This window comes from Rhincodon typus, chromosome 9, assembly GCF_021869965.1.
Source record: "Rhincodon typus isolate 14 chromosome 9, sRhiTyp1.1, whole genome shotgun sequence".
NCBI classification, from domain to species: Eukaryota; Metazoa; Chordata; class Chondrichthyes; order Orectolobiformes; family Rhincodontidae; genus Rhincodon; species Rhincodon typus.
The window spans coordinates 51,418,863-51,490,951 of NC_063340.1; the positions used below are offsets into that span (position 1 = coordinate 51,418,863).

General features: G+C 38.3%; 1 protein-coding gene across 9 annotated transcripts; it reads left to right on the forward strand.

Annotated features, from left to right (window-relative positions):
- Window positions 1-9,429: 9,429 nt before the first annotated feature.
- On the forward strand, window positions 9,430-45,130 carry flvcr1 (FLVCR heme transporter 1). 9 transcript variants are annotated; one of them, XR_007262839.1, is made up of 12 exons: window positions 9,430-10,248; window positions 19,247-19,391; window positions 21,212-21,349; window positions 22,744-22,811; window positions 23,592-23,695; window positions 27,208-27,318; window positions 31,608-31,713; window positions 34,806-34,917; window positions 35,531-38,394; window positions 40,064-40,450; window positions 41,826-41,881; window positions 43,699-43,772. XR_007262839.1 is itself a non-coding variant. In XM_048600778.1 (10 exons), the coding sequence occupies exons 1-9, from the start codon at window positions 9,622-9,624 to the stop codon at window positions 38,373-38,375; spliced, it is 1,458 nt and encodes a 485-aa protein (XP_048456735.1). In that variant the 5' UTR covers window positions 9,430-9,621; the 3' UTR covers window positions 38,376-38,394; window positions 40,064-41,877. The 9 variants fall into 9 exon arrangements, 3 of the variants coding, with proteins under 3 accessions (XP_048456735.1, XP_048456736.1, XP_020367583.1); XR_007262840.1 differs by having other exon boundaries at window positions 40,064-40,160; XR_007262841.1 differs by lacking the exon at window positions 40,064-40,450 and having other exon boundaries at window positions 38,329-38,394.
- The last annotated feature ends 26,959 nt before the right edge of the window (window positions 45,131-72,089 follow it).

The following is a 72,089-nucleotide window of genomic DNA, read 5'->3' on the forward strand; positions in this document are numbered from 1 at the left end:
TTATTCTTGCACTCCAATTCCTTGTAATACAGGCTAATAATTGACTTAGTTTCCCAATTGATTGTTATATCTGCAAGTTAAATTTTTCCTTGTGTGTGTATCTCTGACTTCATCCCTTTTAAAAATATTTTACTTTTCTGTTCTTATTACAAAAGCGAATAACCTCACACTTACCCACATTATACTCCATCTGCCACCTTAGTGTCCATTCATTTAACCTCTCTATATCTCTTCGCAGGCTCCTTGTATTTGCCTCACAGCTTACATTCTTACCTAAAGTGAAACTGTAATAAGTTCAAACTCAGATGATATGAAATTCTGGTTATGTTGAAGTCGTCAACCACTTCCATGTGAGAATAACAAATCCCATAGACTATTGCCTATGATAGACTGAAATTCTGCAATGTTTCTCCAGATTAGCCGAATTTGTCTAAACCTGTCATATAACCATGCTGGCCAAATATAACAGAGTTAGAACACAAGAGCACAAAAGGCTTGGAAGCCACTCATGTAATTGCTCTGTTTTAATGCTTATTTTAGATGGCCACTTAATCGAAAAATGAAGATATTATTATAAATACCTACAAATCATGGTAATCATAGATTGATGTTGACAACTTTTACAATACAACTGGAATGCCTACCAGTACACTAAAAAGTTTTTGCTGTCTCTCCAGAAATTCCCTCTTGGACAATGGCTCCTCACATACAAAATCTACCTCCAGTTGAGCAGAAATTACAATGTCTTGTTGCCTCAAATGTGGACTCCCCATTACCATCCTTTACTGCTGTTGCTCACCTGTGATGTGTGAATGAGCAGGTGAGACCCAACAACCTGCCTTATTGGTCTCATTGAAACATGAGCAAATGCTTGATCTACACAAGTGTTGTAATTCACAAAGGGGGCTGACCACTTCAAAGAATTCATCATTATCCTCCTGGACCATCTTCTATGGGGTGCTTTAATGTCCTGTACAAGTTTAAAGACAAAGTAGAACCCTCAAGATAAAAACATGTGAACATTAACATCAACATGATTCACTGGTTGCTAACAGCAAACCAATATGATGGAGTATTGTATGTCATGTGGCTATCCAATATTTAGTTCATCAGGGAGACCACTAACTCTACATGGCAAAGCATGCTGAGATTCCACTGATGTCCAATGCTACCTTCTCTGCAGCTGTCAGTTGAAAGATGCGAGAAAACCTCCTCTAGTTCTGTGCCACCCACTTTATTTGTGTTTTTCTCACTATTAATGGAAAAAAGAAACTTAAGAGTGAGAGAATGATATAATTCTACTGCTGATGTGTAGTATTTGTTGAAGATCACTATGAGGAAGATGCATGGCATCACAATGACGGATCTTAGTGATGGATAGACAGATGGGGAGAATGCACATAGGTAGAAAAGAATGAGCACATCTACAAGGTATACTGGTGTCAGAAATGATATGATGAAGTAGGCTTTAAAGGACAGAGTTGGGGTGCTTACCACATTAGGACGTAGGTGAACATGGAACTATACTCATCTTTCTTGTTTGCTTCTGTCTTAAAAACTGCTTCAGCATTAAATTCATAAGCATGGCACAAAGCTTCTGTTATTGACCTCATGAGTAAACTCTAGGTATCCACTTTTCAAATGCAAAAAGAAAATGCAGGTGCTGGAAATCTCAAATAAAATGAAAATGCATGAAGTACTCAGCAGATTTGGCAGTTTCTGTGGAGTTGCCAGTTTAAGGGCAACCTTACATCGAAAATTTGGGTTATTCAATTAAAGCAAGCATGGATTTCTTAAAAGAAGAGGGTGGGGGTGGGAGGTGGGGCAGGTCAGGAATAAATAATTGGTGGAGATGAAGCCCAGTTGGACAGACAAAGGAATGGGTAAAAGTGAGCCTGGGAGAATCAATAGCTGCTAATGGAGAACATTAGTGGCTGATAATGGGCTTTTTGTGATAGTAGCCCAAGTGATGACAAGTCCTAGTGTGTAGGGATTGGGGTAAGGGAGAAGGTGCTCAGACCTTAAAATTATTGAATTTGATATTGAGGCCTGAAGACTGTCGGGTCCCAAGCAGAAAATGAGGTTGCTGTTCTTCTAGCTTGCGCTGAGCTTCACTGGAGCAGTGCAGCAAGCCTGAGACAGAGATGCTGGCCAGAGAACATTGTGGTGTGTTGAAGTGGCAGGCAACAGGAAGCTCAGGGTAATTTTTGTGAATAGAACATAGGTGTCCTGCAAAGCAGTCACCCACTCTGTTTTGTCTCCCCAGTGTAGAGCAGACCACATTGTGAGCAACAAATACAACAGACTAGATGAGTTGAACAGAGACTTGAGTAGATGTGCACAAATCTTTGAAAGTAGAAGGCAAGTTGAGAAGTATTATAAAAGGTATACTGAATTATTAACTTTATAATTAGGAGTATGAGTACTAAAACAAGGAAATTATGCTAAAACAAGGAAATTACTCGAATTGTAACCAATGACACACTTGACCCAACAACCCCACGCAACCCAAGTGCCCACCCATCCAATGACTTAACTAAACCCAATGCCCACTCGATCTTCAGTTATGTAGAGTGACCAGAGAAGGTTAGGGAGAGAATTGACAGGTTTTCAAAATCATGAATGGTTTTGATAAATACCTGGATACTTAGCAAGAAAATGTTAAGCAGGTTAATACCTGATTTAATACCGTGATTAGTCAACGTTACAGATTTGAACACCACAACTGACCATCCTCAATCGTCTCCTCTATCCTGACCTAACAAACCATACACCGCCTCCCTCTCCTAGCAATCCAACTCCAATAATCCAATCACCTCAGCAACACGACTGCTTTATTTAGCTAATTACTCACCCAACCTGAGTACACACCCAGCACAACTACCTAGCCAACCCGAGTACATACCAGCCAACTACCCACCCAACCTGATAATTCACCTGACCCAACCAATCAGACACTTGACCTGACTACTCCACCCAACCCAAATGCCCACTCAATCTTCAAAATCCTCCTGACCTGAATGCCTCTGACCATCTGAACTACCTACTCAACTCACTACCCCTTAACCAGCATAGATTTGACTCAATTGCCAACTCCACAATCCATCTATTCACTCATTCATTCATTTATTAAAAGACTTGAAACTTTTACCAAATATACCTGAATATGGCAGTGAACTGCATAAAAAAGTGAGTGTCTTCTTTAGTCATCAACTCTCCTGCACTTACTGGACCTGGAAAACTGCTTCAGCACGGATTAGAGGTTCTGTTTGAAAATTTGTAATTTCATTAAGGGCAGCAAACTTTGTAGGTGGCAGTGGACTGGAAAATCTGGGTCATTGTTAATCGATGAAAAAAGGCAAAAATGGCATGTAAACATTTGGAAGGCAATTAAGTAAGGCTCTTTTTACAATTGCATTATAACAGCATATTTTAGTTTGACAGTTTAACTTCTTTCCGCCTTTTGTTACCCTCCTCAGTGGACAAGTGAATGCATTTGAGTATGTCATAAACAGTTTAGAAAATAGGAGTGCTTACTTCTTTACTCACTTGACAGAAGTGAGGAGGCAGAAATAATTGCACAATGGCTGGTATCCCATCACTAAATTTCTCTTTATTTACATGTGGAAAGACACTGATTTAGCTTTCCCAGAGCTGGCTCTCGGTGTCTGGATGTCCAACACACCAGTTTTTTTCTGATTGGGCCAGATTAACAGTCCCAATCAGGGAACTCATATTCTATGATATCCAGCTAGCTGACCTTGTTACAATCGTTCTACCCCTTCCCTTCTGAATCTGAGGATATAGGCTGGTTCATTTTCTTGTAGGTACTCCTGGGGCGCTTTAACACCAGGTCAGGTTCCTCCGATTCTGACGTGGATATGGGCAGCGTGTAACACACAATAGCCTGCCTCTTGCATCCCGAGTGTCTCAGAAGAAATTCATCCTCTTCTTCAGGCGGCAACATCAACCATGTCCATCTCAGATTCCAAGGTCTCTTCAACATTTGTCAGAGGGTGAGAAACCAGGGTTTCTGCCAGCCTTTCTGATTATTCTGACAAGCCGGGCATGTTTTGGTCCTGCCTGTTTGCGTGTTTGCAGCTTTCATATGGTTCATGTGCTTGTTCAGGACTGTTGCACCTCCCCAGACCTTGTACGCTGCTGGACCTGAACTCACACTGACCACGTCTCTTACCATGCAGGAGCATTCCCATGGTTCCTGCATAAAAGTACATCCCTTATCACTCCCGGTTAGTGGAGTCTTGTGTCCGGCATTGGTGTTCCTGATGCCATTTCACTGACACCCCCCACCCACATTCAGAAAGATCAGATTTAACCTGATGTGGAGTCTTCATTTCATTAGCAACTCTGCTGGAGTTGCAATAAGGATGGTCCCATAATCAAATAGGAACCAGGACAGTTTGGTATCTAGTGAAGCTGTAGGCTGTTTCTTTAAGTCTGCCTTTAAAGTTTGGACTGCTGTTTCTGCTAGACCATTGGACGATGGATGGTATGAAGTGGTCCTTATATGTCGAATGTCATTTGACTATAGGAAATACTCAAATTCCGTGCTGGCAAAAATGGGTCATTATCAGTGGCTAACACTTCCAGGAGTCTGTATATTGCAAAAGATGCATGCAGGTTTTGTATCGTTGTCCCCATGTTTGACAAATGAACTCCATGCATGTCCAACCACTTTGAGTGGGCACCTCTGAGACATGAGCTCCAGTACAGACATGGGAGCCAGGGCACCTTTTAACACCCTCTGTTTATCTTCCAATGGGTGTGATCCAGTATTGTCAACTCTGTAGCCCAAGTAGGTCACTTGGGATGCCTGGAACACAAATTTTCCCTTCTAAGGCATATGCCTGCCTGGGAGAAATGTCTAAGAACTGTGTCCAAGTTCTCTCAGTGCCCCTTATAGGTTTATCCTGTTATCAGCACATAGTCTAGATAAATGACAACCTAGGGTAGACCTTGCAAAATGTTTCCATCGTCTGCTGAAAAATTGTACAGGCTGATGATATCCCAAATGGCAGTCTCGTATATTGGTACAAACCCTTATGGGTACTAATTGTAACGTACATCCGGAATTCCTCATCTAACCACAATTGCAAGTACACATAGTTCATTTCCAGCTTTGTGAGGGACAGCGCCCCATCCTCCCCGCCAGCTTTGCAAAGCAAATTTTGTTAAAGACTGTTCTGCAATTACTGAAACAGCTGCTACGGTACGAAATGCTACGGAAGCACTTGGAATGACTTGACGGCCCGGATCCTGAAGAAAATTTTAATCATTTGGCTGAGGCTTGGCTTTGTTTTGGGGTTTGCTGTGGGCTGACGTAAGTCCCTCTGTTCAGGATACATCCTGAGTTAGGTTATGCAACTGCCTTCACTCAAGTGGCATTCCCCAAGATCAGTCGGACTGGCTAGGGTGTCCACTTTTACCGGAATGCCCTGCAACTCATATGCTCCACTTGCCACATTTCAAATGTTGGAGCCACTTGTAGTGCCTGTTTGAAGTTGCTTCAGCTAGCAGGCACTTTTGCATGGTTACAAAATTAATCCCACATAACAAATGGTCATTCAGCATTCATTAGGGGTTAAACCAAAGTCACAAGCCAAGTCTCCTATTCATTTCCATGGTTACTTATAGCCACTAAACTAATACAGTTCCAGATCATGCTAACTCATATGCCCTACCACGCTTATGGACCCATGTAGCCTCAATGCCAGCTCGGTAAAAACCCCACCCCTCATCCACCTCCATGGCTCCTTATGTCTCCTAACAAAGGTAGTGCCAACTCAAGCCAACCCATCCCCCTGATTCTTAATAGCCCATATGCCAACTTAGGAATCCACCATGTTGGGATGAAATCAAATAAAGTTCAAAATATGGAGTACTTACTTCACTATATAAAAAAACATTTGCATCAATGGAAGACTGTCCAATGCATTTAATTCCCACCAACTTTCTAAATTGTTACGAAAAAAACCCAAACATTTGTATGTGTAACCCAAATCACAGACAGCTAATCCTTCATCCATTTCTTTTAGCTGTCAAAGCTGTAAATGTATATTAAAATGTATTATTAAAATGGAGGCTTGTGAAAAGCAGTCAAGCATTATTAATACTACTCTGATAGCACTTAGGACTATGTCAACAAACTGCTGAAGAAATGTTAGAACGGTATATTTGTACACTTGCCAGGCAGTTTCATTTGCATTTTTAAAGGGCTGAGGTTTGAACTCAGTGCCGAGTCTAAAAACTCTGCTGAGTTCTGGATTGCCCCAGATATGAGTCATGTACCATCCTCATTTTTCACTTCCTGGCAAAAATGATTTTAGCTGAATATGGGGTTTGGATTTCTGGATGTGAGATCCATCCACCATTTTAGATAGATATTTCTGCTATAACACATGTTTTGTTAATGTGAATTGGCTTGAATACAATTAACGAATAGTGGACGCTGTTTGGATAACATGAACTTTCTATTGTACAGTATAGTGATTTCCTATAGCGAATTCCCTATAACGCGATTTTTTATGGTGATTTTCTACAGCATGAGGCTGCACAAGAATGCAACTATCATGTTATAGGAGAACTACCTGTATGCTACAGAGCTTCCATGAAGGGTTCAGTAAAGATTTACAAGGATGTTGCCAGGATTGGAGAGTTTAAGCTAAAGGGAGAGGCTGAACAGGCTGCGGTCTTTTTTGCCCTGGATCATTGGATGCTGAGGGGTGACTTTACAGAGGTTTATAAAATCATGAGGGGCATAGGTAGGGTGAATAGCCAAGGTCATTTTCCCAGGGTAGGGGAGTCCAAAGCTGCAGGTTTATGGTGAGAGGGGAAAGATTTAAAAGGGACCTGAGGGGAACTTTTTCACACCGAGGGTGGTGCGTTAATGGAATGAGCTACCAGAGCAGGTGGTAGAGGTGGGTACAATGACAACATTTAAAAGACATCTGGATGGGTTTATGAATAGGAAGGGTTTAGAGGGATATGGGCCAAATGCTGGCAAATGGGACTAGATCAGTTTAGGATACCAGGTTGGCGCAGATGAATTGGAACAAAGGTCTGTTTCTGTGCTGTATAACTCTGACTCCACAAAAATCAAGGCTGTGAAGGAACATCTCTTTCATAGGGCTGTGAATTTTTGGCATTCTCTTCTCTTCTAAACTGGCATTCTCTTCTAATATTTAATATTAGCTAGTGCAACAGATTTTTGTGCATAAGATTTGGGATAGTTCAGCAATGTAAAGTTCATGTAAGTGTTCAGCTATTTTTGTATTAAACAGCAGAGTAGGTTTGACCATATGGGTCTACACACTTATTTCTTATATGCTTATGAAACCAAATACTGCATTTAATATATTGCAATATATTAGGCTAATAATAGACATAGGAATAGAAGATGATCATTTAGTCCCTCAATCATCTTGCCAACTAATTAGATCTCAATTTACAAATTCTGGATATTTTCACTTCATGAGCAATCTATCTTGATTATGGATTTTCAATTTATCTAGTCTCAAAGCTATGAGAGTGTGTTTCAGATTTCCAAAAAGAAGTGCTTCCTAACTTTGCCTAGTTCTAATTGGACAATCTCAACTGAGGAACAATTTTCTATTTAGCCAACAAATCTTTTAATCACCTTAAACCTCATTTAGATCATCTTTTAATCTTCTATAGGCAAGGGAGCACGAGCCTAGATTTTACTGTCCTCATTTTTTAACTCTTTCAGTCCATGTATGATTCTGGTGAATATGTGCTGCACTTCTGCCCTTTCTCTCCAACACCCCTGTCCCAAAGTCCACTGTATTATCCTTCCTGAAACATAGTGCCTAAATTTATGGTGCAATCAGTGCTCTTGATATTCGTAACTGGCGTTTCTTTGCATTTCAGCCTCCTTTGGATACATTATAATGCCCATTATAGCTTTTAGTGAGCTCTGTATATGGATTTCTAAATTTTTTTGCTCTTCCACAAGTCCTGGGTTCTCACCGTTTAGCTTCCCTAGGTCTTTCATTAATAACCTTATATTTCCCCAGCGAATTCAGTTTTGTTTGTGCAGTTATTCAGGTCATGCTCCTTTGTAACTTTGTGTTTCCATTAATGCTACTTGTTGTGCTATCTAATGTAAAGTTTGTCATCAAACATGTATATGTGGCTCTTTATTCTCCCGTCCTTGTTGCAGAATTTTATTGAACCTGGTAGCAAGACGTATAGTTTAATTCAAACAAAAGCAAAATATTGCAGATGCTGGAAATCTGAAACAAAGAAGAGTCACGCCAGACTCGAAGTGTTAATTCTATTTCTCTTCACTGATGCTGCCAGGCTTGTTGAGTTTCTCCAACATTCTCTGTTTGGGTAGTTTTATTATTTGCTCAGAGTAAAAGGAAACAAGAAATAAGTGTAGTTTACTCCAGAAAGAAAGAGATCTACACCATTGCAAAAACAGCGTGAGAAATTTGCTATTCAACTGACATCATATCTAAACTGAATACTTATTGACTACCAGATCATCACTCTGTGTACCATATTTAGCCATAATACCTTGCATCAAAATTATGTTCCAGGCTTTGTTTAATATCCAGCTTGCAATAAAAGAACGGGTATCTTGAATTTTATTTTTGCTTACATGATATTTCTCAAACAAATGGTGGTTCTTAATTATTTTTGCCATTGGGGGGAGTCAAAGGATATGAAATCACATGACAGCAACAGCCATTTTGTGAATATATTTGCTGAAGGGAATGGTCTTTAGATGTCGACAGTTTGAAAAAGGGAAAAAACAAGACATTTAAAACATTTAAACGTGTCGATGTGGAACATGTCTTGATATTTTTAACACACGCTGTTTACGGAGTGTTTAAAATCCTGCGTAAGATATCTCGAAGTTTTTCTTCCAAACTAACCGTAGCGGAACAATGATGTCACATCAACAGATTTTTCAATTGGCTTAACTGAAAGCCAAGACACGAGTTCCATTGTGCTTCTTATTTTTTCAGATCGGATTAAACTGAAGTTTTATTGAATTTTAATTCTCTAATTAGCAAGTGGATTTGTTCTTTGTCTTTGCTAATATTTTGACATTCTCAAAAAAATAAATTTTCTCTAGCGAAGATTGCGCATTTTCCACATCGATGCGACGCCCAGTAGCACATTGGTCGAGTGAGGTGTCAATCATCATACGGTCCCGCCTTACCACTGTATCCGATTGGTCGGTTCTATCACCGATATTGAGATCCGGTTGGTCAATGCACGCCTAATTTGCATGCCCTCCCTATCGTTGTAGACGATTGGTAATGTTCCACGTCAATCATGCACGCCTCCATGATTCGAACCCCTATTGGACCAAAGCGGCGTCAATTATCACCCCGCCTTCGTGGAATGCGTGCAGCGGCTTCATAAACCACTGCATCTCAGATCCGCTCTCATTCGCTTAGGAAACATCTTCAATTAGGAATTGTACGTGCTCCTAATTGCGAATTATAATCTTATTTTTTTCGAAGAAAATCGAACGTGTAACATATAAAAATATATTTTAGTTTATAAGCGAGTTGTAAAAACCATATATTTTGTGTATCAACAAAATAAATAAAACAAAAGCTAACAATGGTGGATGCCGATGGAACTGGGTGCCCTGTCACAAAGGCAATACCTACCGCCTGCGGTAAAGAAGTGGTTATAAACGGTCTTTCTGGCCATATAGATGGTGTTATGCAGGACGGAAAATGCATGAAAGGTGCTAGGTCCCCGGAGGAGAGGGAGGCTATGCTGACCGGCGATGTGAAGCCGATCCAGACGCGCGTTTACTGGAACCGGTTCGTCATTCTGATCGTGTTCAGCCTCTACTCCATGGTGAACGCCTTTCAGTGGATCCAGTACAGCATTATCGCCAACATCTTCTGCTATTTTTACCAAGTCTCCTACGAGCAAATCGACTGGCTCTCGGTGGTCTATATGCTCGTCTACGTCCCCCTCATCTTCCCCGCCGCCTGGCTGCTCGACAAGAAAGGCTTGCGGACTGTGGCGTTACTGGGCTCCGGCCTCAACTGCATCGGAGCCTGGATTAAGATCGCCAGCGTGAGGCAAGACCTGTTCGGAGTGACCATGTTCGCCCAGACGGTCTGCTCCATCGCTCAGATTTTTATCCTTGGCCTGCCCTCTAGGGTAGCATCAGTATGGTTCGGGCCCAAGGAGGTGTCGACAGCGTGTGCTACCGCCGTCCTGGGCAATCAGGTAAGGAGCATCAAGTGTGGGGGATCTGAAATTGGGCAGAGTGGGCTTGGGGATTTCCACCGCTCCTGGTCTCCAGAGGGGCGTGTGTGTGTGGGGCGGACGAGCGGGAGGCGCTCTGTCACCTTGGTCCTTTTCCCGCCGCTGCAGTAATGTGCCCCGCCCGTCGCGGCGGCGGGGCGGCTGGGCACGTTTCCGCTCCCTTTCATGCTCCGTTCCTTTACCGCCCCGGGGGTCACCGTGTGTTCCAGAAACCGTGCTGCCCCGATCTGCAGCCGAGTCGGCTATTGTTTGCGTTTCCTCTTCCTCCCCGTCCTGTAACCCGATCGCGGTTCAAGACCGAACACCTTGAATCCCCCTCAAACCGTCCAACACGTAGATTTGGAGCTCCCGTTAATCGCCCGATATCTCCCCCCACCATGAGGAAATTGGCGGCCTTGAGTTTTTTTTATTCGCAAATGTTTGAACTTGCCTTTATCTTAGATTTTTCGGCTACGATGCCGGCTTATCCGACAGCGCTAGTTATAGATAATTTATGAATAAAGCATATTTTTGCATTTAAAATGCATATTTACTCCCTTCCGAGCTGGGACACGTTGCTCAGTCAAACGCATGCTTTACTTCATTTTATGTGGATTTCATCACGTAATGATTCAAGCAGGAAACCTTCAAAAAATGGCAGTTATAGTTAAGAACTTGGCAGAAGAAAATGGTGTCCTGTCTTGCATGCACGTATACGTTTGTAACTGATATCTCATTCCATCGTTCGTTACACTTGACAAAGAAATCACTGAAGACATCGGCAATGTTGCACAAGACAGCCCCTTTTTATCTTTTTTCTAAAAAAAATACTATCATTGTGGTGAACTGCAGCCTAAGCAGTCTGAAATTGGCAGCTTTTGTGGCACAAGTTGTGTATCCTTTCCATTTGGAAGAGAGGTTCCTGAAACTCTGGTCTTAATTTATTCGAGCCAGTTCAGTGAAAATTCTGTCCTCTCTTTCAATTGTTGATGATTTAAGTCTGCGTATTAACACTTGACTTGACCTTTTTAATTTTTCATTGATATTTCCAGATCGCCGCCTCTTATCTACACTTTGAGATTATGGCATGGATTGGTGGATGTTATTTTTGAATGGTTAGCGAATTGGCAGAAGCCGTCCCCACCCCTTGTCATTGGGCAGTGGCAGCTTTGTCATTCTGCGCTGCCCTCTGTTTAGTGTTCTTGATAATGGAGACCATTTCAGTTCAGGCCTTTTATTTCCTGACTTCCCCTCACCTCACTTCTTACCCCCAATATTACTTTTGATATCTGGGGGTTTAATGTGTCACTAAGTATTTGGTGTCTGCTATTCGTTTGAGCTGCCATTTTTGTTACTATTTGTGTATGCTTTAACATGTCTTCTATTTTCTCTTAAATACTTTGAAAAATAAAAACTTTCTATGAAAGGACAATTCCAGAACATTTCTGTGCAGTTTTGCCGAACGTAAATACCCTTTTAAAACAAAAAAAGTCCTCAAGGAAAGGCAACAAGGATTTCCATCATTTTCCCAGCTGATACAGATGTTGATCAGGTCTCGGATTGAAGGAGAAAACGGATTCAGACGATTTGAGTTTTCTGATTGCTTCAGGCGGGACTAACAAGTATGCCATTCTGTTTTTAATATTACAGTATCAGAAAAAGGTGAGGCAAACTGTATGAAACTTGTGAGCAGACTTTGTGCTGAAGAAAAAAAAAAATGTTTAGGCCAGGTAGACAAACTGAGTGAGGCAGTAGACACATATCTTCCTAATATTCATGAATTAGAACCTGCACGAGAATTCTAAAATACAGTATCATCACGATGTGCTGGGTATGGACTGAACATTGGAAACTTTTGACTTGCAAACTTCAGGCATAGAACAAACATGCCACTGTAATAACATCCATAAACAGCATGTCTCATGACAGTATATGTAGAGTTCCCAGGAACAAAATAGCATCTTCAAATGATTCCAGTGGTAATACACAAAGGATCCTTCCCTTTCAGAGGTAAAATCAGATTATTGCGCATTAACCAAAATGGATTTGCAGTTTCCTGTCATTCTAAATCATGGGACAGTTCTGTGAGGAAGATGGAATCCAAGACTTCAGAAGATGGTGTACTAAACATCACAGCCAGAGGGCGATACTCACTCCATCCAGACCCTGATGCTGCATAGGTGGTGAATGTGATGGTGTCAAGTAATCTATCCAGGTCATTGATGATTGAAATGAACACGCTGAATATACCAAAGCAAGGAATGATAGACACCGGGGTAAGTGCAAGCTTACTCAACAAGCGTGCCTATATTAAATGAACATTAGAATCTGATGGTGTCCAGCTTCAATTGAATGATACACCTCATGGCTATTGACAAACTGTTTGGAGCCACAGTTTTTGAAAGTTGACCTCCTTGCAATACTTTTAAAATTAGCTCCCAAATCCAGGCAGCTGATCTCTTTTTCAGAGGTTATGAACAACATAATAATGGAATTTCTTCAGCAGCATTTCAAATGCTATCCACCATACTTTATTTGCATACCTGGATATCAGTGCTACATGCAGCTTGAGTGAGGTAAGAAGTCTACTGGGAATAGTTGAATGATTGTGCCAGATTTACACCTGATTTTGCCACAATCACCCAGCCCATTGCAAGAATTAACAAGCAAAGATATTAGTTCAAACTGGAAGCTGAATTTTTTTTCAGGTACCACAGAGCCAAATAGTGAGATGCACATTAATGACATTCCTACTGCTGACTGCATGTTATGATAGAGGCAAATCTAGTCAGACTACAAGCTGTTCATTTGTGTCCAAAGATGCCAGTAGGTTATGGCTGGTGTGGTAAATTATTCAGTCATTGATACCTTTCGAACAGCGTTTTTTAAAAATAGAATATGAAGCACTGATCAGCACACGGAGTTCCCTAACACTATATAGCATTCAGGAACTTAATAACTGATTACTGGTCCCTATCACTAGGTTTCAACATGTAAATGTTCAATGTGGATGAGTCGCAGTGATCAGAAGAGGATCTATTCAATTGTTTCAGTACCCTGGGCATGAGCTCTCTGAATTTAATTGTTGTGCACCTCGCATTGCCTATGCAATCATCATAGGGCTACTTAGGTTTTTCTGCATTTCTGTTTCAATATTATATGTTTCAGTCATCCACTCCTACTCTATGATCATTTATATATTTGGTGTTATAATTATCTTCAGTTAAGCATAATAGATGATCTCTTTCTGCATTTATGCAGTTGTGTTAACAAAATCTACTTAAATACTCCTTGTATGAGTGCCCTTTTGCATTTGCATGAGAGTTCTGCACAAGTGAGGTGAGATTGAAATTTCATTATATGTGAAAATCCAGAAGTGACCTCTGCATATCTGCAGAAAATTGAAGATATCCTTCTTTCACATCTATATCAAAATTCAAATATTATCAGTTTAAAAACTAATTTTAGTTTTAAATATTCAGTAGTTTGAGAGAAAAGGATCTTGGAGTGGGGATTCAATACTAGAACTGGGTGTGCATTTGTCACTCTTCAAACTGCAGTCCAATTGATTTAACACATGTTTGTTAGCGAGAGTTATTCTTAATTGGGTTACTCATATCAGTTGACTTTATTCTGAAGATTTGATTAACTGAGATGGTGTACTGATAGTATATACTTACCACCACCACCTTGCCCAATTCTACAAAGGTGAGTGTATGTTCAATCCCACTCTTATCACGTCTCACTCTTGTTGCGTGCTAGAAATTAAGCCCCACTATTTGTGGACTCTTATTAAAAGTTACAGGTGTTATTAAAGTATGTAAAATTTCCCCGTTTGTTGCTTTAGATACAGGTTGACAAAGTGCAGATTACCAATTACAATTAAGTAAACTATAGCTACAATTAAAATGATCTGTTGACATAAATTCCACTTGTTAAAACTAACCACTCTATAAACCTCCTCCTTATGAATGCATGCCCACACGCCCACAGAGATGGAAAAAAAATCCTTGTGTTTTATGGGCAGAGGGATAATCTGGAAAAGCAGGTCAGTGGCCCTTGTTAACAGGACCTGCTGAGATGATTCTTGTGCTGATCAAAATGCTGCTTTTCGGTCTTGCTGTTCCGCTTTCATTGGCTTGCAGTACGTACACGTGTCTGGTTGACACTTATAAAAAGCTCTCTGACTTAATTGAAAATCACAGTGAACAGCACCTGCTGAAGGAAAAGTAAACTGGTTTTCTTATAGTAACATTGACTGCAGAGAGCTCTTGAGCTTGTAGCTTGTCTCTGTTTTGCTCGTAGCACCAAGCTGTTCAGCTACTTGAGAACCGATCGTAGTTGCCAGGCAGAAGACCTTCATCGATAACTGGTCACTATTCCACAGATAATCAGTTGCTTATTGAATCTCCGTTTGTAGGCACAAGCTTCTGCACCAGCCCATCTGCAAGCTATACTTCAACTATTACTGAAACCAGCAGTGTCATGTTATTGCTTCCAAAAACTGCAGTATCCTTAAGACTTTGATTTTTAAAACAGTTCTCATTTTAGTCCACAAACAGGAAATACAGAAAATATAAAGACACAATCTTTACAAACTCAGCTGTTCTCCTGGGTTGATGGGGCTCGCTTACTGACTGAGACTAAGCATGCTATGACATTGGTTTTAATTGGGAATGGGAAATGGGCTGCCTTGAGTAGAGATTTGACTTTGGGAGTATTAGCATTGTTCTTGCTACAGGCTGGATGTCTGGCCTCCTCTGTAGAGAGAAAAACTGAGCTAGCGTTTCAATTTCAGTGACCCTTCAACAGTACTGGTTGGGTCTTGATAAAGGGTCACTGGACTCCACGTTAACTTGGGCAGCATCCGTAGAGAGAAAAACAGAACTTGCTGAGTTTTTTTGAGGTGCTTTGTTTTTGTTCAGGCCACCTCCTGTTATTGCCTCCTATATTCTTCACTAAGTACCACCTCCAAGTTGTGCTCAAAATGGAGAAGCATTGAGGTATCAAAGGCTGAAGAGGTACCGAGTTTAGGGTAATTAATGTCCATGATCAAGAATACCTTGGAAGCAGCACTGCTGACCCAAGTTTTGAAAGTCATAGCTGCTAGACTGGAATTGCAGCAGGTGGTTAGAATACTTTACCACCTCCTCATCTGTATACCTATTGCAGATGCATTTGCCCAGAGAGACCACTGCAGTGACCTTTTGGAAACTATACTGCATCTGCAGAATGAGGCATCTTTTGTTGTGTTGTATTGCACTATTGCAAAGTGGGGAAAAATTTAGAATGCAGCTATTTGAAGCTGGACGTCTCTGAGATTCTGCGGGTGATCAGCACAAAATCTCTCTTCCACAATCTGTAATCTTAGCTAAACATATCACCCAATCTTCCATTACCATTAAGTCAGGAGGCCCAATGCAGTTCAATGAGGATATGCGAAGATCATGTCATGAGTGGAACCAGGCACACTGTACTCTTTATTATTGAAGTGTCTTTCTGAAGCACAAGACTGCATACTAAAGAGTCGCCCTAAGTCTAAGATCTACTGAAAGAGAAACCAATCCTGTCTGTGAACTTGTCAAGACAGAGATTGGTGAACCTTTGAACCGCTTCCAGTGCATTTACAGCGGTACCCCAGATGTAGTCTAGCCAATGCCTTGTATAACTGAAGTGCAACCTCCTACTGTTCGATTCAATTCTCACAAATGCTAACATTTTGATTTTTTTTTCCCCCTAATTATTTGCTGTACCTGCATAATACAGTTTTTGCAAATCTTGCACTAGAAATCCAGATCCTTCTAACTTGGAGCTCGGCAATCTCTAGCCATTGAGATAATATGCTGCTTTTTTATTCTTCCTGCTAAAATGAAAAATTCACAATTTCCCATGTTTTAACTCAAAGTTGCCGCATCTTTACCTTGACTTTATCCTTTCCCCAACTTATTTTCCTCATTATCTTTGCCATCAGCAAATTTAGCTTTGGTTCCCTCATCCCATTTATACAAAATGTCGGAAGTTGAGGCCGTGACGCTGACCGCTGCAGCACATCACTTGTAATGTTTTGTCAACCTGAAAATGATCAATTTATGCCTATGCTGATCATTGTTGGCCAGCTAATCATCTATTCACACCACTACGTTACCCTTTACACTGTAAACATTGTTGCAAATACTTTTGTGTATCTTATCAAATGTCTTCTGGAAATCTTAAGCCAGTTCATTTATTCAACATCATGCAGGTCAGGTATGCTCTAATTGCACGTCTGAAAACCCAAAATTACCTGAGTTCATTAATGCACCCTCCCATCAATTTGAGTGAGAAACCTGCAATCTAACCACATCCGAGGCACATCCACTGGCTCTGGCCTGTTTTTGTTGGCCATTCTGCTTCAAATAGAACGTATATCTACACCAATAACATCAGAGGTATATAGGTAAATGTACAGATTATTATACCTTCATATGTATAAATTTAATCCCATTTGAATTAGATGTTCTTGTGAATTCAATACAAACGACCTGTACTTCATTCCAGAGTTTTAGTTTTTTTTAACCCACTTACAATCATGCAAACTTGTCAATGCCCTTTTTTTTTTTGAAAAGTCCAATTTTTTTGGGATTGACGTCGAGGGGATCAACACACAGTTGTCAGACTTTGTAAAAACACTGGGAAACAATAAATGTGGCCTTTTAAAATATATTTTTTGTTTATAAAATGAGGCTCCAATTAAATCTTAAAGAAGAAATAGTCAAGTTACATTCACTCAAGGGGTATTGCCTGCACAAATGTTCCAGAAGAATTTCCTTTTTCCAGAAAAGGAAAATAATAATTCCCTATTTTTGCCCCCGAACTGAGGGGACTAACTATAAGATCAACTTGAACAGCGGTGCAGATAAAATGAGCATAGATGTGAAGAGAGGGTGATAGAGAAGGATTGCTGTTTATCTGGTGCAAATTAGAGAATAAAATGCAGCCATGGAGCAATGTGGAGGTGTCAGTGCCAGATGTGCATTCTCCCTTTCCTCCAAAAACAATTTACAAGTCTGTGGGCTCTGCTGAGCTGTAGGTAGGAGAGAAGATCTCACTGCAAATGACAGATCAAAATGTGACCTAACTTGATTATCCTCTAATCACTGGAATTTTGACAACCTGGATCTTCTTCCAAAGGTTGTCGTAAGATTATTTTCAATGTTGATATGGTGCAATACCCAGCCACTGTCACTACCTACTCAGCAGTGGGAACTTTGTGCCCAGGCTCATATGCCATTATAGACTTTTCCACTGCTGCTCTAATCACTGGCTATTTCAATTGAGCTTTTTAGCAGAAATCTCTCAATAGATCTTGTCACTTCCAGATGAAGTTTTCCCAATCCTATTTTTTCTCTTTGCTTTTTAGGGCACTTGAACGTAAATGTCTGTCCTCTCTTTTGAATTCTACTTTATTTGCAGTCACCGAAAGGACTTATTAGGTTTCTCTCCTCCTTCTTGAGTGCAATTAGAAGTTGCCATTAAGTGCTAACTGTTGTGGCACATTACATCCCATAAAGAAGGTATGCAACTTGGTGCTTGTAGGTTAGCGCTGAAGTTAGTTAACAGCCAACTGAGTGTTAATCCACAAGTACCAGTTGTCCTCTGGTATCCTGCTGAAGCCATCGTTCAGTAGACCTTTAAGTTATTTGACAATAGATAGCTCAACTGAGAACAATTCGATTTAAAGGGTTAGTACCGACATCCTTGCAGCTTTCATCAGTTGTTCAGAAATATGACTACTGTACTATATGATCTAGAGGACCACAATGTCTTTGTCTGGGGCACAAGTGGCAAAAAATGGAGGTTAAATGCCTCGATCACTGCTCAATTATTTTAAACATTTGCACATTAGATCTTACTATTTTTGATTTCAAATTTATCTGTGCCACAGTTTCCTTCCATTTCTTGCTCATGTGGCAGCCTTTTGAAATATTTCACTATGGAGTAATGGGACTGATGGTATTACTCAGTCATTTGAATTTTCAATTGTAATACACATGTGCAAAGGGTTGCTAATATTCAAGCTACTTGGAGAAAGTGAGAGCTTCAGTTTTGTTTGGGATAATGACAACTAAGGAAATGACTGAATATGAAATAATACTGAATATTAGCTGTGGCCTCACTGATTAGGATGTTTTGAATGAATACTTGAGTACAGGTGCAACACCAAGCGATCATAGGCCACAGTTTTAGCAAAGCTAAGCTTCAAATAGATCTTGGGCTATGTTATTGTTATTGCGCCTTTATAATTGCTGTCCTGTCAGTCATTGATTTTGTTTTCAAGTGAAACTTAATAATTCAAAGCCAGGCTATCATAAATCTCATAATGCCGCAATATCTCCCACCCTCCCAATGGAACATATTTGTGTGCATGGAGTGCGAGGTATATTTATAGATGGAAATACATTCAGCTGCAGGTCTAATTGATTGTCATAAAAGTTAAAAAGAAAGGAAAAATAAATGTCGTAGTTGTGCAGTTAGCCCTTTCATGACCAAAACTCCCCATCTTTAAAGCTCTGTAATTAATTTGCATCTAGATTATAGTTTATCTAGGTTGGAGTGCAGAGAGAACTCCATGGCAATGTATACCTTAATCTTGATCTGCCAACCTCCAATAGAACTTTCAGAACATTCTCATTTCCTCAATCCTCGAGAGGCAAGCATTTCCTGTTAGAGAAAGATTTATTGGGATAGGTGGGAATATGTGATTTGAAGCCACAATCAACTCAAATATCATCTCATTAAATGGTAGTGCAGGCTAGAGGGAGTGACTTGACATATTCCTGCTTCCAAGTCTTACATTTGTACATAACTCGAGAGAGTTTGGAGCTTTGAAATACTGTTGCATGATTATCTATGATTATTAATGATTATTAATATAAATTGCAGTTATTTCAATATAACAAATGTCTTGTTTTCATATTCGAATTGTTTCTTTATTTCACAGTTGGGTGTGGCTTTTGGATTTCTTTTACCTCCAATTTTGGTGCCTAATACTAGAGACGATCTTAACGTTATGGCAAAAAATATAAGTATATTGTTCTATGGGACAGCAGCAGTAGCCACAGTGCTCTTCTTCATGGTTGTAGCAGGTAAGTTTATTTTTTTTTCTAAGAAATGTGAATTCTGTTTGTATTCATGGCTAGTATGTGAAAGCATGCATCCACAGGCTTTTGCATATGAATAAAATGCATCAGCGAGTAGGAACACTTAATTTCTTTACACTAGAAAACAAACATTAGAGTCAGCACCTAAATGCATTAGTTAATAGACTTTGCTTGGCATAACACTCTAAAACCATGCAATTTCTTACCAAACTTTGGTTCAGCAAGCTTGACTTGGCAACGTACAAGTTACCCATTACAACAGGTCACTTAGGACAGCATTTGGTAAACTTTCAAAACTACTGTGGATGTGATACTAGAACTGCAAAACATAATGCTTTGTTTCTAGAGTGATACAAAATGTTTTAAGGTCATTTTGACCACATTAAAGTGAAGTGGATTTGCAGTGAAGCTAAACTCTATCATACTTCTTCGTGGAAACCTTGCCTAAATGAGCAAGTTAGTGCATAGCATAGCTTATTTAGTTTAGGTTGACTAGGTCAGGCTGTTGTAGAATAGATTGTTTCTTGTGAGACATGAATTCAAAGAAATTATCCAAGATGCAACTGTCATGTAATAGGGGATAATTAGGGAACAAATGCCCACTTTCCAAAGGATGGGGAGTTTAAAACAAAAGTAAATTTCCTTTTTTTAAAAAAAATCAATTTGTAAGTGGTCATCAAGCTGAAATATTGTTGCCTGATCAGAATCTATTTGAAATGGGCTCTGTGTGGTATGGCTCTCTTGCATTGTGCTTGTACTCTTGAATCTGTATTCTCATTTGGAAACTGTGAATCTTAGTTCAATTGGTTGCCCAGTAGCTAATAAATACATCCATTTTACCTAATTCATGCCTTTTGTTGGCTTACCATGAGGATTAAAAGATTCTTTAGTTATAGAATATAGAGTCATGCAAGATGAGAAGAGGCCATTTGGCCCATCATGCTAATGTTGGATCTGAAGAAGCTATGCAAATAATTTCACTCAAGCACACTTTGCTGGTAGGTCTGCAAGTTTTACTTTTCAGTAGTTATCCAATCCCCTTTAATCTGAATAAAAATACTGATGAAAAGATAGGTATTAATCCTTCCAATCAGGATTTTAATTTATAATTTGAACTGGTTGTGATCCTGGACTGTTAAATTAGGTTTGGATCCAATGTCGGGCAAGTTTATCCGTGCCTAGCAATAGGAGGATATCTGTAACTGGTTTTGTAATGAGAAGTCCAAACAATTAGGGGGGAAAAAATGGATTATTGAAAAGGCTCCACAGTATGCAGAAGGTAACTTAGAAACAAGTGCCCATACCCTGGCCTGCATACATGGTATATTTTACTTTTCTAATTAGGCTAAATTATTAATAAACCTTAACGATAGGTAGTTTCTGGTTTAGATTGTCTTGGTTCTGCCTCTACTCCTTGAACCTTCTCTGTCTCTTTTCCTTTCCCCCTTGTCCTCCCCATGTGTTGGATAGATTCTGAAGATTGGATTATAAATGGAAAATGTCTTGCTTTGATGGAAGTTTAAGAAAATACATAGCAGTGCTGTGCTGCAAGAGCCTAGAAGTTTGACACTCCAGAATTAAGATGGGGTTTTATTCCCCCTAGTAATGTTTTGCCGTTTTTTTTCTTTATACTTTCTTCCTGACTTTTGCCACAGTATCTACTTTTTCTCTCCATCTTCCTTATATCTTGGATTCTTGTAATGCTGTTAACTGAGGCAGTATACAATTCTCGGTTTAGTTTTTGGTTTTGGTAAACTGAAATTTGCCCTCCTGTGCTTAGATATTTGATTTTTTTTTCTAAATAGTATTCAAGGAAAAGCCTCCACTTCCTCCAAGTCAGTCTCAAGCTGTGCTTCTGGACACTCCTAATGACTATTCTTACAAACAGTCAATTGTAAACTTGTTCAAGAATGTTCCATTTGTGCTACTACTACTAAGTTATGGTGAGTAAGTCAATAACTCTAATTTGGATTTTAGTTTTGAGATACTATACATTTATTTCTTTTCACTCCCATTCTTTGTTTAGTACTTGACCTTAAATCTGTTGAATGTCCTTCAAAACTGTCAGAGTGAATGTTCAGGATTTTCTCTAGGTTTACAGGTTTGGGTTTTATAATCATATATTGACAGTAGCTTTCTATGCAAATTCAAAATTCATTGACACAAAAATTGCTGAAGTGCTGTAGTACAACCATGAGCTTATAGCAAAATACTCCTGATTAATTTTTCATTTTGCTATCATACCCACAACTCAGTCCTGAGTTCAAACTTCTGTCCCAGTTTTGCTTTGTCAACTTAATTCATCAGCAGTTGATTAGTTTGGCCAAATATCATACATAGAACACGGGGACGCACAGTGGTTAGCACTGCTGCCTCACAGCACCAGGGACTAGGGTTCGATTCCACCCTCGGGCCACTCTGTGTGGAGTTTGCAGATTCTCCCCATGTCTGCGTGGGATTCCTCCCACAGTCCAAAGATGTGCAGGCTAGGTGGATTGGCCATGCTAAATTGCCCATAGTATTCAGGGATGTGCACATTAGGTGGATTATAGTGGGATGGGTCTGGATGGGATGCTCTAAGGATGATTGTGTACTTGTTGGACCAAAGGGCCTGTTTCCACACTGTAGGGATTCTGTGAGAACAAACTTCCATTTTGAATGGTTTTACCTTAATTTGATTTTTTTGGACTTGTTTGAAATCTTTAAATCAGGATGAACCTATTTCCCTTCAAGTCAATCCTCCACTCTGGTTTACTGTGAATGGTTACTCTTGTTGGAGTAGAAATTGAGGGTTTTTTCAGTTCACTGTTACCTTGCCGTTGTTGTGAAAGCCAATACAACGTAACATTAGTAGCTCCATGCAATAGTGAATTGTTTTGTAGCTGACCCTGATTCTGTTTTGCATAATGTATTTCAGAGTGCTACACAGGATCACCTCAGTGGCAAGCAGAAATTGAAGTTTAAGATTGTTTAAATTAGGGTTTGCACTGATATTGCTTTAATTCAATTCAAAGACAGTTCATGGAACTTCTGGTTGGAATGGTTTAGTTAATGGCATACTCTGGAAAATTTGAGATTTTGTTTATAGTTTGATTATGAATTGTACTGTACAGTTTTGACTATATAGTTTAGCATATATTGACTATCACTGTATTAGATGGACACGATGAGCATAGGATTAATCTAAGACTTTTAGATAGGTTTCACCTCCGGCCTGAGAATATAAACAGGCAGGGTAGGTCTACAGTGGAATAAAACTTTGAATAAAATGGTTAATTTTAAGAAATGTATTGCTGTCAGCTGAGCTGAGCTATTAAAAGTTTTTAATCTCTTCTAGGTATTCTGACAGGCTCCTATTACTCTGTAGGAACACTATTAAATCAGATGATCATTACTTACTATGAGGTAAGTTAGTAATTGTCAAGCAAAGTAAAATTTCATATATAAAGTACAATCTCCAATTCATCCTAACTTAACAGTTTTACTTGTGAAATATTATCTATTTTCACTAGTAAAATCCATGCTTACTTGACCAAAATTCATTGTCTATTTTCCTTAATATTTTATCTTTAAAACTGACGTATTTGTAGGTATTTGAAAGCATTTTTAATTGTATTAGTATTTTAATACCTTGTATATTTTAAAAATGCATCGGCATAAAGTTGTTAAGGCAGCTACTAACTAAATAACACGTAAACTCAGTTCTATCCAGTCATGCATAGTTTTTAGGGGTTTTTTTCCCCTCGCTGACGATGCAAAATTTTATCAATGGATTCCACGTAGTCACTTCACTCTAACGTAGTTGCCTTCTGTTCCTGCGCTGTTTCTGTTCATTGACTCTTTAGTAAAACAAATCCATGCTGATTTACTTTTCAGGGCTGTATTGATTCCTCATGATTTGTAGTTGCACATTAATGTTATTTTTCCAACATTCATTCTATTTTAACACGTTAATTTATATTTATCTTGCGTATAGTATCATTTTGCTACCACCTATATTGTATGTTTTCACAGGTGTAAAACTAGTTCATGAAGGAAAGCGAAAATTGGCTTACTTCATATTGGATTGTTTCTGAGTTTATGCCTGATAATTGCTAGCAGAGCAGCATGGAATGTTTGTTAGCATTCTGTTAGACAGGAAGGCAACATTTTGTATTTCAATTTGAATTTTGCTTTTGTTGCAAGGGTGAAGAATTAAATGCTGGCAGAATTGGACTGACTTTAGTGGTATCAGGGATGGTAGGTTCCATCATCTCTGGTCTCTGGGTGGACCGTACAAAGACATACAAGTGAGTATAACCATTTTCAGCACTCACTGCAGTCAGTGTAAGTGCGAGAAGAATTCAAATTTGCTTATTACTTCTTTCCGCTTGTTTGCTGTAGGACAGTTCTGTAAAACATTGAATATGATGATTCTAGAAATCATACTAAATCTGATAATGACTTAGCCTGTTTTTGAAAGTTCTTGATTTAAGTCCCGCTTTTCAGGCTTGACTTTGTTTGCTTCTACCAATCTGAACATAGTTTGCTTGTGCTTATTGAAGGAAAAGGTATCATACCACTAGGTCTAAGAAGAGCTCTATCATGTAAAAAGCTATGGTTAGCATCAGCACCTAAATTTCTCGCTAAGCCAACTATGTTGAGGCATGCTACCCAAACACATTTAATCTATATCTATATATGAAGGCTTGAGTTAATTAGATTTCTTATTCTCAATGTGATTTCAATAATTATAATGTATAAATACCTCAAGAAAATAACAATGTTCTGCTTTCATTTCTCTTTGTGGTAATATATGCATGTTTTTTAGAATGTAAATATATTTCCCTGTAATGTGTTTCTTTCTCCTTCTTTTCTCTCTCCTCTCTACACACTTCACTACTTTTAGCAGTAATGGATTGGGAAAAAAAACCTTATCCTCCAACCTTTATGGTTAGATCTCTATAATTATTTAGTATTTTTTTTCTTTTTTCCTGTTTCTTTTTCTTTTGCAAAAGCTGTTTTTAGTTCTTTGCTTAAATTATTCTCTAAGACATCTTTTGGGTGTTCTAGATATCTGCATAACAATGTCAATTTTTTTGCTGCATAGGCAACTGGACAGCCTGCTGTTTGAACTGAATTTCAATAACCAATTCCTCAGTTATCCAACTATTCTGCAGTATAATGCCTGATATTCCAAAAGGATTGCTTAACTAGAATATGAGAATAACAAAAAATGACAATAGTAAACAAAGGTCAACTGACATCCAAATGTAAAAGATTCTAGAAATGCAAGAAAAATGGCCGGATTTGTTTATAGAATTTCTGTATTAAATCCTTGATGTTGATGTGCTTGACCAATGACCTTTACACCTCATGTCTAAATTCTTAATGTTGTCTTGTAGCAATCTGAATATTCGTGCCCAACTCCAAAATCCAAATTTGCTATAACCTACTGAATGAATAATTGGCTATTAATTGCAGTTCTAATTGTTAACTGGTATCTGAAAGCCCCTTTTCTAAAACCTGAATATATTTTGCAAGTGTTTTAAGGTTCAGTTAAAACTGACATTAGTACACCTGTTAATTTGGTAAGTTACTTCAAATGTTATGTTTGATATGAGCTTGCACTGTAACATCTATCTGTGAAATAGATTTCAGGTGGCTGCAGACCAGATCCCTTGAATGTCCACAGTTTTTGATGAGAGACGGGTCTGTGTTATAGTATGTGTCATTCATTCTCTTAAGGCTGGTCTGTTGTTCTGTAAGACTGCCTGATTTATCTTGTCACCATTGGGCCATATTCTTTGAAGCCAAACAAAAATCTCTGAATTAATCTAGAAGCAGAATACAGTCCAAACTGGAAATTTTAAACACACCAGAAGTGCTCTTCATTGGAAATTGACTGCAGACATTAACTCTCTTTCTGTTTGCACTGATGATTTATTTGCTGAATTTTCCAGCCTCTTCCTATTTCTAAACTGTATTCATTTTTGTCTAAAATTTCAATTGTCTCAGCATCAATAGGTTTTTTTTGTGAACATTCCCATGTTTTTACTACTCACTGTTTGGGGAAAGTATTTCACCTTGAAAGGCTTTGCTAAATTTTAAGATGATGACCCATTGTTTTGTACTTCTCCCACTGGTAGAAGTTGAGTTATATAATTTAAAACACCACTATCAAACCCAAGTGAATGTAAATCAAGATTATGTTACATGTCTTTATAATTTAAACTGTGGTGTCCTTCTGATGAATCTGCACTATAACCTCTAAGCATGATATATATTTCCTGGTGTCTGGTTTCTAAAATTAAACCTGGTACTGTAGGTCCTTTTTCAAGGTGCTGTTTAAGTGAAGCATGCACACTTCATTTCCAAGAATGACAATTCATCTTATTGATTTGCTTTTATCTGTATTTGCTCTTAAATAGGCCTTGTTGTATTGTAATTACATTTGGACCTTCTGGTTGGACAAATCTTTTGTGTTAGTAACAGACAACAAATAATTAGTTGCACTTTATAATTTGGGAAAGGAAGAATGTTGGCTAGGAATCTGGATATTCTCACAAATTAGTATGTAGATGTATAAATCTTTACTCCACTGGAGAGCTCTGGGGTAAAATGTTGAGCTTAAAACAGCTTGAACAAGTTATTGCACACTTGATCACTTTAGCAAAAATGAGTTAAGCTTGTTTTAGTAGCCCAAACTCTGTGTTTTTATTACATCTGTAGGCTTTAAATTTATTTTACAAAATGGGGAACTTTGTAACCCTTTTTGCCTGTGCTTTGTGACAGTGGGCAGCAGTGTCTGTTCTATTGTCTGCTAACATCAGTCACTGAAGACTATTACTCACTGACGTCAATTAGTGGGCAATAGTGAAAACGTTCTGATATGAAACAACTCTTCAGCCAGTTGTGTTTAGCATTTCAGTGGAAGGTATGGAATTTTTAAAAACACTTATTGTATCAACCCTAATAGAAATCTGTCTGCTTATATGTACCTAATTTGGCATGAACCAGTGGCCCAGAATTTGCTGGGAAAATCTGTGAATTTTAAGGTGCATGCCATTATTAGTTTGTAAATTGTCCTGTACTTACGATGAGAATTGCAGCTTGCCACAAATATCTTCCAAGAGTTTCAGGAAAATCCTGCATTTACACATTAATGACCAATTACTCTCACCACAAAGTTGGAGATGGTACTTTCCAGATACTAGGATGTTTATAACTACTACATTAATGATGCTGCATTGCCGCTAAATCTCTGTGACCCAGAAGAGGAACAATTGCGATAATGAAAACTGATTCCTGTAGGCAGTTTTTTATTCACAAGTTTTTTTTTGGGGAAACCCTCACTTTACCCTTTCTCTCTTTCTCTCAATCTCATTTTTCTTCCCTTCTTCTTATTTCTCTTTCTGTGTCTAATCTACCTTACTTCCTTCTGTCTTTCTTGTTTCGTTTTCTGTCCTTAAATCATATTGGTTAAGTACATAAACTGTTGGTCCCATCGTTCACCAGGATTCCAGCTTACCTGTTATCAGCTTGAACTTAAGCAATTTGCAACACAGATTTTTTGAGTTGGAGGCAAGGAAAATGTATTAACTAACAGGGCACGCTCCAGCAAATTCTGAGCCAGTGTCTTATTTCAAAATCTACTAGAAGAATTCTGAATTTTTCTAGAAATTTGTTTTTAGCAACCCTGTATCTTCATTCGTTAAATATATGCATGTCTTTCCCAGTAGTCCAGAACTAATGTATTAATATAAATATTGAATGGGAATTCTACCTTTTGTAATTCTTGTCCTTGGTTTCTCGCTTGCAGGCAGACTACTCTCTCAGTCTACATTATCTCATTTATTGGAATGCTCGTTTTCACCTTCACATTAAATCTTGGTTACATCCAAATTGTCTTTGTCACAGCAGGAGCCTTGGGGTAAGAGACCATTTTATACCTCAACTGAATAGATAAAGGAATCAGTTAATGAGTTTTGTCTGTATCTTTATGCTGTTGCACTGAAAGTGTTTATTAATGTTATTTATTGGAGTTTTTTTTTGAATCTATATATAATTCAGATTAAATTAATTCTTAAATGGTGTTAGCTTTGCAGCTGGATTAATTTAAACTTTTAAAATGCAGTATTTAATCACATGAAAATTTGTAAAACTTTTTTGGTAATTTTTTTCCTTGTCAACATTCCTCCCTCCTCTGGTTAATAGCTCCTTGCTAAGGCATAGTCTCAACCTGATAATCAGTATCAAGGTTTGCACATCATCAAGGTATTCTTCAGCGGATATCACATTTCAGTCCTGCCTGTTCTGACATGTTATCTGCACACTGGATAGTAGTTAGAATTATTTTTCACCCCCTTCCACGCCACAGTAGTAGGTTCCATCCCATTGTCTGTATCTCTATTAGCTAACATGACACAGACTGAAGATCAAAACACAGGAACTTCGTGGTTTGTTTAAACGAATCACTAAATAAACCTGCTGAGTCATCAGGGGAGTCTGATGTCTCTGACTTGATATTAATTTATTACTGAATGGTATTTGTATTGAATGAGTACGTGTTGACAATTAGGTGACTTTTACAACTTCATTCCTTTAAATGTTGAGAGTTCAAGTTGGTAAGTTTTGGAAGGTGCAAATGTATTTTGGGAATGGAATAATTTATCTTTGAGGTGCTGATTCAGAGTCTCAGCAAGTGCAGTCTCAAAACTGCCAGCAACTCTTCCTTCTCTGCATGCTCCTGAGTGACTATTATGTCTTGACTAAAAGCCTTTAAAACACTTAATTGGGATATTAGAATAAAATAGAGTTTGGAATCGTGATTAGAAATTTTCTAACCCTTTTTTAATCAGCATATTTTAATAAACAAAGTTTTTTTTTATAGTTCTGCATTTAGAAATTATATGCAACTCCTATTATGACCCTCAACAATTTAAATTTACAGTGTAACTGACACAGTCACACAGCATCCCAACGCTTATAATATTTTGGTTTTTTGCGTGAAATACGGACCATCCTTTTTTTTTACATTGTATTCAGGCTGAAAAATAGAAACATTTCAGGAATATTCTTAATTGCTTGTCAGTGAGTTTAGTTTCATGTATACAAGTTAATCAGTCCAGGCAATAAAATGCAATAAATGAGCTTGTCCATTGAACCCTCCATTGAGATGTAACGGAATCTTTATCAATTTTATTTGTGACAATGTATCCGCTTTTTATTGTTCTTTAATACTTGTTAGGGACATAATGTTTTTTAAAATGTTTGTAGGTGGCCCAGTGGTGTACTAACATGTTGCGCCACAGAGTAATGGACATGGGTTCACCGCGCGATTCCTTGTATGGTGAGTTCTTGATCTCAACCAGTTAGTCTAGGGGAGATACTTCCCCAGAGCAAGGGAGGGAAGTCAACTGCACACCTCCAAAGAGCTGGTTCAAGAGCACTATTAACAAAAGCTTGGGAAGAGGTGGTCACCCACCTTTAGTTAAGGAAAATCTATGCCATACAGGTTGAAAGATAATTCTCAGAGCTGAGTGGAATAATTCCTACCCTAGCTTTGAACTGTTGAGAAGGTTTGACCTTCTCATTCTGAGGTGAGCATACCGAATATACTGAATTGTGTCCATAGCGCACATATATTGAAAGCTGCGTGCACTGGAGCAGTTGAACTCTTCCAGACAGCTGTAAGGGTTTTCGCTCAAGCTCCAGGACACTATAATATAAAAATGTTCTGTTTAAAATGGTTGATGTTCTATTAACATGTTTAAAAATTTGTTCTTTTCCACTTCAGAATTTAAATACAAGTTATCGTTGCAGACATAGTAGTGTTTTTGCTAGTCTGTGTTCACTTATGAAATGAATGAGATGCTCACTTAATTATCTCTATTCCCTCTACTGTGGCTTGCCATGATTATTTTGTTTATCGCTTTTGATCGCTAAGTCACTAAACTTACTAACGTTACTGACTATTCAGTGAAATGTAGATTGAATAGATTTGTTTTGCACTCACTTTAGTGTAATCTATATTTAATATGACATGTCTAAAATACCATATGATGTACAATTAGTTAATTGCACTGTTGAATTATGAACTGACTATCAGTTTTCCAACCTTTTCCTTCATGTGGTGCCCAATTTTTAGTGGTGAACAACAGCTGAATAAGCACACAGTTTGGTCGTCTCGATGACTATAAACCCGCAAGTGAAAAAGATGATTCACTGGAAGCTGTCACTTCAGTACGTGCCCAAAAAGCGAAGGGGGTCAGAGATCACTTCTTTTTTTTTTAAAGCCAGTTTGTTTATTAGTTCAACTGTCCTGAGCCATTTTGTGACCCCTGTGTTACAGTTCTGACAGAATCTGTAGTGCATAGCATGATTCATGTGTGCAATAACTAGCACATATGCAGTTTATTAAAATAATCACTACTTTTTCTAGTAGAACTTGGGGGACTCTTGTAGAGTACGCCAGTAAAAGTCTTGACATTGAGAACTTCACATTTGTGCTTAATATACCATTGTACCCACAAAAAGTTGGAGTTGTATATGCATGAATTTAGTAGTATCAACAACATAATACATAATATAGATTTTAGTATTTAAAAGTTTTATTTTATCAGAGTCAAATCCATTACCTTTGCTGTAATTTAGCATGCCCCTTCCCAAGCAACTAAATTTTCTTTGTAGCAATGCATTGCTACAAATGTTATGTACTTTTTTTTTTACACTCTGCAGAGCAGTATTGATGTTTCTGTTGGTTGTAGTAATTTTAAGAGTTGTACACTTGTGTAGCTGACTTATGTTGCACCTTTATTCATCCAAATATTAATCCTAATGGCATTAATGCTTGAAACCGGTGTAGGATAGCCAGGGTAAATTGATCTGACCCAAACTTCAGTTTCAAACATGAGAAAATAACTCCTCAACTGATGCCATTAACTAGGGATGCAACCCAGGAAATGTTGATGGTACAGTTGATACATTAATAGGGTTGAAATGCAATTCCCCCAGCCCAACACCCTCACCCCCCCATCAAGCTCCAGTGCCGATCTTCAGTCCTCATCCTTATCTAGCTAGGTTTGTGATTAAATCCAAGCTAAGCTCCTTTGTTTATAGCTTTGCCCTAAATAAAAAGGCATTTTGACTGTACCATTTCAGTTTTGCCTGCTTATCATTGACTTAATTTGAGAACTATTTTAGAAACTCTGGAAGCATTTGGTGATGAGGGGAGGAATGATTCGTGGGTATCTGTTTATTTAATGAGTTTTTCCTCATTAACTACCAGTTAAATTTGGCTGCCTGTTGTACTGCAGATGTGAAGTGCAGTGTTGGAAGATAAATTTTTACCTTTTCCTTGAGTAAGATTTGAAAATTATGATTTCATGTCATTTGATAGTGCAGGATTTGAGAAAATGCACATAGGTAGAAGTGTTTCATCTAGTACTTAGTTGAGTTGTGTGATGAAAATCTTCGACCATATTTTTCAACAATACCCAAAATTACCTTTTATATTTATTAGATAATGCGTGGAAGAAGTTTAGTACAAACAATCCAGAGGAATGCTAACAATTTAATGCAAACAACTAAAGTTTAACTATAGTAAATATTTGCCACATAAACAGGAGGAAAGGCATGTAGTTTGAATGTGTAGTAAAAATTGTTTGTTGTTTCTAGTTTGAAGCAAAATCTAAGATAAGTACATTATGCTTCCATTTTAAAGAATGGTTTCCAAATGTTTGTATTAAGATCTTTAGTCCACAAGTTATTGTGGGCTCGAGTTTCTAGATGAACATGGATAACGTATACTTGTAGTTCTAACAGCTAAAGTGATCTGGCAATCTATATATAGTACAGATGCAACACTTGGGGGTTAATTTGAATAACCTGGGAAAGTAACTTAGTATTTCAATGCCAGATCTAGCTTTTTAATTCTTAAAATTTCTTTCAATGAAAGAACTTGCATTTGCTAAGTATTGAAGTCAAAATAAATATTTTCATTACCATTAGATTATTGTAAGTATCTGAATCTTTTTAAAGTGTTTGGAAGTATTTATGTATATGAATAAAATGATTTGTATTTACTCAATGTTTCACAGCTGAAATTAGAACTGGACTGTTTGAAAGTTCAGTCACCAAAGGATTCAAAAATGCTTTTTACAGTTGGTTATTTGCTGTGTTTTTTATGCAAAGTGACTAAATACGTTTTTATATTTTCAGTTTTTTCATGACTGGTTATCTTCCATTGGGATTTGAGTTTGGTGTAGAAATAACTTACCCAGAACCAGAGGGGACATCATCTGGACTTCTCAATGCATCTGCACAGGTAAGAGATTGGATGGTAGGTTATGATTTGGAGGAGGAGAGATCGATAATATCAATATTTCTCAAGTTAGATAGGAACATTGTCATTTGGTAAAGAAGATGATGAATGTGTAATCATCTATGCTTTCTAGTCATTTGTTTATTTAAATACTGAATGTTGTGATCTGACACTAACACTTAAAATAAGTTTCTTTCATCAAGTAAAAGTATACTAGACCTAAATTTTAAGTATGCAAATTTAAGCATATTTTGCTCTGTCTTGATCATAAAACCTTAAGATATAAGAGCAGAATTAGGCAATTCGGCTCATTGAGTTTGCTTCATAATTCGATTATGACTGATCTATTTCTCAACCTCATTCTCCTGCCTTCTCCCATAACTCTTGATCCTTTATTAATCAAGAGCCTTATCTATCTCTGTCTTAAATACACTCAACGACTTAATCTCTGCTACCACAATGAGTTCCACAGATTAACCAGCCTCAGGCTGCAAAAAACCTCATCTCTGTTCTAAAGGGTAGTCTCTCTGAGGCTGTACCCTTGGGTCCTAGTCTCTCCTGCATCTTCCCGTGTTTATTCTATTCAGGCCTCTGGATCCCCTTTAGTGCCAGCACATCCTTCCTTAAATATGGGACCCAAAGCTGCATATGATATTCCAATTGTGGCCTGACCAGAGCCGTCTACAGTTTCAGCAGTACACTTCTGTTCATGAAGTTAAGCCCTCTTGAATAGAATGCTAACATTACATTCGCATTCCTAACTGCCGACCGAACCGGCATGTCAACCTTAAGAGAATCTTGAACTAGTACTCCCAAGCCCCTTTTTATTTCAGATTTCCGAAGCCTTTCCCCATTTAGAAAACACTTTATACCTATTCTTCCTACCAAAGTGCATAACTTCACACTTTCCCAGATTATATTCCCATCTGCAATTTCTTTACCCACTTTTCTAGTCTGTCCAAGTCCTTCTGCAGCCTCCCTGCTACCTCAGTGCTACCTGTCCTTCCATCTTTGTGTGTCATGTGCAGACTTAGCAACAGCACCCTCAGTTCCTTCATACAGATGCCAACCCTAACTCCTGTGGACCTTCACTGGTCACCGGCTGCCGTCCTGTAAAACATCCTTTTATCCCTGCTGTCTGCCTTTTGTCAATCAGCCAATCCTCTATCCATGCCAGTACCTTGTCCCTAGTACGAAGGGCTCTTATCGTGTTGAGCTGTCTCTTGTGTGGCACCTTGACAAAAACCTTTGGGAAATCCAGATAGATCATGTCCATTCACTCACCTTTGTCTAACTTGCTCGTTAACACCTCAACGAATTATAATAGATTTGTCAGGCATGACTTCCCCTCGACCAAAGCTGTATTTACTCAGCCTGATTTTTACCAGGCACTTGCAATACTCCGCAATCTCATCCTTAATAATGAACTGTCAAATCTTACAAATGAGCAAGGTCAGCCTAACCAGCCTATAATTTCTATATTCTTCCTGCTGCACTTCTTATACAATGGTGTTTCATTAGTCATTTTTCAGTCCTGTGGGACGCTCTCTGACTCCATTGATTTCTGAAAGATCACTGCCAATGCTTGCACAGTCTCCTCAGCTAACTCCTTCAGAACTCTGGTGTGTAGTCCATCTAGTCTAGCATTTGTCCACCTGTCAGACCTTTCAGCTTCCCCTTCTCCTTAGCAATGGTCACTGCACTCACCTCTGCTCCCTGACTCCCTTTAAATTCTGGTATGCCACTGGTGTATTCCCCCTTACTACTTCTCCAGCCTCATATTTTCTAGTGGCCCAATGTTCACTCTTGCCTCTCTCTTACCTTTTTATATGTCTGAAAATGTCTTGCAATCTTCTTTTATGTTACTAACTATCTTGCACTCCTGTTTCTATCTCCTCCCCGCTTTATTGCGTTTTTAGTTGTCCTCTGGTTTTTAAAGGCTTTCAAGTCCTCTGGCTCCTGACTAATCTCCACTGATTATGTGCCTTTTCTTTTGCTTTGATACTGTCCACAACTTCCCTTGTCAGCCATGGTTACCTCGTCCTCCTCTTATTGTGTTGTTTTGTCTTAGGATGAATTTCTACTGTGGCTCCCGAATCACCCTCAAACTTATGCCATTGCTGCTCCACTGTCCAGTCAACTCTGACCTCATGTCTTTGTAGCTACCGTTATTGAATTGTAATAACGTTACAACTGATTCCAGTTTCTCCCCCTCAAGCTGTATGGACTAATGTTTAATGCTAAATGGCATAGATCCATAATTTGCAATGGCTGCCATTAGCTAGATTTACCAATGCCAGGTCAACAGCATCGATCTTTCACACTGCAAGTTGTTGAAAGTGTTGAGATGACAATGTCATGGCAAGATAAAACCAGAGTTCTGGGATCTGAGTGATGTAATCAACTGTGCCCTTAACCAGTCAGACTGAAGGATTGTGAAATTAGCAGCGCAGGGACTTAGAAGGATGTATACAATGTATACAGTAGAATGGGTGATTTTAAATGGTTAATCCAATATAAAGGAAAATGGGATTAAACGGGGGGATAAAAATGAGCTTTATGTTAGATTTTGATTTTTTTTGTATCAAACTATTTAAAATCTTATTAAGCTCCACACTTGTAACAGATCATTTTCAGTGCCCAGCATTTGACCATGATAATTAATTAAAAATGATGACCCAAAACAATGGCCAGCATGCTGCTGGTCCGAAGAGAATTGACATGGGTTTAGTAGGAAGCTATTTAATCTAGATGAATTCTTTCCCATTGTTTAAATATTTGTGTAGTTTCTGATAGAAATTTTTGGTATGACTATTTATTAAGTTGAATTATGGATTACTGAGGGCACCACATTTTGGTGTTTGAGTTCCTGGCTGCTGTATGGCAGTATTGGCTGATACTCCACATGGGCTGATTTCCCGAGGAGAGAATTGTTTCCGGGCTTTCAAGTGTCTTGCCAGCATTTAGCGCACTCATAATGATCACTTGGTGAAGTATTGTTGAGTAATTGTAGAGCTCTATGCAAACTTGTTCATTCCTTCAAGAGGAATCTTGGACCGTTACTTCATTAGAGTTTTGTTTTAATTTAATTGCAGCTATTTGGAATTGTGTTCACACTGGCCCAAGGAAAGTTGAAAGCTGATTACGGCACATTAGCTGGAAATCTTTTTCTTTGTTCTTGGATCTTTGTGGGAATCCTTCTTACAGGTAATTAACTGCTTTTACTATTTGACAATTGTTGTGTAATAAATTTCTGTCTGAGGGAAGCAGCACTTTAATCTGCTATATACATAAAATGCAATGTGGAACAAGAAAAAGGCTATTCAGACCATCAAGGCCATTCCCTCCACAGATCTTGTACGTTCTTTCCTATTCAGGACTACACTCAGCCCTATCAATCTTAAGAAGGAGGCAGCCAACGACTGATAAAATCCAAGATGATAAAGCTCTGAAATTTTACCCAAACCCACTTCTATTCTTCCTTTATTTTTTCTCTTTCCATCGCTTCCAGCCCCCCCCACCTGACGGGTAATGAAGTAAAACCTCTGGATTAATCCAACCATGTAATATGCACCTCTCAATGCTGACTGTTCCACTTGTGTCTTTGTTGCACTTGGAACCTTCACATTGGTTCTTTAAATATTTGTCCAGCTTTTTCAAGATTTAATTGCCATTGCATTGACTGCTTTTAAATATGGAGAAGAGAGAGAAAGATACTTTCTTTCAATCTTTTACTCAGCTTTCAGCATTACTAAGTTTTCCCTTACTATTTGTGATCAGTCGATCTTCAGAAATATTTGCGGTTCTCTTTGCAACTTAGGGCCCCAAGTCTCCACGTTATCTTGCTCTGCGAACATTCTACAATGCATTGATATCCTTTATGTTTAAAATCATGTACAGTGTTCCCAGTGAGATCAAATCGTAAGTTACACTGGGCTCCGATAACCTATTTCAATTTTGTTATTTGAGCTACTTTCCAGAAGTTTGATGTAGTAGCAGCTTTGCATTAACTGAATCCTTTTAGTGAAAAGTTGTTCTTCACCTAAATTGCTTTCCGTCACTCAATGCATATTCCTTTTGTATGCAAGCATGTGTTTCCTATTCTAATTTTCCATCTGGTTTTTCTTCCACAATCACTTTGAACTCACTTAGATTTTTGGAATGCTTTCCATTTCCTTTACACTACTGATCTGCCTATTCCCTGGCATTATCAACAAAATTTTAAATCATTTGCAATATCCTGCATTCAGATCATTTTTAAATAACAGGGAAGTCAAAGCAGCTGGCTCAATATCTCTGTTGATGCCTCTCAGATCATCATCACCGACTCCTGTTCTTAGCCAATTTATGTTCATTTAGTGCAGTCAGACTCCTCTCCTGTTTAACTTTATAAGATGGCATTTGAAGATCCAAATAAGCTTGACTGGACATTACTTCTGTTAATGTTAATTGCAGCTCCACCTAATTCAATTCTTATGGGACATAACCTATTGCTTTTAAAAAAAATACAATTACAGCTTAATATCTCATTAAAATATTCATGGAGCTGTTGGACAACTAGATACATCAGTTAGCATCTTGTGGCTTGCTTTTTGGTCATTCTAGTGTGCATAGTTTAATACCTTCAGTCGGTTAATTACACCACTTTTATTCCAATTTTTTTAATCAATTTGATTGTACTTAGAATCTGTCCAGTACTTCCTTAAATGAAGACTGATATGAAATATTAATATTGACATCACTTCTTAACCTGTCTGCTAAACTTTTTCATTTAAAAAACCTAACTGATTTCTTAACAATTGGGAGAGAACTTCTGAATTTTCTTTGCGCCTGTCTCCAGTCGTCTTTTTCGTTCTTGTGGAAGTATAGTTTTGATTCCATTTGTTTCTCCTTTCTCTTAAAAAATATTATCATCTTTAGCGCTCCCTGTTTACAGCAGGGGTTCCAGTATGTTTCATAGGAATAAACTTAGTGCAAAGTTTCATTTTTAACTTGCCCTCCTTACTCCATTTTGGAAATGTTTTAATCTAACTTCGAATCTATACAGTTGTTCTTGGCAAAAGCTTAATTTGCGTATCAAATCTACCTATTCAGTGGCCACCGTAAAACCAGTCTTTAATTGCTTTGTAGGTAATTAGGCATTTCTGATGGATTTCTGAATGCTACACATTTTATAGACCAGCTGTAGTGCTTCTATTGTATTAAATAATAACTTTCTGCCCTCATTAAACTGTTCACTCCTTCCTTTTTAATTTTTCCTGGTTTGTCCACGTTGCTTCAAGGTGCCCAACTTTCTTATGTTGAATCTTTTATTTACCTAAGCATTTAAACATCCTTGACTACTTTCTACTGATAAGTGTTTTCCCCAATTATTCTGCTCCTGTTAATTTCGACCTCATTGGTTTTATCTATCAATTGTTACATTCATTCTTAGCTGTTTTATCATTAAGCAGAAGCAATTGTTTCCTGCCTAACTGCCATTTGGAAATCTTCCATTAGAGTAGCTTTATCTCTTGCTAATTCTGTTTAGATTGTGATTTCATATATTGCATTTATATTAGCTGCATTTCTAACCTCCTACTTTGATTTTGGTTTGCTAATGCACATTTGTTTTCCCTATCTGATTTGTGGTTATCAGTTTTTTTTCTCTCAAAAGTCAGTTCCATTCAATGCATAATTCAGTGATTTATTTGTTATATGGTATCCTGCTTGTTTATACCCTGGATATAGACACAATACAATTTGTACCTCCTCGCTTTTCTAATATTTCTAACTATTTATTTGCCCTGGACTTTCAAGAGACATTTGGGTCACCCACATTGCCTTTATTGGAACATCAGCTTGTCTTCCTGTGTCCTATACCATTGCTCCTGGAAAATGAGGTGCTGCACTTTATAATCTCTCTCAATTCACTTTTATGCTTACCTCCATACTGGGTTCCTGATGAGAATGGCAATAATCACCAGTGCCATTATATCGTCTGCACCATTTTGTTTAGAAATGCTGCTATTGATTTCATAATGAGGATACATGCACTGTCTTTTGGCACATTCACCTGAGGAATTCGGTAGTTTCTACCTGCTGGATAACTGCAGAAAATTCTTTGAGGCTGTAATTATGTGGCCTTGAGTAACTTGCAGTTCTTTCATCATTTTACTTGTAGATTTCATTCAAGTATGTAATTTTTTTTAAAATGTCTTTTTTCATAACACAATCTTATACCTAGTATGCTTCTTGCTTTTATTTACTTTTTGTCACCTTTTTGAGCAATAGGTACTCCTTAAGAATAGTGTATTTCATCCACTTTTGATTCTCTGGTATCCCCGGGGGTTCTATATTCAGCTGCATTTTATTTTTGGATTTCTTAAGTTCCAGTGTTGTCTGTCAGCAGCTTCATTTTGAGAATCCTTGCTGCTCTCATTAGGCTTTTACTCGCACTGGAGAAAAGGCTGCAGCAAATCTTGAACTTTTACAAACTCAAATCTTGTATACCTTCAAAGTTTGTTGATTTAAAAAAAAATTCAACTGACTGTAACTGTAAACATTGTGCACACTCTCCACCCAAAGTATTGTATATTCTTAACCAATTTACCCAGTTTTTTTCCTAATAAATCGCAGAGCTCCTTTTACCAGCTGCTCCTCTCTCCAGCACAGGAAGTATATAGCCAGTTCAACAAACTACAGGTACTAAGTTTTGATTGTATGTTGAGTACTGTAAATACATATAGTAAATTACAGTAGGATTTCACAGCATTTATGCAAAGAAAATCAGCTAGGTAAATCAGTTAATTAGAAAGTTGTATGCAAGTTATTGGCAGTGCATAATTAGAGAATTTTGAGACGTGAGTTTTAGCTTTTGTTAGATTTCCAAGATAGTGAAAGGGTAGTTTTATTTTTGAGGAATAATGTTAGATCCTTCTCTTGAAGTACATAGCTGAAGAATGAAATCCAGAAAACATGTTTAGAAAACTTCACTCCATTATTCCTTTAAATCCTGGTGGAATAAATCACTGAAGAATTTTTGACAAAATTGGAAAGAGACCAACTTCCTTGTTGTGGTACGAATGACTTTCAACCCAACATGCTCTTCTGGTCATCCAGATGCAGCTCTGGGTGGTTAAAACTACATCTCCTCATTCTTGAGATTTAGACAAGATATGGAAGCAAGGGGGCCCCGTGCGATTGGTTGAGGTTCCATAATGATAAATTGCTCTCCTATGGGAGGCTGCTACTAATAGTCTCAAGACCTGAAGTTGTGCACAAATTCTCACCTAAGTACAGTGACTCCATCAGAGCTCCTTGAATGTGTTGCAGCTTTCTAACAGATTTCCAGTATCTCTTCTCTATACAGTGCGTGAATATTAAAATGCTGATCACTTCTGTCACTTGAAATAAAGGCATATGGCAAAACATGGTGGCTATGCAAGTGGCGGTAAGGAAAAAAAAAAAGCAGTGGTAAGGGCAGACGTTCACTTGATGAATAAATGTGAATGGAAAGCTCAATGAAAGGGAGATAAAATAATGTAAATTATAAAGACAGATGGAGCACTTTTCAAAAACATAACACCTTTTCAGAGTCATTGTGATGCTCATGAACTATTAAGCCTTCATTCTTCAAGTTTGACATCCTGTGAACTCTTGTGTGTTCTGCAACATTGTGGGCACACCCCGCTCTTGTTTGGTTTACTGACATGTTTGTATTAACAAGTCAATTGTGAAGCTAGTCTGTTTAGGTTTTAGGAAAGAAATATAACCAGTCTTCATGAACGAACCAAGATTGTGACTGTCCGTGGAAAATCGTGTAAGGGTAAGGCGGCGTTATGCTGCTGCTGCTAGTAACAGAAACCATCGTGTAACCAGAAACAATTCTGATGGGGATTTGATGGTGCTGTGGATTGGAACACTGTCCTCTCCTGGGACATGTGTTGAAATAAAGCTGAATGTATGGAAGGAAAACCTCCTTTTAATTTGTTTAAAAAGACTTGACATGAATTGAGTCCAATAATCTCAAAATCTTTTCTTTAATTCACTTAGTTCCAACACACAGGGCTTCCTGTATGTTTGACACCAGGTGGCAATCTGTTTCTTGAAGCTATGAAAATAGCTGATGAGGAAATATCACACTGGTGTTCTGAGGTTGCAGTTAAGATACTTTGTTGGGGCAGTTTAAAGGGAGTTTTACTCTGCATCTGACCATTACCTGACCATGTCAGGAGTACTTGATGCTGGCTGGGGCTGTCAAAAATAAGTTTCTAACTCTTAAGCACAAATAAACCCTGATCAACTGACCTGCTATAACCACTATTCTGTACACGTCAAGATAGTGTCAGTTTATTTTTTGTTTCTCCAGCAGAAGGTTCATACTCTAGTCTGTCCACCATCTGATGTGGAAAAGTGACAATTTTTTTCCTCCAGCCACTAGACATGGTATGCAACTGTTGTTGTTACAGGTAATGAATCTGTGTAGGGGTATGACTTAATAGTGAAATGTCTTTTTATTAAATCCTTTTCATGTTAAATATGCACACTCAAACCTTTTGAGTTCTTCATTGGGTGTTAAGGGCAGGTTGCATATGTTATATCTCTTATGAGATGCTTCTAACACAACTATAAAATCCAGTGGGTAACATTAACTGCATGAACCATCTTTTGATTAAACTTTAGTTTAAAGCATAAACTTGAAAAGAATGGAGCCACTGCACAACTGTCATAACCTAAATCTGCACACACTACTTATCAGGTATGCAGGTATAAAATGGTGAATTAGCTTCTGTACTTGAGCTTGGTTGTAGCTTTAATGCAACAACACTGGAGCAGAAAGAATAGCTGGGAGTGATTTGAGGCCGTAATTTGTTTTGGAACTCTGTACAAATTACAATATAAAGCTCATGGCCTTTTGAAATAATATAACAATTAGTGTTGTGAAATACACGTGACTTCTCAACCAGCACTCTGCAATGTTTTATATCTTTCATGGGCATCTGTGAACATGACTTGTGCCACATGTAACTGATGATAAATAATGCAGATTGCTGTTGAAGTAAATTTTAACAGAAACCTTACTTCTATTGCAATTGCACTAAATTGAGATACCATGTGGAGTTTCCACAGATAGTTCTCCTACCTGATGTTCTTTACAACTTTTGCTCCAAGCCCGAGACTCCAGACTGACCTGCACAATAATAACATATTTAATGTCCAAAAATGTAAGCACATATGTAAATATTTTAAATATTTGAATTATTTAAGAAGTTTATCACTTGAGGGCCTCAAGTTTGTAGAAGATAATCTCAACAATCACAAGCAATTAAAATCACACCGTGCCTCTAAAACATGTTTTTGTGGCAGTTATCAAAATTATTTTACTTTGATAAACCATCAATTCTACCTTCATGTCCTCTTTTTATATATTGCCTTGAAATCACTCCCTTCTATTGGTGACTTCTAATATATGCTGGACATTTTTATTTCTAAATTGGTTAGTGTTACTATTTTCAGCCGTTGTTCTGTCTGGAAGCTGTGTGAGGTAAGGACTCTGCAAAAATGTAACTCAATACTTTTTGTTTGTGTATGGTGCTGCTATTCGAGTAAATTAAATATTTTCATTGTCAGTGATTTTTTTTAAAAAAACGACAGGTTGACAGAAGCTGATACGTAAATTTTGTCCCTTGCTGGCTTCAATGATAAACAGACATATGTATAACATTCTCAAAGTTGTTAAAGCGAATGTAATTGATTACAATGGAATTGTCATTATTAAAAAAAATCTCTCGTTAAATAATATAAATGAGATGTGTTTAAGTAATACTTTCTAATGTTTTTATAACTAGAAATGTATTTGTAATACTTTAGTTTGAATGATGGAAACTGTATCTGAAAGCCTTCATTTTATGTTATGCATTTTTGAAAGCTTCATTTTTCATGGTTTAAAAAGATGCTGAATAAAGTTGGCTGTACAGACATTATAATTTTTTAATGGTTTAATTGGCTATGTAAGTAAACTAACCAATCTTCTTTGGAAGGTTGTTAAGTGTTCACTTTCATAGGTTCCATTGTTGATTAAATGTGTGTGCAACAGAAAATAAATAGTTTCATAATTTCTATTTTCTTTACAGTTTTCATAAAATCAGACCTAAGAAGACAACAAGCAAACGTAGCTGTAACTGCGCAGGTAAGTTGATCGTTTATCTTTTTCTGTTTGTGGAAAAGGATTCTGCAGTAATTCATTGAGACAAAGCAGGTTCAAAGGGTGCGATTCTAAGACTTCAGATTCCAGTTTCTTGACAAATATATACAGTTCTTTTAGAAGATAATAAACAGGGTGGATAAAGGGGGGCCAGAAACTATTATATATTTGGATTCTGAAAAGGCATTCGATAAGATTCCTCACAAAAGTTACTTAAGATGAGAGCCTATGGTTGCTACGTTTAAAGTTACTAGTTAAATAGGTATGAAGGTGAGTGGAATTATTTACTGCAAAGGGTGTTGAGGCTGGGTCATTAAGTGTATTCAAGGCTGAGATGGACAGATTTTTAATCATTCAGTAATCGAGGGTTTTTTGGGGAAAAGTGGGAATATAGAGTTGAGGACCATCAAATGAGCTCATTGAATGGCTGAGTGGACATAATAGGCCCGATGGCCTTCCTCTACTCTATTGCCTTATTGCAGCAAGGTTTGCTCAATGTTGAAGGAAAGATTGAGCTCTGATTCTTGGCCCAGAAGCTGAATGTGATAGACTTCAGGATTCGTATAAAATTCACATCAAAATTTGGTTTTCTCATCGAAGACATCACACACCAATGTAAACTTCAAAACTGACCCTTTAGTTGTCTGCTGAAACTCTAACTGAGTTTACTGCATAGTTGACACTGCTGTCGACAGGTGTCTTTATCTCACAACTTAAATAATTCAAGAGTCATTGTGTAATCTCCTCATGCGATAGTGAATCTTATGTACTGGACTTGTCATACGTGACTCCATTCTTCCAAACCAGTTGCCTTTGTCAGTTTGCTTCCAATGGGCTTGTCTGTTTTCCAGTCAGGAAACTAGACTTTAGTAGTGATATTACAAAACCCTCAAAATCGTTGTAAAGTAGTTGTTCCTATTCCAAAAAACATGATCAGTTGCAGATTGTTTTCCATTGCCAAATCTCTCTTTCTTTACCTAACATACAGCTGTTGAAATTTGGACATGTTTTGAGTAAATTTCCATGTTGCGCAGCATCTGGACATGGAAATCTATTGCCACTTCTTTAGTGCTATTAAGTCAAAATGTGGAATTCACTCCCTAACAGTACTGTATTTACACTGCATGAATTGCAGTGGTTCAAGAAAGCGGCTTAACACTAGCGTTTTCAAGTGTGGTTAGGGATGAGTTTAAATGCTGACCTTAAGAGTAATGCTTACATTACATAATTTTTTTTTTGAAAGTACCGTTGCTCTTTGTGGTTGAGACAGATAGGTTAAGGTGCCTGTTGATGCCACCATTGTCCTGTAAGACATTGAGTTGGAGGCACCATGAGAATTACAGTAGAACACTGGACAAACTGTCTTATTTTACAGCAAACAAAATCCAAGCTACAGTAAGTAGAAGTTAAGGCCTAACCTATACCAATATCTCGCGATTCAATATAGGTAGTTTTATCCAGAAAAATGCAGTGATTGGGGCATTATTATATACATAGGATCCATCTTGATCATATACTGCAGCGATTTGATGGGGAATGAACTAGTCAGCCCTCATTCTGGGCAAGTCTGTGTGCAGCCAGAACAAGATGGTGATCATCTATGCAGCTTGTTGACCAGGAATGAAAAACATTTACAAACATTTAAATGTTATTAGAATAATTAATTGAAATGTTACAGCCTAGTTACAAAAGTACTTGCAAGGGCAGTATCTAGAAAAGAAAGTACTAAACCAGATTTATAACGACTCTTTTTAGTGGTGACTGTACACTAGTTATATTTATATATTTTTCTCTCTCTCCAGCTTGCTGCTCGTGATTCACTAGAAAAAGTTTCCACATCGCAAAATGAACTCCGTGCACCAGCAGAAACCGCAATCTAATTAAAATGGGAGAATAGATAGCAGTGGTACAACGCACAACTAGTACATAGCACTGAAAAAATATGAACAGCTGCTAAGGGTGCAATGGTTAGAAAACTGTGATAATTTATTAACGGTGACCAATATTTATTAGAAGTTCTTGATAATTGACTCATTTTAACAGGTTTCAAGAGCATTACATTGTTGTATCCCAGTAGCCTGAGTACTTTTACAAAACAACATGGAATGATCAAATTTCCATCTTTTAAAGTAAAAATGCATAAAGCCTGCTAATTTTGAACACTTTCATTCTTAGTCTTCTGTCTGTCACTCATAATGTTTTCAATAATTTTCCAGATGTAAGCACACTGAATTTATTCTAGCGAAAATTTCCTTTTTTAAAAAAAGTGGTAATTTTTGTTATGGCTCTTGGAAATGTTGGATGAGTATCGAGAACTGGTCAGTGTTCTGTAAAGTGAAGGAGCAGTGAGTCCTTCAAAAACTAAACTTTCTAGCCTCCTTAACATTCTAAGAGACATTTTAATTTTTTTAAGTTAAATTGTGTGTAAGTAGCTCTTGCACAGTTTGTAACATCTGTAAAAGCAATTTGAGTGGAAATGCACTTGATTCTTGTTAAATAGTCAAAACTGTAATGTGCTTAGCAGGTAGCTTGCACAGATTTGATAGGTTTTTTATATATATCTGCAGAGAGTTACAATTTTTTTGATCTGTAATGAAATGCTACAGATGTCTATGTATGTAAAGATGTTAGTGGGCAGAAAATATTCACATAACATAATTTGCACTTAAACCTGTTTAATTCACAGGAATGAATAAGTAGGTTTAAGATTCACAAATTATATTCTCTTGAACTTCATGTGAAGCTAGAGAGTGATAATTGTATAGTTGTCCAGTGCAGTTTATGTACTGTAAACCCCCAGTGGGTGGTGGGGAACAAATATCTGTTCATCAAAATAGATGTGCCTTTAATATTGATAACGAGAAGATGCAACAGATTTCAATTATGTAGACATATTGAATTCTAAGAACTTATGGTCCAAATGATCAAACTCATGCAAGATCATTAGTTCCTAGAAGCTGAATGGTACTGTATATATATTGACAGTGTAGAACCAAAGCTGTTTTTTTTTCTTTTCCTTGCATCAATGCTAACTTAGCAATTCTGCATTTTCATTCATTTGCAAAGACTTCCAGTTCGTTCATTAGTTACCAGGTGACGTTGTCAATTTATAAATCAGTCACTGTGGAAGTGCATATTGCTGTAGTTATTTTGGTTCAAGTTTCACATATCTGTATATAATTGTATCATTTTCTTCCAAGTGATTTTAATACACAATGAAATTTTTATTTTGTATACAATGATTTGTTGTGGTTTTTTTTCCAACCCCTCTTTCCCCAGATAGCTTGGCTGATATCAGGAATTGATTGCGTAGAGAATTATGTCTATAGCTCACCATTCTGCAGTTCAGTTTATGATTGCACTTGTGTGTGCTAAAGCGTTTGTTTCCTGGGAGCAGGTTGGTTGGGTGGGATCCTACACTTCTTAAAAAAATGTTTTTTATGTTAGTGGCATTGCAATGAAAAATGACCTGTATGTTGGATTACTGTAGTTTGACCCAACTATTTTAGAAGGTTAGTATTTTGTAGTTGTTTTATACTAATGTCTCCTAAATTCCTATCTTTAGGGGAGAAAATGTCATCTAGGTTGAAATTGCAATCAAAAAGAAAAGCAATTGATAAAATGCATTTTAACACCATTTTTGTTCATACAACTGGTAGCTATGAGTTCTTTTTAAATATGAGTTCTGTAATCTCGCAAGCAGGAGCTATTCTGGTATATGTCCTTTCACCTCTGGTATCTGGCTTCCAGTTTTCCCCAAACTAAAGGAGTGGAAGTCTCATGAATGGCAGTTTGAAGGATCCCAAATTAAATAAAGTAGTGGTTTATTCTAGGGTTTAGGTCAGGCCATCAAAGCCAAATTACTAGTATAAATTGGAAATCTGGTTGGACATTGTAGAAAATGGAACAGAGAGTCTAAAGGATGTCCTTATGTGATAGAATTAAGGTGAATCTGAGAGCTGTATTCTGACTTTTTCAAACCTGATCCTGAAGTATTTTAGTTTAAAAGCACCCCAAGTGTGTCTTTCACGCCACAAAACTTCACCAAAGCTAATGCAGAATGTGAGTATAGAATTTGGGACAATTACAACTGTACTCAGTTGCCAGGTATACTTCAGCTTGTGCTCTGGGAACTCAGTTTTAATCATGGGATGAAGCTGAATGTCTTTAATCTGACATTTACTGGTATTTCACACTTTTAAATCAGCAGGTCAGATAATGACTGAACTGTAGTAAGTGTCCTTGATACAGGTGGTTAGCATAAGACCACGTTGCAGTCTGATGACTTTTTTTTATAATATCTAGTGTCAAAAATTGTACTACTTTTAAAAAAAAATCCTTTGTGAGTAACTAATCTGCACTTCATTTTTGAAAGTTCCCTGAGCCTTCCAAAGTGATCCACAATATTGAGTAGTTGTATGGGAAGTAATAAGTCTGCCTCGGTCACGTTGAATCATAGGGTCATACGGAATGGAAACAGACCACTCGGTCCAACTTATCCACCAGACATTCCAATCTGACCTAGTCCCACAACTCAAATCCTCCAGTCCCAGCAACTTCCTTGTAAATCTTTGCTGCGCCCTCTCAAGTTTAACAAAGTCTTTCATATCAAAGAGTGACCAGAATTGTACATGTATTTTGGAAATTGTTGATGGTTATGCTGTTGATTTTCAGAGTATCATAAAAATGTATTCATTTCCATAGGGGAAGAAACCCTCCCATCCATATCTAACCTGGCCTGTATGTGACTCCAGACCCACAACAATTATTTGACTCCTAATTGCTTTCTGGAATGGCCTAGCAATCCAGTAAGTTGTCTCAAGGGCAGGTAGAGATGGGCATTAAATTTTGACCTTGTCAACAAAGGCTAGATTGCATTGTTGAATATTTTGAAAGTTAGTCACAAAGCTTCCTTTGAAACAGCTTTTTTAAAATGCTGTTTTCTTGAAAGTGTACATTATTTTATGATACAGTGTACTTTGGTGACCTTTTTTGGTCTCAGGTTTATGATATTGAATGGTGAAAATCTTTGAACCTGAATCTGGCAACTTTTTTTAATGGAATATGCTTTCATGGGTGCTGTTTACCTTCCACTACATACCCAGCTGGCCACTGTTCATTTAATAAAGACAGTGAGATTGATTGATTAATCTATCTCAGGGATTAACACAATTGAACCAGATGTGCTCGAGCAGGTCCAGTGAGATTGGTGGGACCCCTTATCCACTAATATCTTGACTAAGGATGGCTAATTTGAAGAATTCTGGTATTTAAAAACTATGACCTTACTAACCAATGTGGTCAGTGAGGAAATTGTCTTAACACTTTCTATTTGTGGAATTGATATAGAAATAGTGCAGGATGGTGGTGTGTAGGTAGAAAATTAGCCATGATCTTTTTGAGTGGTAGAGCAGGTTCCAGTGGCTTATCTCTGCTGCTATTGCTGCATGTTTATGAATTCTGGCAGGCATCCAAGAGAAATAGATGGCAAGTATCCAACATTAATACAGGTGGAACACTATCAATTGAGTTGATATCATGCTGATTTAACAGCACTCTGCTATGCCAGGACTAGTATTCTAAGCCACATTGGTTTGCGATATAGTATACATTTGTCTGAGCATAACTTCAAGCTTATTTGTGTAGACACATCTCGACCTATATTCAGCCACCTGCATGCATTTTTAGTATGATGTGATTGAACATCTTGGTAATAATAAGGAGTAATAAAAAGACTACCGACAAATTTTGACCTAACCCTGACTGCATTGGATCAGCACATCTGTTTTAAACCCTATCTGAATTGAATTTGCATTGAAATAAGTGCAAAGCAGAATATGAAATGGACAGCTGATCCAGTCCAGTAAATTTTCTGCCAGGTTGAATTCTTCCTAATAGCCATAGTTATTAAATGTTTAATCCACTTCCAGAAGGAACATTATATGCTACGAAACCTATCTCTAATCGCCAAGGGGCAGTAAGCATATCTGTAACCAGCAAACGTTCTCTGTCAACTTGAGAAATATGTCCTAATTGAAGGAACTATCACAAGATCATTGGCAAAAAAAAAGTCATTTGTTAATCTAGCTAAAAGTTCAGTTTGAAATGAAAATTGCTGCACTCTTCCTGCAAATGGAAACATCTAGCTTGCAGGTCATTTTAACAGCCTGATCCAACAAAGACAAAATCAAACTTACTTCCATCTATTTAAATTTGTACTAATCTGAAAGCTAAATGACATTGTTGCAATCATTTTTGAAAGGAAGCCAATCTGAGAAAATCAAGTAAAGAATGATTATTTGTATACTAATCTTGTTTGTATTTTAAATTACCTTACCATTTGAGTATTTTCCATTTTCACTCAAATAAATGATTTCTCAGATGACTTCTAGTAGCAGTCCTGTTAAATGTATTTAATGTGATGATTGAAGATGTTTCCAGAAATTCAGAGTTGTGCTACTTACTTGAGTGGCAGGTCCAATGCATGATTAGACAAAATTCTGTCAATGTTTTAATTGTAGTTTGAGTTTAACATATTGGTCTAACTAAAGTGATTGTAATATGACTAGACAAACTTTTTTCTACATTGGTCAAAGTCTGTACTTGAATAGATTTTGCTGCTGAATATGTTGGAGTTGTCACAGTTCTTCAATTTTTTAACTTTTTCTATTCTGGAATTTTATTTGACTATTGTCCATTAGCTCAACTACGTCATTCTTCGATTCCAATTTTTAACCAAAAATACAGTATATTCAAATTTGATATTTGCAATTACCTTGTCCCTATTTTCCATTCATAAAATCTTTCAATTTGTTCATTTGAGCTGTTGCTAGTGTTTTTCCCATATTCTCTAGCTTTACTTCTTTTCAAGTATTACCCAATTCCCTTGTTGAAAAGTTAAGTTTGAATACACAGCCATCACTCTTCCAAGCAATGGATTTCAGATCAGAACTACTCCCTTCGGTTTTTTTCGAATAATCTTTAACTTGTGTCTGCTAACTATTTACCAACTCATCAGTGAAAATAGTTTTCTCTATTTACTTTATTCAATGTCTCCAGTAAATATTTTCCAAATCCACATTAAGGAGAGCAGTTACAATGCTGCCCCAGGACGAGAAAAAAAAATTTAGGAAAATTTATATTTGCTTTATGCAGTCAATTGTTAAATGTCTACATTTATTCAACTTGTGGCATTTTGACAGTTTTATGTTATAAATTATCTACAAATATTCAGTTATTTCGCCTTTAATTGGAGGGGTAGGAATAATCTGGCAGTGAACTTTTATGAAAAGGGTAAAATTAGTCCAAGCAGTGAGTTTTGTAGAGTGATGTGCAATGAAAGAGAGGATCCAAATTAGTGGTTATATTTTCTCAACTCCTCCACTATTTTAAAAACACCCGCACTTCCTGATTTCAGCTGTGCTATTGAAGAACAATCTGACATGTTCTTTTGTTTTCCTCCTTACCCCCTCCCTTCCAAACAAGTCCTTTTTTTTTTCCCTCCTTCAGTACTCTGGCTGGACCTGAATTGACACAAAAATTTTATTAATCGACTCCTGCACCAAGGAAATGTGTGGAAAGGCAAATATACTGAAAAGCCAATTTGAATCTCATTTATTAGTCGCATTCCAGTTAATTTTATATGCGAGAAAAAGGGCTTCACTTTATAGAACAAAAGAATGCTTGGATTTTTGGTAATAAACCAATTATAGGAAAACAAAACTAAAATTTATCATTTTGTGTCCCCTGCAACTCTGGATTGAGCTGTGCCCTTTTGAGTCTGTACATTCAAAATAGAGCTTTCACAACTGTAAACAATGCAATTGTGTAATTGTGCAAAATGTGTAGTACATATGTTAAATATATAATTTCTGCATACAGTATCCAGTTGAATTGGGTGTACTTGTATGTCCTGGTGGAAGAAATGCCCAGTCTACTACTGTGACAATTTTTTTGTAACCGTGCAGTTGAAAAAATTGCCATCTTGTAACTCAGTACATGATGGTTACATGGAATTTTTAAAAAATGAAATTGAAATCTGATGTAATATGAATTCAGAAACTGCTGTATTGTAGGTGGAAAAAAGATCATGGCTGTAAGGCTTCCATTTAAATAGATGCTGTCACTATCACTGTCTGTTAAGGGATGTTTCTCTCATTAGTGATTTAAGTACAACTGTATTCTAAATGAATTAAATTTAATATGCATGTTTCCTAAAGTATTTTGTTCACTCAGCAGTCCCCACCTTAACAGTTCTTGGGAGGGTCATAATTCAGATTTATTCAGTGGCTTTGAAGTATTAAAAGTTGTTATTTTACTGCTTTTTAACTTTGTTTCCCCACACCAGCCCAGTCAAACCGCAGACTGGAGCAAGTAACTCAGAACAGATTCTAGATTTATTCTTGTGGCTATTTCTATCACGTTCTTCTATAAAGTGTTGCCCCTTCAATTGTGTTGAATTTACTTTTTACTATTAAACCTTACTTGTTTTATAGCTGTACATCCAAATGCAAGAAATCTGTTCTTCATGATTTTTGCTTTTCAGTTAGCTTGACCCACTTTGTTTCTTAAGGTTTTGATTTATTTTGACATTGACTTACAACTATTCTATAGTTCTCAAATTCCTAAAATCTGTCTGGTGGAATTTTTTTTTAGAATTGTGGAACAATAAATATTAACATAGTTTAAAGAGCAAAATACATGTGTTGCTCAAGTTAGTCATCCATTGAACAGATAAAGTGCCATGTGACTATCAGTTGGACTTGTATCCTCATTGTAGTATATGTTGGCTAGGAGAGAGTAATTTAAAAAGTCAAATATGCCTTATTTAGGTTATGTAACTAAGCTATTCAATGTTGTGCTTCTATGTGTACCAGATGTTATCTTTGAATATTTATTCTGCTCTTGTCTGTCTGAATTAAATTGTAAGTAACACCTTGTGCTGGAAACACTGGATGATTGATTTAAAATGGATTCTGCATGTGTTCTACAAGCCATATAAGAATTTCAAGATCAAAATAATTGGTCTTTTATTGTATTTAGCAAAACCATATAATGGCTTTGGCAAAAAATAACTTAAAAACTTCTTTAAGTGTTTACTAATACTTTTCATTTGGTTAACCAGTAATACATTTAGTGCTTCATACACCTCCCTTATGCCCCTTTCAAAGGCTTTACTTGTTTTGGTCAAATCCTTATCAAAAATGGACAAGTACTTTGTTTTTACTGAATTATATTTGAGGTAATTGCCGATGGTGCAGAGGTTTGAACAGCACTGATGGAAGGCAAGGAGCAAGTTGTCCCAATTTGCTTGTGCTAACAGCAGTGCATGATGTAAGGAAACCAATTCATATTCAAACATGTTTTGAAGTAGATAAGACTCCTTATTGACTAGATTAAATTGTTTATTTCCTGGAATTGCATATTTGCTAGTGAACCCACTGTTTTGGTTTGCATAAAGTTGGCAAGTTCTGTTGAAGATCAGCAAAATAGAGTAATTTTTCTGGTTCTTGTGCCACTTTATGCCCTGTAGTAATGTAGCATGACAATGGTTTCTTTCATTTTTCTTCCAAGCAGGGACCTTCCATTCGATGTTTTTTTTTTACTCAGCCATGAAGAGAGAATTCACTCGTATTTGGTGCCTTCACTGGCTTTGTTTTTAAACTAAAGTCCTCTTTATTCCTAAGTAGATGTTGAAACCCAGCATTTGCTGACATCATTTGTGAAAACTGAATATATTTTAAAATTTCATTAAAGTTGAGTTCAGTAAGATTTAGAAGGTAATGGTCAATTTTTATTTGTTCTGGTTGAGAGCCCATAGAGGAGTAGTTGGTGGGGCATTTTCTTTCTTTTTAAACATTTTGTCCTCAGAGTTTGTAGGAACTTTCTGTCAAAGCTATACTGGCTTGAAAATTGGAGTTCCATTGTAAGTGTTTAAGTTACTTGGTTGCCATTGCCTTTCATTAGGTTTTGATTAAAACTTTATGCAGTGCAGTCCATAAAACTGCCTTATTGTGAATCATTCTATTCTTATCTAGCTCCAAGAAGAAGTTATATTGCTTAATCCATCTAAATATTGATTGCATAGTGGTTTAAATGGGTGTATCATTCACTTCTACTGAAGAAGCATCAATCAACTAACCATCGTTATAAGATGACCAAGATTTTATTGTTTTTGTATCAAATTTAATATGTAAATTAATTGGTTGTTTTCCTAAAGTTTGTATGGTTCTCTGCATTCTGGAAAAAAAATAGCTCAGTAAACTACTGAGCAGAATAGCATATTCCAATACTTAAATCTATAAGAATGGCTAGATATCAGTGACACAAGGGCAAACCCGCTCATTAGCGTGTGCCTCATTCAGTTTTAATGAGGTCTGTTCCCTCTAGAGCCCTAACAAGTTTCAACTGATAAATAAATCTGCAATGTTAAACTACTTTCAGTCTTCTGGGACTCAATTTTAGGGGAGATTAAAGCTCCACTTGAAAATTACTTGTGTTTTACACCAGAAAAACTGGAAAGCCATTTTGGGTATAGCAGTTTTATGCACGTAACTAAATGCATTAGGAAGCTATGGGCAGCAGTAAATGACTTGTGCCAAAGCATACTTTACAGAGGTTCTGTAATGCTTGGACAGTTCAAAGGTAGAGGGTGCAGCAATTTTTAATCCATCTTTTTATTGCTTTTTTTGTTTGTAGCTCTTCTACTGTGTTCTTTCCTAGAACCTTGGTTAAGGAGAGTTTATTTATCGTCTACATTAGATTTGAATCATTTAACTGCATTTAACAGCATTTAACACTGTATAATAATTGTATATTTAATGTTTTGCTTCTTGAAAGCCAAATGTAATTATGTCAGGTTGTACACCTAATGTATTACCTCTTGTTTTTTCTTGAAATGTTTAAAATAAAATACTCAAAATTAAAATCCATGACTCCAATCAAATTTGTTTCCGAGAGCACAGTTTTACTTGGACCAGGGAAAGCTTTTAAAATTATCAATCGGTGTTCTCCCAAGCCCTGCATTAAACCCAAATTTCCTCCACACAGTACAAATTGACCCCTTTAAGTTAAGACATTGCCAGAAGATGTAAACAGCAGAAAATAATAAAAATTTGATTGTGCATCCTACACAATACCAATTCTAAACCCGAGTTTAAACACTACAGCGGTTTTTTAGCCATTTCCTTCACTGAAACTTGAGTTGACATCTGTTGCTTCTGAGTAAGATAATTGTAAATCTAACCCCTGAGGAAAGCCTTTAGATCATTATTTGGGTAATGCTTCAGTACTGTGTGTATTGCATTTTTATAAATGCTGTAATCAAAATGAACTGCTAAACTTCGGCTCTTGTTATCATTCACGTTTCTCCTCAACATCTTAGCTGTGTCAGGAGAATAGGTTCCATCAGCCATCTATGAACAAGACACAGGAATAAGCTATTCAGTCTTAAACTCACCACCATTTAAGAGTGGCTGATCTGATTTGTAAGCTTGGATTCACATTTCTGCCTTAAAGATATGTCAAACTCTACTTCAGTTGCCTTTTCAAGAAAAGTTCCAAAGATTCTTGATGCTGAATTTTTTTTTTTCATCTCTGTTAAGACCCTCTCTACCTTGTCAAGATTTTTAGGTTCTCCTACGTTTCAATTAAGTTACGTCTCACTGTTCTGAATTCCAGTAGATACAACCCTAGCCACTCAACATTTCCTTGCGAGACAGCCCACCAATTCTAGGTAGTAATCTGGTAAATACCTGAACTGTTTCTAATGAATTTACATCCATCCTTAAGGTAATCCCATCCCAAATGTAATAAAACTATGGTCTCACTAGCGCCCTGTCCAACTCGAGCCTAACTTACTTTCAAATTCTGAGTTCAATAAGAATGAGTTCCAAAACAAAATACTGCTAATGTAGGGAAACTGAAATATTTAGGTCTGACAGCATCTGTGGAAAGAAAGAGTAGATATTTCAGTTTGACAGCTTTTCATTTATAACTTGATGAGAGGTGATTGACCTGAACGGTTAAATCTTTTTCCTTGCAGATTCTGCTAGATGTTTTGGAGTATTTTCAGCATCTGTGAAGAGACATCAGAGTTGACGCTTCAGGTGCAGTGACCCTCAGACCTTTGGGTCACTGGTCCCAAAACGTTAGCTCTGATTTCTCTTCACGGATGTTGCCAGACCTGCTGAGCTTTTCTAGTAATTTCTGATTTACAGCATCCGCAGGTCCTTTGATTTTTATGGAGTATTTTCAGTATGTTCTGCTGTACTAAAAGCTGAAACCTGCATCTTTATTCTCTACCTCATGGGTTAGGATCCCCTGGTTTAGTAATTTACCATTAATTATAGTCTTGACAAAAATGTGGGATACTATTGTTGTGACATGAAGGCAGCCAAATCAGATTAGCCTCCTTATCACTGTATTTGCAATGCAGTAAAATTACTCAATGACACTCAAATTTGCCTCAATGATTCCTCACCAGATTTTTTTTAATAATTAGTACCAGACACCAAGTACATAGCTTTAACAAAGGAATTAACAATCCATTTCAAGCCTACTGACTCCCACAAGTACCTAGAGTACACCTCCTCTCGCCCACCTTCCTGCAAAAATGCCATTCCCTATTCCCAATTCCTTCGCCTCTGCCACATCTGCTCCCGAGATGAGGCATTCCACTCCCAGATGTCCTCGTTTTTCAAGGACCGCAACTTCCCCAACACAGTGGTCAAAAACGCCCTCGACCGTGTCTCTCGCATTTCCTGCAACTCATCCCTCACACCCCCTCCCCGCAATAACAACCAAAACAGAATCCACCTCGTCCTCACATACCACCCCACCAACCTCCGGATCCAACACATCATCCTCCGACACTTCCGCCATCTGCAATCTGACCCCACTACCAAAGACATTTTTCCCTCCCCACCCTTATCTGCTTTCTGGAGGGCCCACTCTCTCCGTGATTCCCTTGTCTGCTTCACACTCCCCACCCCCCCACCACCCCTGGCACTTTTCCCTGCAACAGCAAGAAGTGCTACACCTGCCCCTACACCTCCCTCCTCACCCCCATCCCAGGCCCCAAGAAAACCTTCCACATCAAACAGATGTTCACCTGCACATCTGTTAATGTGGTATACTGTATCCGCTGTTCCAGATGTGGCCTCCTCTGCATTGGGGAAACCAAGCGGAGGCTTGGAGACCGCTTTGTGGAACACCTACGGTCAGTTCGCAACAAACGACTGCACCTCCCAGTCGCAAACCACTTCAACTCCCCCTTCCACTCCTTGGCCAACATGGCCTCCTGCAGTGCCACAACGATGCCACCCAAAGGTTGCAGGAACAGCACCTCATATTTCGCTTAGGAACACTGCAGCCCAAGGGTATCAATGTGGACTTCACAAGCTTCAAAATCTCCCCTCCCCCGACCGCATCCCAAAATCAACCCAGCTTGTCCCTGCCTCCCTAACCTGTCCGTCCTTTCGCCCACCTATCCACTCCTCCCACCTCAAGCCCCACCCCCACCTCCTACCTACCAGCCTCATCCCACCTCCTTGACCTGTCCATCTTCCCTGGACTGACCTATCCCCACCCTAACTCCCCACCCACACTCCCCTTTACTGGCTCCAACCCTGCCTCTGTGACCTGTCTGTCTCCTCTCCACCTATCTACTCCTTTATCGATCTTCCATCCGCCTCCGCCTCTCTCTCTTTATTTCAGAATCCCCTTCCCCTCCCCCATTTCTGAAGAAGGGTCCAGACCCAAAACATCAGCTTTCCTGCTCCTCTGATGCTGCTTGGCCTGCTGTGTTCATCCAGCTCTACACCTTGTAATCTCAACAATATATTACAGTAGCTTTAGCAGAGCAATGTTAAGTGGCAAGGTAATTTAGAGTCCTAGAGTAATACAGCATGAAAATAGGCCCTTCGGCCCAAACTGGTCCATCCTGACCATGGTGATCACTCAGCTAGTTCCAATTGCCTGCATTTGGTCCATATCCCTCTTAAACCCTACTCATCCATGTACCTAGCCAAATCTTTTTCTAAATGTTGCCATTGTTCCTACCTCAACCACTTTTTCTGGCAGCCCATTCCATATATGCACCACTCTGCATGAAGAAGTTGCCCGTCAGGACCTTCTTAAATCTTTCCCCTTTCACCTTAACAAATTAATGTCTGATTAAAATCCAAGTTTCTTTGATTCTAGCCCCCACTCTCTCAAATGAAGACACTGTTAAGGGATGTTCTGAAAGATTATAAAAAAGATATAACTGCCCAGTTCACTTAAGCAATCTCCACGCTCTGTAACATCTATAATGTTGTATCTTGCTTGGTTTCTGAAGACACTGATATATATATAAATAGCTTTCGGTAGGCTCTGAGGAGTATTCACTTAATGCTTAACTGAGATTCTATTCTCCAAACTTTCAATAAGTTGATAATGGATGGATACCCCAGCAGCAATCAAATCTGTGACCTGTAGCTCTCAATCTGATTTAAAACTATTCATAGAACATAACAGTACAGCACAGTACAGGCCCCTCGGCCCACAATATTGTGCTGAACTTTTACCCTAAACCTAAGGTCTATCTAACCTCCACCCCTACCTTATACTATCATCCATACGCCTATCTAATAGCCGCTTAAATGCCCCTAATGAGGCCGACTCCAGTATCCTCTCTGGCAATGCATTCCACGCCCCTACCACTCTCTTGAGTAAAGAACCTACCTCTGACGTCTCCCCTACATCTACCTCCACTCACTTTAAAACTATGCCCCCTCATAATAGTTACCTCCACCCTAGGAAAAAGTCTCTGGCTGTCCACTCTATCTATACCTCTGATCATTTTGTACACCTCCATCAAGTCACCTCTCGTCCTTCATCGTTCTAAAGAGAAAAGCCCTAGCTCTCTCAACCTTTCCCCGTAAGACCTTCCCTCCATTCCAGGCAACATCCTGGTAAATCTCCTCTGCACCTTTTCCAACGCTTCCACATCTTTCCTGTAATGAGGCGACCAGAACTGGACACAATAGTCCAGATGTGGCCGAACCAGGCTTTTGTGTAGCTGGAGCATAACTTCACGGCTCTTGAACTCGATCCTTCTATTAATGAAAGCTAACAGACCATACGCCTTCTTAACAACTCTATCCACCTGGGTGGCAGCTTTCAGGGAGCTGTGAACATGAACCCCAAGATCCCTCTGCTCCTCCAGACTGCCAAGAATCTTTCCATTAACCCTGCATTTTGCTTTCAAATTTGTCCTTCCAAAATGAATCGCCTCACATTTTTCAGGGTTAAACTCCATCTGCCACTTCTCAGCCCAGCTCTGCATCCTATCAATGTCCCTTTGTAACCTAGAACAACTCTCCGCACTATCCACAACTCAACCCACCTTCGTATCATCCGCGAACTTACTAATCCACCCTTCCACTCCTACATCCAAATCATTTACAAAAATCACAAATAGAAGAGGACCCAGAACAGATCCTTGTGGTACACCACTCGTAACTGAGCACCATGTTGAATATTTTCCGTTCACTACCACCCTTTTTCTTCTAAGGGCCAGCCAATTCTGAATCCAATCTGCCACATTTTCCCCTATCCCATACCTCCTTACCTTCTGCATGAGCCTACCATGGGGAACCTTATCAAACGCCTTACTTAAATCCATGTATACCACATCCGCTGCTCTACCTTCATCCACCAGTTCAAACTTTAGTTTCTATTTGTTCAATTGGTTATTTCCCTGCAAGACCCCAATTAACATTCAAACATATGTCATCTGAGCATATGTGAGCATAATGCATCTCCAGAACATCTACAGCATATTTTGAACAAGAATAACCCTGCAATTAACTTCCAGGCCTGGCCTCATAAGTAAATAAGAGTTTGCTTGCTGTCTCTTTTTGAAAAAGTGAGCTGCTGCTTGAAATAATTCCACAAAGGCTGGTATCCCATCACCAAGTCATCTTTATTTACATGTGGCCAGTTGTTGGCATTGATTCAGCTTTCTCAGAGCCAGCTGTTAGAGAGAACAGAACTTCTGACACTCCTGTTTATTTTCTTTTTTTTACAATTGGTGTTCAGAATGGGATCACGGTCTTGAGAAACAGCAGGTTTGTTTCAACACAAATGAAAGAGTTCTAATACACAACCAGATGAATACAGGGGTGTTTGAATGTTATGGATGTAACTGACAAGGGGGAGGTGATGGCCTAGTGGTACTATCGCTAGAGACTGTTAATCCAGAGACCCAGATAACATTCTGGGGACCTGGGTCTGAATCCCGCCACGGTAGATGGTGGAGTTTGAATTCAATAAAATATCTGGAATTAAGAATCTAATGATGACTATAGTCAATTGTCGGAAAAACCCATCTGGTTCACTAATGTCGTGTAGGGAAGGAAATACTGCCATCCTTACCTGGTCTGGCCTACACATTGACTCCAGACCCACAGCAATGTGGTTGACTCTCAACTGTTCGCTGGGCAATTAGGGATGGGTAATAAATGCTGCCTAGCCAGCAACACCCTCATCCCATTAATGAATAAAGAAAAACAAAAAACTAGTCCAACGTAGAAAGCAGGCATGCTGAAAGTAAGAAATATCTTGGGAATCATAGCAGATTGTGACAGGGATTACAAATGTTTTCCCATTGGCTTTCTAAATATGTTGAAGAGGCAAATATATTCAGAACAGTTTCCTAGAACTGCAGGCTATGGAACCAACCGGGGATCCAGCTAGTTTCGATCTGGTAATGTGTAATGAGGCAGGTTTTATAAGTGATCTCCAGAAAAAGATCCACTAGAAAGCAATGACCATAACATGGTAGAATTTAGCATTCAGTTTGAGACACTCCTGCTTATATCTGTTAGCTCCCTGATTGGACCAGATTAACAGCCCCAACCAGGGAACTCATTATATAACGTCCACCTGGCTGACCTCATTACAATCACTGATACCTACCCCCTCTGAGTTTGAGGACATGGACATCTCAGATTGCAAGGTACCATCAATGCTCAACAGAGAGGGAAAACCCATGGGTTCCTTAAAGGCAATTGAGGAGCCAGGCACATTTTGCTCCCGCACCATTTGCAAGTTTGCAGCTTTCATATTGTCCACATGTTTGTTCAGGATTGTCATGCCTACCCGAGCTTTACATGCACTGGACCTGACCTCGCGTTGACAATGCCTCTTACCCATGTAGGGCCATTCCCATTGTTCCTTTACAAAACTTCTTCCCATTAAGTAAACTGTCTCTCTCGCTTAGCAGAGTCTTATGTCTGGCATTGGCGTTCCTAATGCCACTTCACCCTCCCACTTCACCCAGCCACCCACCCCAACCCCCAAGGTCTGGAAGATCAGATTTAACCTGGTGCAGAGTCTTCTCCCCATTAGCAACTCTGCTGGAGCTATCACTGAAGTGGCATGAGGGGTGGTACTGTAATCAAGTAGGATTGGGCCAGTTTGTATCTAATGAAGCTGTAAGCTGTTTATTTAAGCATGCCTTCAAAGTTTGGACTGCTCTTTCAGCCAGTCCATTTGACGATAGATGGCATGAACCTGTCCTTATATAACGAATACCATTCAACTTTAGGAAATATTCAAATTCCCTGCTGGTACACAATGGCCCATTATCTGTGACCAACACTACCAGAAGTCCATTTATTGCAAAATGTGCACAGTCTTTCTCTTGTCATCCCCGTGTTTGACAAATGAACACTGTGCATGACCAGCCACTTTGAGTGGGTGTGCAAGACAACTAAGAACATTGAGCCCATAAAAAGACCTGAATAGTCACTGTGTAAACAAGTTCAGGCCCAAGCCATTCCCATGAATGTTGGGGAGCTGCTGGCAATAATTTTTGCCCTTGTTGGCACTCTGGGCACTGGCCCACCAATGCAACTATGTCTGTATCCAATCCTGGCCACCAGACATAACTTCTTGCCAACATCTTCATTTTGGAAACTCTTGGATGACTCTGGTAGATCTCAGCCAGTATCTGGCAGCAATCTTTGCTCAGGACAAACACTTTTGCACCCCGTAATAATATGCCATCCTCTGCCGTGATCTGATCTCTCCGGGTCCAAAAAAGTTTTAATTCTGGTTATGACAGCCGTTTGATATCCCCCATCACCACCAGCTGTTTCAGTTTTGCCAGGACCGGATCTTCCTGCATCCAAAATCTGATATTGTCAGCTGTGTCTGGAAGTGCTTCCAGAAAATTTAAAACCATTACAGATTCTTCCAGTGGCATCACCACTGGCGGTGTATCTGCCAGTAGGAGGCGGCTCAATAAATCTGTCTTCGGGACAGAGTTTCAACTTGTAATTATGCGCACTTAGTATTAGAGCCAACCGCTCAACTCGGCCTGAAGCTATGGGCGGCACTAACTTGGCCTCTGTAAGTCGACCTAGCAGGGGATTGTTGCCTGTTTTTATTACAAATTTATGTCCATGAAGGTATTGGTGGAATTTCGTGACACCAAATATGACTGCCAAACCTTCCTTCTCTACCTGGGTATGTTTACGCTCTGCATTAGTCCCAGATGCATACGTTATTAGGTTTCCCTCTCCATTGGGTCACCTATGAAGTAATATTACCCCTATGCTGTACAGGGAGGCATCGCATGTCAATAGTAATGTCATAGTGTGCCAACACTTTGGAGAATGATCATTGTTTTTCTCTTCCCTGAAAGCTATGACTTGGCTATGAGATCATTTCCATGGCTGACCCTTTTTAAGGATTTGATGCAAGAGTGCCAGGATGGAGGCCAGGTTATACATAAACTTTCTGTAGTAATTCACCAGCTTAAGGAAACACCTAAGCTCTGGTACAGATGTGGGAGCTGGGCACTTTTGTTCGCCCTTGTTTTATCTTCCAACAGGTGTAACCCGGGTTTGTTGACTCTGTAGCCCAAGTAGGTCACTTAGGTGCCTGGAAGACATATTTTTCCCTTCTAAATGTATGCCCACCTTGGAGGAACGTCAAAGGACTACGTCCAAGTTCTCTATATGCTCCTTATTGGTCTTCCCTGTTATTAGCACATCATCCAGATAATGGCGACCTAGAATCTTCTTAAAAATTTGACAAGCCAACGATACCCCAAATGGCAGTGTCGTATATTGATACAAACCCAAAAGGGTATTAATTGTAGTATACTCCCGGAAATCCTAATGTAACTGCGATTGCAAGTACACACGGCTCATTTCCAGCTTTGTGAAGGACAGACACAGTTCACAGCTCCAGACCAAAAAATGATTTTGAAAAAAAAGTATAATGAAGGTCTTAACACTGCATATATTCAAAATGTACATTATGATGCTAATTTGATGTATGCAATCTAATCTATTTTGTTAAATTTATTGGCAAGATAATATATAGAAACAGTATGACACAAATGCAGCCAGTAACTAGATTTACACAATTTGTAAATGTACTTGACTCAAAAATAATGTGTCCTCAATTCTGCTTCTTAGCAACAGCTTCAGAGTTTGAAATTTTGTGCAACGGATCTGCAAGAAATTATTCTTCAACAGATATAACCCTCAAGACTTTGTTGGGATAAAGATGTCCTTTTGAAGACCAAATAGTTTATTGAGAAAGTTGAGAGATCACCATTTTAACACCAGTAGAAAAGGTATGAGTTGAGGTTTTTGGTTGACCATCTGTTTTGATACCTGCCGGCAAATTGGAAAAAATCTGCCCCTTTCAGAAGAAATAGTGATACAACAAAATAGTGACGCAAGAAAATTCTATGGTTGGAATTTTCACCTCCCCGGAGGTGGGAAGAAGAGTGAGTTTCCCTGGCAAGGCCTCCACTTGTTTTTTCACTAAATTCTGGGTGACAACATACATGGGTGACCTTTATGCAGTCAATTAACGACCTCAATGACTGCCACCTCCTGATTATTTACTTTCCCAGTGGGTGAGAAACAACGGTTAGTTTCTTGACTGGGTAACCCGGGCGACTTGCTTACTGGATTGCAATTGGAACTCTAATTTCTCCAGTTTGGGGAAAACTGGTTGCACAGATGGAGGTCAAGGGGATGGATGTTGAAAGCGTTACCTCTGACCTTGTCTCCCTGCAAAACCCAATCCAATCAGAAGAGTTAGATCCCTCCAAGGCATAGGGTTTGAGCAGCAGTTGGTGGGGAGAACTGCAATAGACCGAGAATCTCTTCTTCACACTATCAGTCAGCTCTTCATAAACTGATTAGTGCATGGATGGTTGAGCTTTCTTGGTGGTGAAGTTGTGGTGCTAGTTGTTTCTAAACACAAACAGACAGACACACACATACAACACACACACACTCACCTTCTCATTGTAAAAACAAAATAAGGAAAATTGCATCCCTCGTTTTTGGAAGACTTATAATCTGCTTAAACAGTGGTGAACTTTGAATCAGAAATTTGCCATTGTAACCATTATAGTTTGCTGAAGTTGTACTTAGACTCCATTTAATTAACCATTTTATATTTAAATCTTTGTGTCTGTGTTCTATTTCTCTAAGTCCTCCTTTGTGACATGTTTTTGGTTGGTCATTTTTTTCTCATCATTTTTGTTGAAACCTGTTGTATTCTCTGCTTGATTTCACAATGTGACAAGAGATATAGTAAAATGTTAGAAGTCTGGCTTTGCAATTTATTTATTTTCATTTGAGATGTGGACATTCCTGGCCAGATCAGCCTTTATTGCCTACCCCTCAATGTCCTTTAAGAAGCTGGTAGTGAGCTGCCTTCTTGAATTGCTGCACTTTGGGGTGTTGGTCTACTCACACTGCAGTTAGAGAGGGATTTCCCCAGGATTTTGACCCAGTGGCAGGCAAGGAACAGCAACATAGCTCTAGGTCTGGATGGTGTGGGGCAGGGAGGCCAACTTGCAGAGGATAGAGTTCCCATACATCTGCTGTCTGTATTCTTCTACATTGTAGAGAGCATGAGTTTGGGAGCTACTGCAGTGCATCTTGTAGATGGCACTTTGCTGCCACTGTTTGCTGGTGGGGAAGGGAGTAAATGTTGAAGGTGATGGGTCGGCTGTCAAACGAAAAGGCTGCTTTGTCCTGGATATTGTCAAGCTTCTCGAGTCTTTTTGGAGCTGCAATCATCTAGGCAAATGAGAAGTATTCTGTCATATTCCTGACTCCTTCTTTGTAGGTGACTGATGAACACTGGGGAGATGGAAGGAAGTTTACCAGCCACAAAATTCCTTACACATGACCTGTTCTTGTAACCACAGTATTTGTGTGGCTGGTTCAGTCTAGTTTCTGGTCAATCGTAACTCCCAGGGTGTGCATAGGGGATTCAGCAATGATCATGTCATTGAATGTCAAGAGCAGATAATTTGATATTCTATTGTTAAAGATGATTATTTTCTGTCATTTGTGTGGCACAATAGTAAATGTACTTGCATATTACTTCTATTTTTGTTGAACTTTTAATTGTCGTTTCTGACTTTATTTCCATTATAAATAGAAACAGAAATTGCTGGAGAAACTCAGCAGGTCTGGCAGCATCTGTGAAAAGCAAACAGAATTAACATTTCGAGTCTAGTGACCCTTCTTCAGAATCATTCTGGAGTTTTCAAGGGCCCATTTACCCTTCACCACCCTTTCTCTTAACATATTTGCAAAGTTGTTTGATGTGCTTTCTCATTTCTTTTCTTACATTGTCTTTTGCAGCTTTGTTTCTTACTTTCTTCCTGGGGTGGTACAGTCGCTCAGTGGTTAGCACTGCTGCTCTCACAGCACCAGGGACCCAGGTTCAAATACAACCTTGGGTGACTGTCTGTGTAGAATTTGCATGTTCTCTGTGTGGGTGTGCTCTGGTTTCCTTCCAAAGGTGAGCAGGTTAGGTGGATTGGCCATGCTTAAATTGTTGAGGGATGTGCAACTAGGTGGATTAGCCATGGGAAATGTGGGGTTACCAGGCTAGGTCTGGGTGGGATGTTCTTTGGTAGGTCTGCACCAAGCCTCTTTCTATGCTGTGTGGATTATTTATTTCTGGGAGGCACAGCCTCCAAAGGACAGTTAAGAGTCAACCACATTGCTGTGGTTCTGGAGTCACAAATAGCCAGAATGAGGAAAATGGATTTTCTTCCCTGAATAAACCGAGTGGTTTCTTAAAAATGGTAAGTGGATAGTTTTATGGTAACCATTGAGATATTTTATTAATTTTATTTATTAATTGAACTTTAAATTCCACTCTGGAATTTCTGCCATGGTGGGATTTGAACCCATATCTCCCGAGCCAATATCAGTGAACACCATGCCATTGTCTCCCCATAATGACTCAGATTTTTCTACGAATTATTTAGTCCACAAATCCCACTTTGCACAAAGTGAATTGTTAACTTTAAAACTGTCAAGTTTTACTTCCTTTGCATTTTTTTTTCCATTTGTGTTCCAACCTTTATTTCCCTGTCTTCTATAATTTAATCTAACTTTCATTTCTTGGCCATGTTATTTAAAAGGAAGCAGCATGACTGCACAACAATAGGTGTAAGGGCAGGAAGGAGTGTGTGCCATTAGTATGTTGCAGTGAGTAATCTTAAGATGTGGACCCACAGGAGGCAGCCATTATTGAAGTAACTTTATTTATATCTCCCCAACAGAACAGAGACTGCAAAGAAGGCAGCTCTTATGATCTACTATACAAAAATAGTGCAAGCCTAATATTGGGGAAATGGTGGAGGGCAATATTTTTGTATTTCATTTGTTATCAAATCTGTCTGCTCTAATTCTTCCTTCTTGGACTTGATCTGTTTATCTTACAATTCTTTAATCTCATTGGTTAAGGAACCAAGGTGCCGAGTACCTTGCCATTATCGGCTTGCACAGCCAGCAATGAGCTTGCAACACAAAGGGGTGAAAGTTTTCAGGGATTGGCAGGAATGTAGCGTTATCAGACCAGCCGTGCGCCTATAGAATGGAAGAGAATTTAGAAGGGCTGAATGGCCTGTTGCTGATCTGATTTCATTTGTTTGTACATGCAAATGATAAGAAGAATGGGAGGGTGTGATTCCAGCTGGGGTATAGGAGCAAAGGGATCTCGGAGTACACCAATTAGTGCCGAAACAAAACTGTGGCAAATGGAATTCAATGTGAGAAAGTTTGTGCTTAGTCACTTTAGACCTAAGTAAAACATGTTAGATTTGTTCCACATGGGGAAAACTTAGCAGCTGTGCAAGAAGATTTAGCTATATTATACAGAATGAATTTAAAACCAGTTGATGATATGGGTTTCCCTCTGCATGATACTTTACCTGATCCAGCAATATGTATGTTTTCCTTCATAAGATAAGAAACTAAGCATGGATAATGTGGTGTTGAAAGATCCAATACATGTTTATTACAGCTAGCCATTTGTTACAAATAATATAGTCATGGACACATCAGTGTTTGGGCTATGGTTAAGCTATACAGTTATACGGAACGTCATAGTTTCATTAGCGTGTCATGCTTCAAGTAATCCAAAGTAAAATGGCACTTGAGATTTTTATACCCTCAGGTCACATGCTCAGGCCACATACAGTGATGATATCAATAGCATGTCTCTTAAAGATACACTGACTGTGAGACTTAACACACAGTAAAAGGTACAAAAATGTATTTTGAAAGCTTAATGGAATATTAGCCTTCATTTCAAAGAGGCTGGAATACAAAAGGGTAGAAGCTGTACTGCAGTGTGTGAAGCTTTGGTTAGAATATTGGTCTTTGTTCAGGGCATTGTTCCTCAGGAAGGGTATATTGATCTTGGAGAAGGTGCAGTACAAAATCATCACTGAGTGACTAAAAGCTTTAAATAATGAGGACAGGTTCTTAGACAAGGCTTGTATTAATGTAGAAGATTGAGAAGTGATCAATTCGACGTGTTTAAAATGATTAAAGGATCTGGTTGAAAAGATGCAAATTATTTCCTCTAGCGAGGGAGTCCAGATCAAGGTCATAAGCTTAAAACTGATAGCTAGGCTGTTCAAGGAGCAGTTCTTCACTCAAATGGTAGTGGAAATCTCAAATTGTCCAAAAGATTTTTCCATACAGACATGGGTACCAAGGGTCATGGAGCCAATAAAGTAGAATAATTGAGTTAAAATACTGCTCAAGTTGATGCTGAAAGGGGCCTTCCTATTTTCAGAAACCAGTGTTGACACTGTTATCTCTACAACTCTCAGAATTTATGTTCTGTTTGCCACCAAGAACTAACTACTTGGATTTGTTTTTGAAAACATTGGCCCTTCTTATCCCACATCAAATGGAAGGATACTGAAACTGAGCAGAACTATAATTAGCAGCAGTGAAAATAATCAGCTTTTGTATAAAAACAAACCAAACAAGGAAAGTCTTTCAACTTTTTTCTCAGCTAAATTTTAAAGAAAAACATATTTACAATGTTCATAATTCGTTTAGCAAATACTGGGTACCATCAGTATAGAATATGAAATTAAAGGTTTGAAATGTTGCCATTGTAATGTTTGTTTATATTTTGTAATATAATCCAATACAACTCTGTTTCTTGTATTTATGGATATCTGAAAGAATAGTCAAAAATAACCAGCAGGAAAAAGAAGATTCAAAGGAGTAGCACATTTTAAAGACAACCTGTACTGAAGTCTTGTTAGAGGTTCCAAATGAATGTCCTAAAGTTTAGCACCCTTATTCAAACTAAATAGAAAGGCTAACTGCTGGCACTAAAAATCTGAAATTCATAAAAGAAAATGCTCAGAATTCACAACAGTTCAGTTAGTATTTGTGTGGAGAAAATATTGGTTATTCTCGCAACTGTAAACTTCACCAGAACTGACAATGAGAGATGAGTAAGCATTCTAATAAGGTTAGAAGAATATTAAGAAATAGGAAGGAGCGAGAGGGGAGATAAACAACAGAACCAAATATGCAGAGAGTAGAGTTTATGTGCTAAATATCCTACAAGATGCTGAATAGGAAGTGTGATATCAGTGGGATAATGCAGGTGCATAAAAAGAGTATGCATAAAATGGAAATGAAATGAGAAAATTCACAGGCAATGGCAAGTAAAGCAAAAATGAAGGGAAGCAAGCTGAAGTTAAAGAAGAAAATCCAAGCCTAAGTTTACAAACATTCCTCCACTCGGAATTAAAGAAAAACAAAGCATTGGCAAAAGCTGGAAAGATTTTTCTCACCAGCACATGGTCTGAATGGTTTACATGAAGGCCGTAAATTTCTCTGATTTCTGATTTATTCAATTCCATTTATAAGTTACTGTAGATTTCATTTCCAACACTCTTACAGGTGATGTGTCCCATGAGCTCATATTTCATAGACATCTAGTGCTTTCAAGACAAATGCTAACCTGTTTTTGTTCCTCCAGTTGGCTCTAACCCCCATGTCTCAATATCCACAGCAGTGAAGACATTAGAGAGTGTAGCTGAAGGTTGATGTTACTAATGTAGTACATGTTCAAACCAGGGATCAGAAAATAAGTAAGACACTGTTCTTGAAATTCTAGTTGAACTTCACTAGAACAATGGAGGAGACCTAAGACAAAGATTGGCGTAGGGTTAGGGGGAGGAAGCTCAAGTGCTGACTTGTAGTGAAGGCAGAGTCATGCTTGCAGATATTGTGGAATGCCCATTAGCCCAGGTGGGGTATGGCAAAAGCCATTTAGTCACATGTCATTTTCTGTAGTTTCATGGGAAAACCGAAGGGCAGCTGAAAAGTAGAGAAACAAAAGAATGGACAAGAGTGTTGCAAAGAGGGGAAGGATTGAGAGAATGTGTTTAGCTGTGGGGTTTTGTAATGCCAAACATCCCAGTTCAGCTGTCACATGTAGCCCCTGATGAAATGAAACTTGAAAACAAAAGGGACCTTTTCCTCATGATACGATTGGAGAGGAAAGAAGAATGAGGTGGTTATTATCATGAATACACTAACAACCTTGACAACCTAACATCTGCTATGTCTGGAGGAACCTTGACTGTAAAAAGAAGACAGTTCAGAAGCATTGGTATGAATAATGAGTTGTCAGAGCAAACGTGGTAGAGAAACTTGTGAAAGAGATTGAGTTCTTAAGGGATCCAGGTTGATAGATGTATAATTAAAATAATCTGGGGAATAAGTGGCCATCTAATAACTGTCAGAATTAATTGCTGAAAGTGGGGTGGGTTCCAGGAAACTGACATCAGGGACGAAAGACTAGAGTTACTTGGATGGACCAGAGAAATCTTCGCTGTTCTCTTTAGATCAGAGAAGATTAGGAGAAGATTTGATAAATATACTCAATATCATGATAGCATTTGACAGAGTAAATATGGATAAACTGTCTCCAGTGACAAAAGGGCAGGTCACCAGAGTTGAGATAATGTTAAAATCAGACCTGGGATACACCAAGTGAAAGAGTGTTGGAAATGCAATTTACAATGATTTATAAAATGGAATTGAATAAATCAGAAATCAGAGAAATCTACCGCCTTGAAGTAGACCATTCAGCCCATGTGCTGGTGAGAAAATGTTTTCCAGCTCTTTGTAGCTTACAGCATTTCAAACGAATGTCAAAGTCCTTTTTAAATTCAGTGAGGATTTGTGCCTTTATCACTGTTTCAGGCAACGAGATTTAGAAAACCTTCACATGCTGCATGAAACACTTCTCCTCAACTCCTACTCATATTTCTGCAAGTTGTTGAATATATGCCCCTGTTTATTAATAGCTCCACTAAGGGTAATACATCCTACATATCCTCTCTACCTAGAATCACAGCATAGTTCCTGTTGAGAAGGTCATTTGGCCTATTATGTTTATGGCAGTTCTCTGCAAGAACAATTCAGCTTGTCCCATTGCCTCCATTTCTTCTGAAGACCTCTTCAGATAATTATCTAATTCCCTTTGAAAGACATGATTGAATTTAGCACATAAGAGCTAAGACCAGGAGAAGGCAAATCAGGACCTTGAACATGCTCCATGATTTAACAAGATCATGGCTGATCTCATCTCAGCCTCAACTCTGCTTTCCTGCCCACTCCCCAAAATCCTTTAACCCATCACTAATTAAAAATCTATCTATCTCATCCTCAAACTTATTCAGTACTGCACTCTGAGGTAATTAAATCCATAGATTCATGACCCTTTGAGAGAAGTAATTCCTCCTCATCACTGTTTTAAATCTGTTGCCCTTAACCTAAAACCATGACATCTCATTCCAGGTTGCCCCACAGGGCAAACATCTACATCTACTTTGTCAAACCCCTTTAGCATCTTTTGTACCTCAATTTAGATCTACTCTCATTCTTTTAAACTCTAGCAAATATAGACCTAAATTGCTCAATCTCCTTATAACACAAGACATTCATCTCTGGAATTAATCTAACAAACTTTCTCTGATATGCCTGTAATACAATTACATTCTTCCTCAAGAAGCTGTATGCAGCACTCCTGTTGTGATCTCACCAATGCTTTGTCCAGTTCCAACAAAAGTTCCCTACTTTTATTCTCCATTCCTTTATCAACAAATGCCAAAATTCTGTTTGCCCTGTTATTATATGCTATACCTGCATACTAGCTTTCTGTGATTTATGTACGAGGACACCCAGCTCATCTCTACACCAAAGCATTTTGAGTCTCTCTCCATTTAGATATTAAGTTGCCTCTCAATTCTTGAGACCTAAATAGATAACTTCATAGTTACCCATGTTGAACTCTATCTGCCAAATATTGGCCCATTTACCTAACCTATCCATATCTATTTGTAAATTTCTTATTTCTTCATTGTGTCTTACTTTCACAACTATTTTAGTGTCATCTGTAAATTTAGCTGCAATATATTCTATTCTTGAATCCAAGTCATTAATATAGATAATAAATAGTCAGAGCCAAGGACCAAATCCTATGGCAAGCCACTAGTTACAGTTGGGCAACCAGAAAAAGACCCATTTATGCTGACTCTCTGCTTTCTGTTAGTTAGCCTATCTTCTAAACAAGAAAATATATAACCCCAAATCCAAGATCTTACCTTGTGTATTAACTTTTTATGTGGGACCTTATCAAATATCTTCTTGAAATCCAGATAAGCTACATCTATAGCTGCCTCATTATACACCTTGCTTCTTATGTCTTCAAAGAACTCTTAACAAATTAGTTGAACATGATTCACTCATCATAAAACCATACTGATTCTGATGGATTGCAATTTGATGTTTCAAATGTCCTATTACTCCTTCCTAAATAATGAATTTTAATAATTTGCTGATGATAGACATTAAACTGACTGGTCCAAAGTTTCCTACTTCCTGCTTCCCTTTTGAATAAAGGCATTACATTAGCATTTTTTCCAATCCACTGGAACATTTTCAAAATCCAGGGAATTTTGGAATATTATAACCAATACATCCACTATCTCTGCTGCCATTTCTTTTAAGACCCTATGATGTGGCTATTAGGCCCCTGGGGACTTGGCTACTTTAATGCCAATAGTTTGCTCAGTACTTTTTCCCTAGTGATGGCAATTGTCTAAAGTTCCTCATTTTCAATAAAGTCTGCATTACCTGTTACTACTGGGATTATTTTAGTGTCCTCCATCATGAAAACTGAAGCAAAATATTGATTTAGTGTCTCTGTCAGTTGTGTGTGCCCATTAGTAATTCCCCACTCTTGTCCTCTAAAGGGCCAATATTCACTTTAGCTACTGTCTTCTTTTTTATATACTTGTAGAAACATTTGCTATCCACTTTTATATTTTGCACTTGTTTTCTTTCATAGTTAACCTTTGCTCTTTTTATTACTTTCTTTGGTAACCATTTGTTGACCTTTAAAAGTTTCCCAGTCTTTCAGCCTTTCACTGATCTTTGTAGTATGGTCTGCTTTAGTTTTTGCCTTTATGTTATCTTAACTTCTTTGCTTAGCCATGAATGGTTTAACCCCTTTACAATCTTTCTTCCTCTTTGGAATTTATTTTAATTGGGATGAATTGAATATCTCCTAAATGTCTGCCACTGCTCAAGAATTGTCCTTCCTGAATTTGAAATTCTAGCAATGAAGCTTTGATCACTCTTCTCTAGAGGATCCTTTACTATGAGATCATTAATTAATCCCATCTCATTATTTGAGAATATGCCTTCACTACACTCTCAGGCATAACATTCCAGATCCTAATAACTTGCTGTGTAAGAAAGGTTTAACCTCATGTCAACTGTGAGTCTTTGGCCAATCACTTTAACTCAGTGTCGTCTAGTTCTCAAATCTTCCACAATGGGAACAATTTCTCCCTATCTGCACTGTCTAAACCCCTCATAATTGTGATCACCTCTATCAAAGCTTGTCTTCTCTAAGGAGAACAACTCCATTTAGCTACTGAATTGAAGTTCCTCATTTTTGAAAATTTTCCCTTAAATATTAAATGGCTTCACATTCTTTCTAAAATGTGATGCCCAGCTTTGAGTACATTATTCTGGTTGAGGCAGAACCAGAGATGTATGAAGATGTCTCATTTTTAAAGGTTTGAAATTGAACCAGTGATTTATGAAGTTTCCTTAGGAGTAGTTAATATTCCGGAGCTCAGAGCCTAGGCAACAGAAAGCAGGACCAAAAATGTTGGAGAGATTAAAATCAGAGGGCTCTAGACACCAGGTCTACAGGAGCATGGATATTTTGGAGGCTGAGGAGCTGGCAGAACAGGAATAGGCAGGAGTTGTTAGGCCATGGAAAGATTTGAAAGTATTAATGAAAATTTCAAACTCAAGACATTGTATGACCAGGGGCCACTGTAGATCAGTAAGTATAGAGATAATGGCTGAATTTCACTTTGTGCAAGGTAAATCATTGGCAGAAATGTTTTGGATGACTTCAGGTTTATGGAGGGTAAATCATAGGACCAGCCAGGATGTATTGGAATAGTCAAGTCCAGAAATAATTGGGGTATGAATGAGGATCTCTGTGTAGTGGATGATCTGAGAAAGGGGTGAACCAGTTGGAAATAGACAGTCTTTGTAATGAGACAAATATGAAGACAGAGTTCATCTCAGTGTTAAATATGATACCAAATTTTGAGCAGGATATTTTAATTTTCGTTTATTTCCAGGGAACAGCAAGAGAATCAGTAGCCAGGGAACTAATTTTTGAGTGTGGACCGTATGAAATAATTTCAGTCCTCCCTGTTGAAAGAAATCTCTGCTCAGCCAGAGCTGGATGTCAGGGAAGCAGCTGATAATTTAGTGATAACGTAGTCCAG

Excerpts from the sequence above, each read along its gene's own strand:
- flvcr1 (XM_020511994.2), top strand. The coding sequence starts at position 9,622 with ATGGTGGATGCCGATGGAACTGGGTGCCCTGTCACAAAGGCAATACCT. Across the intron at positions 19,392-21,211 it reads CTTCTTCATGGTTGTAGCAG|TATTCAAGGAAAAGCCTCCA; the intron begins GTAAGTTTATTT and ends TTTTCTAAATAG. Across the intron at positions 34,918-41,825 it reads TGTGGGAATCCTTCTTACAG|TTTTCATAAAATCAGACCTA; the intron begins GTAATTAACTGC and ends TTTTCTTTACAG.